The sequence below is a fragment of the Pteropus medius genome, unplaced genomic scaffold (assembly GCF_902729225.1).
Source record: "Pteropus medius unplaced genomic scaffold, Ma_sr-lr_union100, whole genome shotgun sequence".
NCBI classification, from domain to species: domain Eukaryota; kingdom Metazoa; phylum Chordata; class Mammalia; order Chiroptera; family Pteropodidae; genus Pteropus; species Pteropus medius.
Genome location: NW_024355205.1, coordinates 2,760,052 through 2,823,174, shown reverse-complemented (window position 1 = coordinate 2,823,174; position 63,123 = coordinate 2,760,052). Strand labels below are relative to the sequence as shown.

At 38.8% G+C, this 63,123-nt stretch overlaps 1 protein-coding gene and 1 pseudogene across 1 annotated transcript; one reads left to right on the top strand and one right to left on the bottom strand.

Moving 5' to 3' along the window:
• The first annotated feature begins 112 nt into the window (after positions 1-112).
• On the top strand, positions 113-7,215 carry EDN1 (endothelin 1). Its single transcript, XM_039857440.1, has 5 exons — positions 113-685; positions 2,288-2,459; positions 3,889-4,047; positions 4,418-4,531; positions 5,992-7,215. Exons 1-5 carry the CDS (start codon positions 622-624, stop codon positions 6,092-6,094), a joined length of 612 nt encoding a protein of 203 aa, XP_039713374.1. The 5' UTR covers positions 113-621; the 3' UTR covers positions 6,095-7,215.
• Positions 7,216-34,363: 27,148 nt separating this feature from the next.
• LOC120599224 (uncharacterized) lies at positions 34,364-34,482 on the bottom strand (annotated as a pseudogene).
• Positions 34,483-63,123: the final 28,641 nt, after the last annotated feature.

Below are 63,123 nucleotides of genomic sequence, written 5' to 3'. Positions count from 1 at the left end.
TACCAATGGTATGACTTTTCTGGAGTCCTTCTGATTCTTGAACTCTGGGGCTGGCAGCTTGCAAAGGGGAAGCAGACTCCAGCGCTGCACGGGCAGGTTTACGAAAGGTCTCCAATGGGTATTTTCTTTTTCTTAGCCCTGCCCCTGAATTGTCAGACGGCGGGCGTCTGCCTCTGAAGTTAGCAGTGATTTCCTTTAGAGCCTGGCCTTATCTCCGGCTGCACGTTGCCTGTTGGTGACTAATAACACAATAACATTGTCTGGAGCTGGAATAAAGTCGGAGCTGTTTACCCCCACTCTATAGGGGTTCAATATAAAAAGCAGGCGGAGAGCTGTCCAAGTCAGACGCACTTCTGCATCTGCGCTGGGGCGACTGCCGCGAGGGTCCTCCGGGTCTCTGCTGCTGTCCCCCGCACGCCACCGCCTCGTGCGTCTTCAGACCGCTCCCACCGCTGTCTCTCCTGGCAGAAACTTCTTTTTCTCCCCATTAAAGAACATTTAGACTGAAAGATCACTTTGAGATCAGCATAACCAGAAGCGCTTTGAGGGAACTGAAGCTGCCTTTCTTCTTCTTCCTTCGGGTTTAGTTTGCAGGGGAGGAATTTTGATCCCTTTTTCAGAATGGATTATTTCCCCATGATTTTCTCTCTGCTGTTTGTGGCTTTCCAAGGAGCTCCAGAAACAGGTAGGCACGTTGATTTATAAATATATGAATGTTAATGTCTTCTTAGCCACCTTAATGCTTTTCTTGCTTCTGTTTTTCTCCTGCTTTTTACTGCTGCAGCTCAGATATCTAGTGTCTGCGAATTATTGCTCAAAGCTACTTAAGTTTTATAGTGGGGAAAAAAAAATTCCTCTATGGAAAACAATTACTCCTATAGCATTAAAATAACACTATTGTTATTGTATAGTGTATTTCCTTGGCTTTTAACAATATAACTTAAGAAACATAAAGCCAAAATGAATTGAGCCAAATGTATATCTGCAATGTAAGTTTTCATACAGGTAATAGGATGTATAGGGACGTATATCTTATTCAAATACTATTTTAATAGTGCGTTAATGTGTAAAATATTTAAACATTTCAGCTTGAAGACAAGGAATTTTATTCAAGTCATTCAAGCAATATTCAAGCAGTAAAATCACCTGCAGAACAGTCTGTTGAATAACCCCCGCAGGCGGTTTCAGGGTGAAGCAGATGTTTTCTTTAAAATTTGTCATTATTGACTTTAGGTTTCTTTTGGCAGATTTTTGGCATCCAAAACAATATGAGCTCTATTTTCAGTTTTATTCACCTGTCTTGGGAGGGGAGCTGGGATAAATCTTGGCTGCTTAAGGATTTAGATAGGACATGTGCATCTGCCTGGTTCTCCCTTCTAGGGTCAACGCACTTTTTTGTCTTTTCATGACCCTGACTAAAGAGAAAGGATGTCAAGGGAATGAAAATCCTGGAATGTGTCTGATCATTTGAAATGTACAAAATTGGGCAGATGAGCTGCATGGCTAACTTGTCAGGAAGAAGAGCCGGTGCAGCAGCACGGAGGGGGGAGGAGGCGACCCCACACGTGCCAGGCTGTGCGGGGGATTCTGAATTCCACATCCACAGAACGTTGACTAGGTCCCCTGAGCTTCTGCTCAGCTTCACCTTAGGTCAGTGGTTTCTGTGGAGCTGATGGCCTGGAATGAATATTGGAAAGCTGATTTCTCTTCTTTCCTTCCAGTCATCTTCCCAAAGCTCTTGACCTCTACCTAATTCTAAGGGGGTATATATCATCTGGGCTACTCCCTGCCCTACACAAAGTGTGAAGTGGTGGATACTCTCCTAAATGGAAAGACATCTTACGTGGGGAAGTGGCTCCGAATCTAGGAAGAGGCGATGTGATTAACTTAATTTTAGATTTTTGGTCCTCAGTCAATTTTTAGCCACTAAAAGTTGTGCTGCCCTACTGAGTTCCATGCAGAAGGTGACCTAGATTCTAACAGGCAACACTTCCAAGCATTTTCTTGAGGGCTGCCTCAAGGAGGCTGGTAAGTCCCTCTCCAGGTGGTTGTTTCCTCTGCTCTTGTGTAATCTCTCTGAAGCTGATAAGGCAGTGGGGGTAAAGGTGAAGTCATGTTAAGGAGAGACAAAGTAAAGAGCCCTTTTCCTCCGTGTTTCTTGCTGAAGGCAGGCTGTATGCTTCCTCTGCTTTTATTTGGTCTGCTACATCCAATGTCAATCCTGTGATCCAATGTACCTCTGGCTTCTGAGGAGACATCCCCACTGACCTGCTCTTTCTCTCCCCAGCTGTTTTGGGTGCCGAGCTCAGCACCGGGGCCAATGACGGAGGAGAGAAGCCCTTCCCCAGTGCCCCCTGGCGGCCCCGCCGCCGCTCCAAGCGCTGCTCTTGCTCTTCCTTGATGGATAAAGAGTGTGTCTACTTTTGCCACCTGGACATCATCTGGGTCAACACTCCCGAGTGAGTCTCTAGAGGGCATTGTAACTCTAGTCATTCCTTAGCTCTGGCTTCACCAGAGACCGGACCCCAGTAACTCTGGTTACTTTTCAGGGAAGCCCCTCATTTGGATTCTGGAAGTAGCATTTCTGCCAACAGGGTAGTGCCTCATTGGGTGGGGGCAGTGTCCTTCCATTCCTGAAAAGAACAAGACAGCTTGGCTCTTAGCAACAGAAGGAAGGGTCTTCTGAGACACTGTGGGTCAGACTATTCATGCCAAGGTAGATGGAAAGAGCTGATGGCAAGTGGCTGCCACACATTCTGAGGATAAAATTTAAGTGTGAGGCCTTGGGGGAATGTTTTCTCAGTGGGATCTGTCCCCGTTTAGGGAATAAGTTGCCGAGATCATTTGGCTTCTGATGGGAGGGTAGAGACTGAAGAGGCAGAAGGGATTATAAATTTATAATCCAATCCCTTCATTTTACTTATAGAAAAACTAAGACCCAAAAGGTTGAAGTCACTTGTGCGGGTATGGGCTGTGGCAATGCTAAACCTCGAACCTGGATGTGCTGAGTCTTCTGTACTTTTCCTTTAGAAAAGCCCATCTCAAGACAGCAATAGAAACACAGTCCGTAGACTTCCCTTCTGCCTCCAAAGTGAAGAAAGCACTTTCTCCCTCTCTGCCCTGAAAACTAGTTCACCCATCAGCAGTCATAAACAAAAACTTGTTTATTGTGCTTGCAGTTTCCCAGTATGGTGAGGGATGACCAAAATCCAAACAAAATAAAATCAAACCAAACAAAAGCCACCACGAGCCTAATACTTAGTAAGGTGACTCTTCCAAGGGGAGAACTTTGTTTCTTAGGTGGGAATCAAAACAGACACATTGGAAGTTCCTGGAGAGCATTCTGGCAACAAGTCCTTCTGTAGTCATATTACCAAACTGCAGGAGACACGCAAGCATGGGCATAGTAGGTCTTCTTCCGCCCCCTCAGAGGGCACTTCTAGTATTATCGTATGACTCGAATTGAGAATAGGTGTTCCATATCTTGTGGGTTATGATTTTGCATGGTTTCGAAGTCCCTCTTTTCCCTTTCCCCATAGCTGTTAACTAAATAGAATGTTAGAAAAGGAAAAAATATGAAACAGTCACCAAAACAGAGATGTCATGATTTGGTATAAAAAACAATGCTGCTAGTGTCAAGAGAAGAAATTGAACTTAGTTAAGAGTGGAAATGGAATTTCATTGAATTGGAGAAACTGGTTTCTCCTGGTCGGGTACTCAGGGCCATTGACAGGCATGTGATCCTGACTCTACTCTCCTAAGTTTCTCTACCAGACACCCTGTGGTGAGCTCCTGGAGTCCAAATGGAATAAGTGTGCCCCATAGAATGTATCATTTTGATGACTGTTGATTATGCTAATATATTTTATTCCTTTCTTTTGATAATAGGCACATTGTTCCGTATGGACTTGGAAGCCCTTCTAGGTCCAAGCGATCCTTAAAGGATTTATTTCCTACAAAAACAACAGACCACAGGAATAGATGCCAATGTGCTAGCCAAAAAGACAAGAAGTGCTGGAAGTTTTGCCAAGCAGGAAAAGAACTCAGGTGAGTAGAAACACCATTGCTTTCGAAAAGTTTTGTGGCCTCCTGATCTTCTTCCTATTATAATGCTGCTAATAAGAGGCACAAACTTCCACTTATAAGATAAATAAGCCATAGGGATGTATTGTATAGCACAGGGAATATGTCAATAATGTCATAATAACTCTGCATATTGACAGACGAATACCAGACTTATCGTGGTGATTACATCATAAGATATATAAATATTGACTTACTATGTCGTACATCCGAAACTAATATGATATTGTATGCCAACTACACTTTAATATTTTTTTAAAGAGATTAACAGAGATATTGAGAGCAACTGAAGATACCATTTCTGAAATGTTTTTTCCCATGCATATTTTAACAGGGACCAAGACACTGTGGAGAAAGGCTGGAATGACCATAAAAAAGGAAAAGACTGTTCTAAGTTTGGAAGGAAGTGTATTCAGCAGCAGCTGGTAGAAGGAAGAAAAATAAGAAGGTAAGAGGCCCACAAGAACATCGAGCCCCCATCACCGACGCTAATAGTTTGCTCTCCCCAGTCATTCTCGAGATCTTCATATTCTATAGATTAAAAAGAGCAAAGGAATCCCCGCCAAATACTTTTTTGAAGACCTTAAATGCAGAGTGCTGCCCACTTTGGTGATCTTTAGCACATATTCTCAGTACGAAGGGAGATTTTTCACAAACAATATATATTTAGAGACACCGTTGTCATTTGCTCATATCCAGTCTTTGCCCCTCTGAGTTAACATATTTACCACTTTCCCTGAGAAATTAAAAATCATTTCAGGGAGAAGTCTTTTTTTTTTTTTTTTTGAATCAAAGTGTCATGTTTGATCAAGTTCTTCAAAATGTAGTAGTTATTCAAATGGCCAAAGGGAAAATAAAGTCATTAGGTAGGGTTGGTGAGAGTTAGAACATGCTGTTTTTTGGGTTTATTTATTTATTTCAAATAGAGAAGTGCATTTGGTGGAGAGCCAATGCCATTCCCAAAAGCTCTATTGTTATCTAGTTAGTCATGAGCTGGGGCAGAGAAAGGGTCTGGATTAGGCAATACCACAGGGTTGCTTTGAGCAGCTCCACAGTGATGACCCTTCCCAGTCCTAAGCATTTTGGAATTCACGACCTAGAGGGAGGAAGCCTGCTGTCAGCTTTGTTATATGTTCTACTTTTCCCTATCTTGGTCTGTGGAAACTTTTCCTAGAAATTCAGTGGCAAGAAGTTTTATAATCTAAATATTCTGTGTACAGGCCTGGCCTTCACGAACAACTTCTGAGTTGTTTACCACTAAAGTGTGGGACATCCTCAGCTGGCTGTGGCATCATACCTGCCATTGCAATTTCCATATTTATGATCTCAGGCCACTGATGCTCCCCCAGATTTCAAGATTACATAAATCACAGGTTTTGAACTGACTTGGAATATTTTTTCCCTACTAGTTTCTGTTATAGCAACTATTAAATCAGTTACAGTTCTTCCCTCTTTCTCCTGCAAAAAGAAAACATTAAACCTGCAAAAAAAAAAAAATTTTTTTTTTTTTCAATTGCCATACAACATTTGCTTTGGGCCAGTGCATACACCTCCTCTCTTTTTATTTCTTTCCTAGTAAGGTTGTGGGGGTGGGATGGGGCTACAGAAGAAAAGAAAATATATCTAGTTTGCATTAAAATTGTACTTTAAAATTGTATTTAATGACCAATTCCCTTTAAATATTACCATATCACCCTTCTTCTCAGCCCTCCCCATTCTAGGTATAAAAAACAGGCTTCATTTCCACTTGAGGTTAGCAAAGGGTAGCACACTATTGCTGTTGGCGGTGAAAGTTTAGGAACCAGACTTAGATTTGTTTGTGCCAGACTCTAATTTTAGATGTTTCTTTTGCCCAGGAGTGATATTTAAAAAAAATAACATTTGTTTTCTCTTGTCTCGTTTTAATAGGTTGGAGGCCATCGGCAACAGCATCAAAACATCTTTTCGTATTGCAAAGCTGAAAACTGAACTCTACAGAGAGAAGAAAGTGAACCACAACCGAACACACTGATTACAGACCGTCCCGTCTGAAGCCATCTCCTCCGCAGAGAGAGTTGTGCTGTGCGGCTGACTGCACTCTCTCCACACTGGCTGGGATCAGAGCAAAAGCATCCTTCTTGCTTAGACTATTTCTTGTTCCAGACTGGCAAAGGACCAGCATCCTCCTCCTAAATATTCCAAGAACGATTAAGGAGTCCCCCAACCCTTTTTCATTTGCTTTCATCAGTGGTAACTGCTTTCCTCTCTCCTCCTTTGGGGTGACAATGGACCACTCAGAGAAAGCAGAGAGACACAATGACTTGCAAATTATGGTGGCATCCTTCACAGGGAGGAGAGGAGACTCCACGTGCTGCAGGTGGGGTTCCTGAAGAGGGTATGAAGGGAGTCTTTGTGTCTCACTCAGGCGCCTGGCACATTTCAGGGAGAAATTGTAAAGTCCATGCAAAGGTTTGCTAAGGAATGCACAAATTGAAAACATACTCTAGTAAAAGAAAAAAAGACTTTTTAAAAAAAATTCATAAATGCAAAACCGAAACTGTTACTACTGTAAATCGGGATATGTTTCATAAATATGAGTCTACCTCACCTGTATTGCACTCTGACAGAAGTATTTCCCCACCTTTAATTATTTGCCTCCCAAACTCTTCTCCTTCCTATTATCCCCTCCCCTGAAACCTCCATACTAAATCCTAGCCTCATTGAAATCTGGTCTAAAATGTCAGTAGTAGATATAACATTTTCATGGTAATCTACTAGCTCTGATCCATAAGAAAAGAAGATAATTGAATCAAGAGATTCCCTTACCTTGATTTTTTGGAAACACAATGGTATGGGGTTGTTTATGAAAGACATTGAAGAGTAAATGTTGGTTATGCTTTAAAGCAGTAAAATTACTGTTCTTTATATAACTGGCGAATGGAAGAGGTTGGATTAAATTTTGATGTACTTATTTTTTTATAGATATTTATATTCAATTTATTCCTTATATTTACCATGTTGAATATATGTCTGGGCAGGCCATATTGGTCTATGTATTTTTTAAAATGTATTTCTGAATGAAATTGAGAAAATGCTTTGTTTTGCCTGTCAAGGTAATAACTTTAGAAAATAAATATTTTGTTCCCTACTATACTGATTTTGAATCATTTCTGAAATTCTTAAGAAGTGGGCCAATGGTAAGAATTATGAAGGGGAAAGATGATTAAAGATGGTTTCTTAGAAAGGTGACAATCAGAAGGAAACTAGTTTTTGCTAATTACAAATAGACTTTGATCTATACCTTAAAATTTGCCTTTAGATTTCATTAAGGTAAAAACAAAATCAAAACCAGCTTTAACCCCTCTTTCTTTCCTTGCATAGCAGCCTTCTGTTTCCTCTTTGCCTAAAAACTCTCCAGGGACTTCATCCATTAGCTTTGCTTAGACTATTATACAATCTCCAACAGTTTAAGTGGATGGTGTGGTGAGAGGTGCTTTCTCCATATTAATTGACTGAAGGAAGCAATGGCAAAGCAGCCTTCCAAAATATGCCCAGTTGTACACAGTTCCATACCAGAGTAGCTTTGAGAAAATGGCCTGCTCAGAGCAAGTTAAAGACCTCTAATGGCTTTTCATTTGCTCTGATTAAGAATTTTGTTTATTCAGGGGCACCGAATACCTTCAGTCCTTCATGGTAGCCCAGGACTGGACTCATGCCCGTAAAGGTAGAGGTACTAAATGCTGATTCTGAGTGTCCTGCGTCACAGCACTGCCCTCCTCTCTGCTTTGCTTTGCTGGCCTTGCCGAACCATTGGGGAGAGCAGAATTATAAATGGTTGTTACCAACAGAAGACCATAAGAGCTTGATCAGCTTCTGAGAATCTTCACTACTCTTCTTTAATGGTGTTTGAAAGAATGTCTGGCATTCAACAAATATTAGCTCACAGTGATCACTGCTGTCCAAACAGTGACACGTCTGAAAGATGTTAAATAACAGCTTTCAGGTGTGCTTCGTCAGTGTCCTGGGCAGAGTTTCTATCTTTACTGGCATTGTTTTTCATCTTTCACTTTTTTTTTTCTTTTAAAGGACAGTCCAGCATCTTTGGGTAATTACTTATAAAGCTCACTTTATCTAGCAAACTGTTTCTCAGTGTGCAGCTCTCAAGGGGACTGTGAAGTTTTGCCCACATTGACAAGGGACTTGGCTTACATTTAGCCACTTTTCAATCTTTAGCGACCATTCAATCCCCCTGCATTGTGAGTTTCCTCATCTGTTAAGGGGCTGCATGGGAGGGGGAGGAGGGAGGAGGCATTTCTCTATATTCATTAAGAAAGACCCTGAGATCGCATGAAGAAGTTGCCGTGGCTTGGAAGAGTGAAGGGCTAAGCTTGGAGGATGTGGGTATAGTACATTTAAGAGGGAGTTGGGATGGGAAGAAGTCTCTGAGTAAAAAGAATAACAAAGCAAGCAAGGATAAAATTGTCTTCCTCGTCTCCTTTTTTTTTTTTTTTTGGATAATTTGCACCTTTAAATCCTCTTTCCCCATGCTTCCTGCTTCATGCTTGAATAACTGGAAAGAAAGTAAAGCCCACTCTCCTGGAGCAAGAGAGTCAGTAGTAAAATAAGCTGGAAGATTCATAGGAAATGAATATTTTTCAAGTGTGTACAGGTAAGATTCAATAGTATTCAAAGCCCAAGCCAGCTTGAGGGGTGGAAAGATGGGATGGTCTGCCACACTTCCCATAATCTTTTTTCTAGAAAAAGCATTGTTTTGGCAATCTCATTTACGACAGATTTTTCTCTTCACACTAATGGCCTGGCAAAGCTTTGATCTCAGGACTCCAAGGACCAGAGGATCCTGGATAGGGAGTGGTGACTTTTGGTGGAAGGAAAGGAGTCCACACTTGGATACATCATTTTTTCCCCCTCCAGGGAATGGCTTCTTTTGTGATGGAAACCACTGGCTTTAATTCAGCCTGTGCTTCCTGAAATCCTCAGATTTTATGTACTAAGTAGAGTTCTCAGTACTCAAGGAATTACACTAAGCCAGAGCTCCCTTAGGAAGGTCCTTGGTAACCTTAAGAAAGAGCAATCTTTTGTCTTTCCAGGTGAGAAAGCCAAAGCCCAGAGAGGGAAGTGACCTACCTAAGGTAACACAGCAGGCATCTCTGAGCCTGAACCCTTGAAGACAGATGTTTCACCCAGAGGCACCTGGAGGTCAGTGGAGACAGACATCCTTAATAGAGGATTCAGGGTGGTAAAGACAAAATCATTCTTTCTGAAAACTTTGCCTTCCAGCTTCACAGATCATAGTTGCCAGATCCAGCCTCATAGGATGAAAGGGAAGAAAGGCAGGGGAAGAAAAAAAGGGATATAAAGAGGCATACAAATCTCATGGCATCATGCAGTAAATTTTTATAGGATGAAATGGAAAATAGCCAGGAACTTTTAATTATTAAGCTATTTTAGAGTTTAATTACCAAATAATCTTTAGACTATATGACTGAAGAGAAATTCTCTTGGTTCGTTCATTTACTCTATAGTGCAAAGCAGTGTTTTTTAATTCTGCGTCTAAAGTCTTAAAAAATGCTTATTTTTAAGCCCAAGTTCGCAACATGTAAAACATTGTTTTCAGGCCCATGTTCTCAATGGAGTTCTTTCTACCTTGGCTTCCTCTCACCTTTGCACTCATAGTTCTGGGGTCCTAGGTCTGGAATTTAGGATATATCTACTGTAAATAAATGCTGTTGTCCTCATAATCTTATGATTTAACAGCAGCCCTTCACCTTTGTAGATAACTACATTTCCCATAGCCTTTTCACATGCCTTCTCTCATTTGACCCTTTCTCCCAATAATCTTTTTGGGATGTTGGGGCCATAATTTTATACCCATTGGACAGCTGAGGAAAACAAATGTACTGAATGAGTAAGTGACTTGTCCAGACTCCTCCATCAAGCAAATAGCATTACTGGAACTCAGGACTCCTGATCTTTTCCCTTAAACTGCCCCAGAACAGAGAGGACAGCACTTGGATAAATGTAGATTATTTCCATTTTCCAGTGAGCTACGAGTGGAATTAACTTTTTATTACTCTCTCAGGATTATCAATGATCCATATGTGCTTTAAGCCTTAGACACGAATATTTCTTCCAGTTGTACAGTATGTGTTTTCTCCAACATCTTTACTATGCCAACATGTGGTTGGCAGAAAAGTCACTATTTACAAGGCCTGCCTCCAAATCTGGCACCATGGAGTGCTTCATTGACAACTACCAGCAATAGATCCAACACAGGGGAGGAAACTGTAGTGACAAATGTGATGGCCGAGGCCCTCTGGAGAATAATCAGAGAAAGATCTAGGGCTGGGGCCATTGGGTAATCAAGAGAGAAGGGCCCAGGCCTTGGGGACACTGAAAGATGGAAATACTGGGTTCCAAGCATGACAGACTGCTCGTAGTTCTGAGAGCAGCAGCACATCAGGGATCTGACATGCAATTTTGCTGGTTTGGAGTCTTTTTGTGTTTCCGTATTTTTTTTTTTTCTTTCTGTATCTTTTTTTCGTATTCTGAGTCATTCCAGGCCTCCACTCTAAACTGCTATGGAAGTATCCAGGGATGAAATTTGTAATATTAAGCTACTGCTGGCATGGCATGGACACAAACCAGTTGGAATAGACAGGAACAGAGACATGGGACAAGTTCCTGGTGGCCCCCGGCTGGGCCAGATGTTAAACCTCCAGGCACAACGTTAGATTAGGGAAGGTCCAGTAGTCTGGGAAAGGGGTTGGCAGCCACTGTAGAATTTCTAGTCTTCTTGTCGCTATGGCTATTTACTAAAGAGGACAAAAGTATTTTGATATTTTTAAAACTGAAATAGTCTCACTGATATATGCCCCTGTGTATGTCAGACTTGGAATCATCAAAACTCTTTTTCACTTAGTAAATTATTATCCTCTTTACATTTTCACTGAGTGGGATCACATTGTCTCCATGCCTGAGGAAGTTTAACACCAAATCATTATGTTCATGTACCTTTGTCATCCTGCTATATTGTCATCCCTCCACATTGTTCTTCTCACTCTCCATGTTCCCCTCGCTCATGCTTGATTTCCTTTGGTAGAAGTGGAAATATCCGAAGGTATTCTTTGTCTTCTTGGAAGCAATTTTGTGGTCGCCAAATCTGATGTTTGCCTTAGACCAGGACTTGCTAGTGTCCCAGATCTGTTCCCGGATTGTCATAAAAAATAAATTGCTTGTAAGGTTGGGTCTTATCCTCTTAGGTCAACTCTGGATGGTGAAAAGGTGGCCAGATTATTTATTATTAAAACTGGGACACCTTTGATAGTGCTTGGTGAGTACCTTACAATTAGCATAGGGCCATGGTCTGTCATGGGCAAACTGGGACATATTATCACCCTTGAACAGTATAAGCCTTGAAGCAGGTTAGAATTTCAGAACCACCTTGGTATCTTAGAGATAACCTGAACATGGGCCCATTGAGTTTAAGCAGACTCAATGTTTATATCTCTTTGTCTGCAGACCAGGCTAAGGCAGAAGATGTTCGCCTTCTTGAGTGCCTCTGGCATTGAGGAGAAATGTAAAACTTGGCATGTCCAAGTTTTGAACACAGAGCTTTAGATATAATAGGTCAATGAGTTAATAAATATGCAGATGAGTTTCAGAGTTCTGTAAGTCAGAGGTGAGGGTGATAATTCCCGGGCCAGAATGAGACTAGACCACAGAAGGTTTATAAGATTCACTTAAAGGGGTCTCTTTGGAGAGTTTGTGTAGCTGAACTATTTCTTCAGACTCCACCCTGGTGGTAATTATTTGTCACAATGAGGTGGTTCTCTTTATTTCTCTTTACTCCAATCCATCCTGCATATCACCACATAATAATAATCTTCCCCAAATGCTTCAATCATAATTTCAATGAATGCAGAGGTAGAAAGAACTTAAAAACAATTCATTATCTCCCCATCTCAAAAATATCTTTCATTGACATTCTTTGCTTATAAAAGAAAAATATTGTCTACTGAGACAAGGCATATTAGAGAAGGACTAGATTGAAAAGAAAGGCTGGAAAGTATTATAATTTTACTGTTGGACATGCTGAGTTTTACATTTTTAATATGAATATCTTCAAACATATCCAACATTTGAGAGACTAGTATAATAAACCCAATATACCTATAATACAGTTTTGACAGTTGTCAAGACATGATTGATATTGTTTCACTTTTACCCGCACTCTGCTCACCCCCACTGGATTACTTTGAAGCTAATCTCAGGTATCACTGTCATGTCATCTGTAAATATTTCAGTAGGGATATAATGAATTCGATATGCTTGTTCAACCAAGTCCCCACAGAGGCCCCGATAGTCAGGTTTAGTTATCAGGGACACTGAGTCAGGAAGCAGGGAGAAAAACTGGAAACGTTAGTTTGAAGGATTATAGTCAGATATTGAAGGAAGCTGGAAAGATTGAAAATCTGATAAGGATTGACAATTTGGGAAAGTAACAGGAGCCTGTCTAATTTACAGATAGGTACCCAAACTGATTTTTCCATAGTTGGAGAGTAAGTCAATAAAATAGCCACCAGAAAAGATAAAGTTTGCATATGTATCAGTTCTCCACAATTTAAAAAGATACCTAAGATAGCTCAAAGACAATGAACTGGGCTAGAATCTGAACCTGGAAGAGTGTGCTATATGACATATAGTTTTCCATTAAAACACAAAATTTCTCTCTACACTTACCCCACTATTGATCAAAGATAACCTCAAAAAAAAGATTATTCTTGATCCCGAAATAAGGCTAGTTTAATTAAATTTTGCATAGTTATTTAGATAGGTATAACAACAGTGGTAATTTACTACACAGACCATTTTAAGTTTACTTTTTGGAAATATTCATAGGGAATTTAATATTGGACTTTTAAAGAAGTCTCTTGAGGCTATGGAGTCAAGCTGAGAACTCACTACCTGATTTCACCTGTAATAGCTATAAATTTGAGGAGATTCCTCTTGAGATTTCCCAAATATCCTGATCCATGTGCCTGCTGAGAAGTCACCTTACTTACTCACCTGTAAGGCTGGTAAACTGGAGATCAGGCCTGTTTGCCCACGAGAGCCTTGTAAGCTTTGGCTCTATAAAGCCAATCTTAATTCCTTAAAAGAGCTAATCACATTTGATTAAATGAGCATCATTCTCAAATATGACATTCCAGGCAAAGCTTGGTTGCATAACCCATATTTTCAATTATGTCATGGTAATGAAAAGGACAGATTCTTATTGAACCTATGCAGCAATATTGCTATGAAAATAAAAATACTCAGCAAGAACTTATGAATTCTGGAGGACTCAGACAGATGAATAAGGTATCACTTACAAATGTTTCATTTCAGTTTACAAAAGCAGAGTCTGCTTAATCACCAGTTATAGATACCTCAAGAGGAAAAAGAAAGGACTTTCTTATATATCCCAAAAATAGAATATTAGAACAACCATATTCCCAACAAAAACCATCATCGTTGCTCATCTGCTTATTCAGTCTTATGTAATTTAATCTTGTTCTGCTCAATCTGGAGTTAGTAGTATCATGTACCCATCTGTTTCTCAACTAGAGTTCTAGAAATCCCAACACAGTCTACTGTATGATCTCCAAGTCATTTAAGTGATGCCACCAGAACTCTGTACCTAAAAGTACTTGGCATAGTCTTTTTTTACAAGGCTCTGAGTCAGAACTTCTATGTTGAAAGTGAACTCTTTATTTCAGCTACAAGATTCAGCTACAAGCCAGAGTGTAGCTGATTGCAAGAGCCTCCAGGGAAGCATTAGACTAAAATAAAAATCCACCTGTAGATGACTATCTGTGATTAACTTGTTACTGATAATTTTCAACAGTGAAAAATCTGATGATAGTTCATTATAAGAATAATGCAACTGACAAGGAAATTTGGTTGTTTATGTGGCATGCAAACGAAGATACTACAGTGAGCCTCAAAGTTTTAAAAAAAATAATCATAAACATAATGACTACACTTATTTTCAAAGAGTGGATGTTACATTTAATTTATAAAAATAGATGAATATTATCTTCACAGAAAAGAATAACTTCAAATATAACTGTACTAATCTTGACACAATATAGTATACCAAGCATACAGTTTGAATATACAAGAATAAATCAAGAATATCAAATAAAGAGATTCTGTCAATCTAGAGTACATCCGAAACATCTATATGTTAATAAATCTATAGGGAAGTGATGTGAATCCCAAAGTCACTGGCCCAGAAGATGCCAGATTCACATCAAAGAAGTAAAATTGTGACCAGGTTAATATTTTTAAAAAGTAACTGAAATTATGACCTATATAGCACTATACTATTGTTGTCCAGTATTAGGCAAAGCAGCACTAAGACTCTGATAAGTAGCAACATGCCGTGGACGGTGATGGCACTGATAATTCTCTAGGAATTCTGAACATCAGAATCAAATCTTTATTGTGCTACCAATAGACAAGGGTCTGTAGCACGTGACCCGGTATAGGATTCACCAATGGGTCTCCATATCGCCAGTCAGGAGCAAAAAGGGCTCTGCTAGCCTTGTTCCATAGTGAGAATGGATTTCTGAAGGTGAGGTCTAATTCTATCCAAGTCATTGCATCCAACTGAGAGAATCCTTGTTTACAAGGAGAACGTGGGAGGAAAGGGGAGCCAAGTCAACACAAATGTATGAAGGAAAGTGGCCCAAATGCAGTTAAGTGGCTAAGAGCATGGTCACAGGGTTCGGCATACTTAGATTTAAATCATGGGTCCACTACTTATGTGACCTTTGGAAAGGTATCTTACCTTCCTGAGTCTCCATCTATTCATATAGAACATGAAGATAATAATACCTACCATATAGTGTGATTATAAAGATCAACATTCCACAGAAAAGAGAACTCCAGAGTCCAGTCCACAATATATCACATAAACCCTTTGCTGTGTGCCTCCAACTTACTTTTCCTGTTTTATCTTCCTCTCTCTTTCTACCTTCTATTCTGAGTACATTTTATGGCAAAACTTATCAACTTTGGTGTGCAACAGAAATACCTGTAAAGTTTGCCCAAAATGAAGATTCCCAGGCCACAAACCCCAGAAATTATGATCTAGTATGTGGTGAGATGCAGAAAACTCTGTTTTAGCAAGTATCTAGGTGGTTCCGGTGTAGGTGTTCTTTAGTTTATAATTGAAACAAATAATACATTAGCTGTTCCTCATCCTGGCTGTAAAGTTTCTCTGAAGCCTGGGTTTTCACATGCTGCTTCCTCAGAGCAGAATGCTGGTGAGATTTTATTTATTCTTCAAGGTTCCTTTCAAATGTTTTCTCTTGCATGAGGTCTTCCTGGACTTCTTCAGGCAAAGGGACTTTGTCATATTATCTCTGGTATTTGTTTACACGTTGAATTCTCCACTTGACAGTGAGCTCTTGCAGTGGAGAAACTGGGTCTTATTTATCTCCATATCCTCAGCATCTAGAGAAGGAACGCTTTGAATGTCTGGTAATCAAAATGACAACCTGAATTTTATATTTTGAGGAGAATGATTGGAATCTCTTCCATCCTTGGCTTTATATGCACGCACAAGCCTGAACTGAGAGTCTTACAAAGTTTCAGGCTAGAAGACAGTAAGGTCTGTCAAGCCACAAGACTGAAAAAAATATTTGTAATACATATGTCTGATAAAAGACTGGGCATCTCTCTGCAATACCGGTCTCTAAGAAGTGGTATTAACACATCACTGTAATAAATCAGAAAACGGTGCCTGTTAACACAGGTTTTCACATGCAACTCCTTTTATTCCTGGCAAAATAGAAATCTGATCTGCTTTTGCCAAGTAGATGGTTCCCTTGAGTAGAAATAAAAACCTTCCTAGCATTAACCTATCTCTGCTATTTTTGTGCATGGTTTTGTTACTAGAGCAAGGACAGGCTGCTACCATTCAAGTCCAGCCATCTGACAATCACCCAAAGTCAGCACTAACAGACAGCTGACATTCTGAAATCAAATAAAGCATGATGAGGCGCTCCTTCTAGAACCAATGCTTTGTAATTATATGTGTGTGACTGATATCCATTTAAAGTGTGAGTAAAAATTGCTCTCTGATATGGGCAACAAAAGAAGCCATGCAATAAAAGATAATTCCAAATAAGTTTACATGACAAATTTAGTAATATGTAAACATAAAGAGCTTTATAACTTTGTGAATAAAAAAGCAGTTCCAATGTTAGGAATGAAGAGAGTCACTCACTCCCTTTGGGAGGTGGTCGTGACTGGCAGAGAGCCCAAAGGACTTCTGACGTTCTATTTATTTCTTGGTCTGGGTGCTGAAAACATGAGTGTATTTAGCTTGTGGGAATTCTTCCAGCTCTACATTATGATATATGCTCTTTCAGTATGTGTGCTATGTTTCAAGAAAGTTTACCTCCCTCTCAAAAAGCAGTTCTCCCCGCTCCACCTTCCTTCATTAAGTAAATTCTGAACAAATATGTGCAGACTAATAGTTTGAAGGGGTGCCATAACTGTAGCATGCCTCAGAGAGCATAGATATCTTGGTCTGGCCTGGGCATCAGATGTGCATTTTTCACTCCATGCAGTTTATTTTACAGTTGTTCACGACTTAATTTTCCTTTTGGGAGTAAAGGGCCCCATAGCATTTTTCTTGAATAACATCCTCGTCTTCACTGCATGTTGCCCAGAAGCCATTGCCCTGCCTCAGATTAGTTTACTTGTACGTGTTGCCTGGCTTTGTCAAGTCTTGACGCCATCCTGAAGATGGTAAAATGAGCCAAGTGACTTCATCTCTCATGGCACACCTTGAAGACATGACTTGGGCATGAGCCAATTTACTGCTCACAGCCTGAGAGACATTTTTTCCCACGAGCTAGCTTACCACCCCCTCTCTCACAAAGAACTTCCTCCATGGGAAAAGGACACATCAGGGACTACGGAACATTGTAACTAGTGGGAAATATGTTTGACGGCGGAGATGCTGTCCCCACTCCCTTCTTCCCCACCCACACCACACTGACGTGTCAACCCTAATTTCTTACTAATGCTTGGGTTTCACTCTAAGCTCTCTCTCTCTGCTTGCTCATGCCCATCAACAAATATATCTAGGAAAAGAAAGAGCATCAGAAAAGACTGGCCTATGTGTAAGCAGTTCTTTGTTGTGGCTTACTGCCTTGAGCAGCCTGGAGAATGTGACTCCTGGAACTCTCTGACAGAAGTAGGTTCCCTATGAGCATGCTTCTCTCCACCTGTGGCCTGAAACTAAAGGTGATGATGAGCACTGATTGGCAGTATGTGTTTGCTGGTTGACACTTGACTGCAAGACCAAACTGAGCATTTGCTTCCTTTCGGTCAATCGCACTAGTCCTTCCACTCTGTCAATTCCATGACTCCCTGACCCAAGGCCAGAAGAACTTTGCATCTCTGCTAAGCTGGACACAATTGCAACACCAAAAAGTTTGTGCGGAAGTACACAAGAAGTTAAATGCAGAGTCAGCATTTTGTCAGATTGCAATAGTGTTGCACCCAATTGGTTTCAGGATGTTTTTGTTTGGCTTTCCTCCAATAAATACTATCAGAAATTTTGCCTTTGGTTTCTATAAATTATGAATCTTTCTTATTTAAAAAAATTATGAGGTATAATTCATATACAATAAAATGCCTGGATCTTAATTATTCAGTTTGGTGAGATTCGATAATTATGTACACCCATCTAAATGAAGATGTAGAACATTTCCATTACAGAGAAAAATCAATTGTATCCTTTTTTAGACAGTTCTCTCGCACAAACACTTTCTTACTCCACCCTACTTCCAATGAAACTTAAAGAAAACCATTGTTCTGATTTCTCACACCATAAATTAGCCTATATAAAATGGAGTCATACAATATGTATTCCTTTGGGTCTGGCTAATTTTTCTCAGCATAATTTTTTTGATATTTGTTCATGTTATTGTCTACATTAGCAGTTTGTTCCACATTATTCCTTAGTATTCCATTGTGTAAATATATCATAAATGTTTACTAATTCTCCCATACGGGTACAATTGGATTACTTCCAGTTTGGAGCTATTATTAAGACTGCTATGAACATTCTTGTAAAAATCTCTATGTGTTCACTTTTTTTTCATTTTTCTTGTGTAAATAGACTTGCAGGGTCATAAGTAGGTACATGCTTACCTTTAAAAGGAAGTTTCAATTTTTTTCCAAAGTGGTTAATACGTGGGAGTTTCAACTGTTTCGTATATGATATTCTCAATATTTTAATTTTACTTATGCCAATATTTGATATTTGCACTTTTTATTTATTTCATCTATCGTGGCTTGTGTGAAATAACATTATGGCATGAGTTGGCACTCCTTGATGATCTGTGATGATCTTTTCATGAGCTTATTGGCCATCTGTTCTTCCTTTCTGGCTTGTCTGTTCAAATCTTTTGCCTATTTTCACTTGGGTTGTTTGTCTTTTTATTGTTTGCTTTTAAGAGTTTTCTATATGTTCTGGATATGAGTCCTTTATCAAATATATGTATTACGTGCATATTTTCCAAACTGTGGTTTGACAATTCATTTTTAATGGTGATTTTTGATGAACAGAAATTATAAATTTGCATGAAGATTGACTTAGCAAATTTTTTTTATGATTGCTTTTTAGCTCCTCTTTAAGAAACGATTGCCTTTCGAAAGGTTGTGATATTCTCATGTTTTCTCCTAAAAGTTTTATATTTTTTGTCTTTATGTTTAGGTCTATGATTCATATAAAATTAATTTTGTGAATGGTATGAAGTAGGGGGATTGAGATTCATTTCTTCCCCCAAATATCCAGGTGTTCAAGCAGTATTTCTTCAAAGACTTTCATTTTCCCATTAGAATGACATGGTGCTTTTGAAAATCAGGTGGTGTATATGTGTGTGCTTGCCTGTTTTTTGGTGCTGTATTCTGTTCCATTGATCTGTTTCTAGACTCTTTTCAATTCTGTAGATTATGATCTCAATTTCTATAGCTTTAGAGTAAATCTTAAAATTGGTTAGCCTGAGTCCTCCAACTTTTTTCTTTTTTATTAAGATTGTTAGGTTATTCTAAATCTTCAGGGTTTCCATGTTTATTTTAGCTTCTTTCTTTTAAATAGTCAACTGGATTTTTTTTTTATTGAAATTGAGTTGAATTTATTATCAATTTAGGGAGCTTAGACATCTCAAGATATTGAGTCTTCCAATTTATAAAAATGGTATTTCTTTCCATTGACATAAGTTTAGTTTCTCTTAATGTCTGCAGATTTCAATATAGAAATCTTACACACATTTCATTATATTAATGCCTAGTTATTTAATTTTGGGACAATGCTACTATAAGCGATGTTTTAAAATTTTATTTGCTAATTTTTTATTGCCAAAGTATAATGTATACTGAATTTGTATCCTGAAGCTTTAAATTCACTTTTTAGTTCTAATCAAATTATTGCAGATTCCATAGCATTTTCTATGTATAAAATTGTTTTCTTTGAATAACACGTTTGATTTCTTTCTTTAGAATCTTCATGCTTTTTATTACATTTATTTGTCTTATAGAATTGTTAAATATTGCTGAATAGAAGTATTAAGAGTGCATAGTCTTGCCTTACTCCTTAGAGGAAATTCATTCAGTGTCATTAGTTTGAGGAATAGCTTGTAATTAGATTGAGAAAGTTTTATTATATTCTAGTTTGCTGATAGTTTCTATTATGAATTGGTGTTGAATTTCATCAAGTGCATTTTCTATAGCTATCGAGATGATTTTATTTCTTTATTTTTCTAATATGGCAAGTTACATTAATTTACTTTAATGTGTTAAATCAATCTTGCTTTTCCAAATAAACCTTATTTGGTCATAACTTATTATTGTTATAGTACCTTTCTGAAAATACTAATATTTAGGCTACCTAGAAGTCTGGTTATAATGACTATTTTTTCTTTTGACAACTTTTGTTTTGTTTTGCTTGTTATTTTTCTGTGTGTGTGTGTGTGTGTGTGTGTTTATTTCTTAATTTTAGATTCAATGTCAGACAGTATGTATTAAAAAGAATGGTAGAGACTGATACAATTCTTATTTATACTCAGAAAAGGGCAGGTCTCATCTTCTGTCAAACTCTTAGTATGAAAGTGTGATCAATAATTTTGTATTTTAAACTGGCTGAGCGCTGATGTTGCTTTAGTTATATCAGCACACCACAAGTTTCAAATTCACCCAGCAACACACTTTGCAGCCTCCTATTTAGTATAGGTACTGAGGTGCCAGAAGGTATCTCTCAGGTCTCTTGTTCTGCCAGGAGACGTCTGCAGGCCCTGTGCCCCTGCTCACAGGAGTGGGTCTCTCAGTATTTCTGGCCCCCACCCCTACCCCAATGGAAGACTGCCACTTCCTGACACTTGGTGTAAAGCCAGGAGAGTAGGATTTCTCTGAGTTCTGACCCACCTTTTAGACTTATGTAGGTATTATGCAGCTGTGGCTTTCTCAGCTGTCTCTCCCCAGAAGTAGACAATGCCTCAAACTTAGCATATGGTCCAGAGTCAAGGGTGAGTTCTCTTGGTTTTCCTGCTCTGCCCTCAGCCTTAGGCAGACCCCACGTACCTATGCTTCAGAAAGGTGTCTCTCAGTGCTCTGATGCTCCCCTTGCGGTAGACTGCTACTGCCTAATATTGAGTAAGTTCTGGAGCATGGAAAGTTTTCAGTTCTCCTGTTTTGCCTTCACACTTAGGCACATTGCATATTCCTGCATTGTTCACAATCCTTGACTCTTTCCCAGTTGCAGACTGTCACTCCCTGCTGTTTGGTATAAGGCCTGAAGGGTAGGGCAGTTTTCTCCATTCTTCTGCTTTCCTTCCAGGTTTAGGTAGCTGGCATATTGTGTTAGATTCAATCTGTCATTGGCCTAGATCTTTTAAGACAGGGTCAAGACTTTTCATTCATCTGGGCTTGGGATTTGAATGTCAATGAGACTTCAGATATCTCTTTATGCTTCAAAAATAACAAGCAAAACAAAACAAAATTCAGCTTTCTGAATTTTGGGATAGCTCTTTCTGCTTTATAGTCTGATTGCTAGATTTTTATGTTAAGTTTTTCTCTCTGGCCACTCATCTAGTTTTTGTACTTTGTGTGGTCTTTCTTTTCCCTTTTGTCCCTAGACAGCTTATTCTTGGTGAAAGACTGCTGTACCTCGAAAGGATTTATCTCAGTTCTTTTGCCCTGATCCCAGCCTTCAGCAGGCCACTGTGCCACCCTTAGTGAAATCCTGCAGTATCTCAGAGACACATCTTGTAGTTCTCTTCCCGCTTCCCGTGAAGGCCCAAAGTGCCTTGACAGGATCCTGTCTCCAGCCATTGACAGACTCTGCCTTGCACTAATCAAAGGTCCCATGTATCTCATGAATGATATTTCTCAAGACTTCTGCCCTGCCCCCAGCATTCTGTGTATTATCTCTATGTTTTTGGTGAAAGCCCACTGGAAAAAATTAGAAAATGGTTGCACACTCAATTTATAACTGGGGCTTTTTGAGACTCCAATCCGCCATCCTACCAACCAGTAGGCATCAAAGTCCACCAAAAGTTCAGCCGACTTCTCATCCCATCCACAGTGGACTCATCCTTTCCCCACCCTTGGCCAGGCCTTGAAGCAGTCATAAGCTTCTCTCTCATGAAATTCATCTCATTTAAGTTTTTTTTTTTTTTGCTCCACAGTTTCTGATGAGTTTCTTCAAACTATAATTATGTAGCTTGTCTGGATTTGTTTCGGTATATAGGTGAAAGCAATGATCACTTGCTACTTTTTATATCCTAACAGGAAGCAAATGTCTAAAGATTGTGTAAAAAGTCATTAGGCAACTAATTCAACACTATCTATTAGAAAAAAACACTATTTTCCAAATTTCTCTTAATTCTTCCCCTACTCAGCCATCCATATCATGTCCTGTTGGTCACCTTTTCTAAGTCAGTGGTTCTCAATTAGGGATGTTCTTGCTCCCCAGGGGACATTTTTGATTGTCATGGCGGGGGGAAACAGTGTTATTGGCATCTGGTGGGTAGAAACCAGGGATCTTGTTAAATGTCCTACATTGAGCAGAATAGCCCTCAAGAACTAAGAATTATCCAGGCCAAAAGGTTAATGGTGATGAAGTTGAGAAATTTTGTTCTAAGGGAATATGAACAAATTCCCGTAGCAGATTCAGTATTGTTTTTTTTTTAGCAAATTCTGGTGGTTATCAAGCAAATCAAAATGGAATGGAAGAGAAAGGAAGAATATACGTATTATCTCAATAATCCTGGGAAGACAGCAAGTGAATCTTACACATTGCCACATCTCCTGTCACAATGACTTGCCATAGTCAAGTCAATAATAGATCTTTGCTGAATGAATATGTAAATGAATGTGTGAGTGAATGGTTCAGTAAATGATGTTAAGATGTCACCTGCTATGTGATAGGCCTTGTCAAAGGACTAGAGTATTTAAAATATGTGTCCCAAGAGTTAGTACAGCTATGTCCTTCTTTTAAAAGTTATCTAGCTCAAGTATCTCCTCACTTAGTTTATATGCTCTTTCAAAACCATCCTTTTATTTCTATATTTGTTACTGGCAACTACTATGAGGCACTGTGTTGGGCTTTGCCTTTGAAGGATCCTTTCAAGGATACTTTCTAGTACATGTTTGACAGAAAAGTGTGTATCCTGAAGTCACTAAAGTCATGGTTATTCTGAAAGTACAGCCTCAAATACTGTTGAAAATTCTGAAAAGATAAAGAGAGACAACTAAGTTTGCTGTATTGTTGATTAATAAATTTAACTCACTTGCTGAAACTAGCATTTTTATTTTACCAGTTATCAGTAGAAATTTATATTTTCCAATATTATTTTGGAATAAGATGCAAATCTTACAACCAATTTACCTAAACAGAGAAGTACTTTGAATTACACTGATGCGGTTGTTGACTTTTATTTTATTTTATTTTATTTTTTGCTTTAGTTATCTGATGCAAATATTTGAATGGATGGTTTATTATTATTTTGAGTCTTGAGGTTTTTTCACTGGGGCCTAAACAGTTAGTGAGGAAATATTTTTCAAATATATTCCAATTCAAATGATTTAAATAAATTATGTATGTGTAGGCATGAATATCTATGCTTTGCATTGTTTGAGAAAGTTCCAGTGGTTTTCTTTTCCTTTGACAAACTTTTTCAGACTGATTAATAATATAAATTTTCTTCATCTTTTTGATAACCCTTTTAACTCCTCCCACCTTATTTATCCATTTTATTTTTCTATAGATATCCTGGGTTCATGAGATTTAGACTCTTCCTTAAAATCACTGCAGTTTTAAGAGTTCTGGTTGAGGGGTAAGGACATGGTATTGCCAGTTCTCAGGCACAGGCATTTAGAGCACATGTCTGTTCCAATCAAACCTATCCGGAACTAGGACCTCAGCCAGCTCCATCTACTCATGATCACACTCTATGTATTTGCCTCCTAGTTAGGTCATCGTGAATGAGGTCCCCTCAGTGACCATGTAAGTTAAAAGGGGAAAACCCCATCTGAAATGAAGAATCCAGTCTGTGGTTAGAAGAACAAAGGAGTGAAAGGCATACAGTGACTAGTGACTTGTTTCTATGGGGCTCAGGGACTAGGCATGTCTCAGGTGTGATTCATGACCATGGAATGTGTTCAGTTAGCTTAGGGAGGCCATGGACTGTATTTGCTATCCTTGTAGAAAGTGCCCTTTATTCAGCTGAGAGCCCAGCCTACGAAATAGGACTGCATATGATTCTAAATTTGAAAGAGACAGTCTCTAAAGCAAAGGCTGGAATCTTTGTTCATATTGGTGTATTTACTCTCTAGTAGATCACGGAAAAATAATATTTTTTTTAATTTCTCATAAAATCTGGACTTAGGAATGCTGAACTCATCAATGAAAAATGATGCCCACATCAGTATGTCTTCTATTACAAATTATGTTTCCTCCATACCGGTCTCTTTTCTCCTTTACTCTGGTAAAAGAGACAGGGGTATTTGCCCTTCAAGCCATTACTGTATAATTATCATGGAGATAAGGTCAGCAGATACATGGTGAGTGCTTGAAGTGACAAATTGAAACCTCATCTCTCTCCTCTGCTCCTCCAACAAGGATGCGATGAGGAAATACAGGGACAGGGAGGCACCCCACCCACCCACCTACCTACCCACCACCAGCCTAGCAGTTTATCTCACTGCTCTAGAGGTGGCCCTGCCTTTGTCTTCTCAGTGTGTAGTACCCCCAGGGGCAAGTCATCTAAAGTAGGTTTGTCTATCACTTCTGGGTGGTAGGAACCCTGCCAGCTCATGGTGGGAGATTCATAGCTGAGGAGGGACCTTGTCAACATCCTGGGGGTGGTAGCAAGATCTCACTTATCAAGTGTTTGTTTCAGGAACCAACTGTCTAATTAGGACTTCTTTTCCTGATAGAATTAGAAGTAAACCTTTTTTTAAAAAATGGCTTAAGAAAAAGAAATGGGATTAAGGTGACCATATGAGAATCTTTTAACATATGATAGCTGCTGAGACCTAGACAAGAGTAATATAGACTTCCAGCAGAACGAATTACTTGGCACTTGATATCAAGACTAAATAATATTGTGAAATTTTATGCCCTGGTTATTTTAAAGAACACGATGAAGCATAATTTCTCTACAATTAGCAAAATAAAGCCACCTGGAGGAAGCACACAAGGGATAATTTATTCATTTACTCAGAAAAGTTAATTCAGCACCTGCCAAGAGACAGGAAGTGTGCAAGATTGTTCTGGAGAATACTGTTAATTGGACCCAGCCTTTAACCCTCATGTAGTTTATAATCTACCTACCATAGAATTTGATGACTTATTGAAGTTCCTTGTTTTTAATTTAATATTAAAAAAAACCATACTCAGTAATATTAACAAACTAGATTTTAATGGTTGGCATTATATATAAATCAGGCTAGATGGTAGAGATCTGCTATGCTTTGCAGTTTGTTTTTTAAAGATCCATTGTCTCACAGATGAGCTCAGTGTGTCGGTTTGGCTCTTTGGCTTTTTATGCTGCTGCTTTATTGCTGCCCTCCATTCTTAATTCTACATCCAAAAAGCTGTTGACAAGGAGGTGGGGAAAGTAGAACACATGACGGACAATCGGCAGTAGCTATTGGTCAGTAGTTACTGGGTACAAATCTCTTTAGCCAGTTGCTGTAGGTCTGAGGGACTGACTGAATTAGGTAATTCATCCATATTCTGCTCAGTGTGATTAGATAAATTGCTAGGGCAAGTGTATATCCTGGAGTGATACCAAGAGCAACAAGTGCCAAGTACTAAATAGAACATGGAGAGACTAGATTCCCATCCCTGAGAAGTTTCCATTCTCCATGGAACACTAATATTCCTCCTCTTCCCTGAGAATGCCTCAAGCAATTTAATTGTCAAAGCAAGAGGAAGGCTCAGAAACCTGTACAAACTATCCAAGAGTGAAGGGAAGAAGGAAGAGAAGAAGAAAGGTGAGGATTTTTATTATTGTCTCTTGCAAGAACTACTGATACTTAAACTTCTGTATTCCACTTTCAAATTTTGGGTTCTTAGTTTGCACGCAGTTTATAAAACTCAGAGAAAGCATCAATTTATCAGCCCGAAATCTACACAGTGTGGTTCATCAAGAGCGTAAGGTAAAGATTTCAGTTCTTTCAGTTCTAATCTAGCGATATTTGCTAAGTGACAGACATGTGCTAATGCTAAAGATGCGGGGATAAGCAAGACGGCATGTTAGGAAGTTTACAGTTGCTGGTGGGCGTCATCATGAACAAACAGAATTATATGAGACTAAAAGAAATATATGCTAAATATAGGGGTGATAAGATGTAGACAATTTTGATCAGCAGAATTCTTTATCGAGAAAATACTTTGTTTGGATGAATTGTTTGTGGAGTAAGACTCCAAACACACTCTAGTAATAATGGATGGTTTCTACATTACTTTAAGGGGAGAGTGAATCTTGTTAACCAAAGAGCGTTTTATATCTGAACACTATGACGGATTTGATTATGTGCTTTTTAGGAATAGTCTCTGGAATAGAGATGAATACCTTTGATAGTATGGAGGGAATAATATTAAGTCAGCATGGAGAAGAGATCTGGACAGAAGAGAGCTGTCTACTAGACAGCATAATGGTCAAATGCTGCTTTCAACATGGCTGGCTGTGGTGCTGTAATATACAGTCATGTGCTGTATAACAACATTTAGGTCAACCACAGACCTCATATAGGACCGTGGTCTCAAAATAAGATAATGGAGAAAATGAAGAAAATTCCTATCACCCAGTGATGTGGTAGCTGCTGTTAAATTGTAGTTCAAAAGCATTACACACATGTCTGGGTTAATGCTGGTGTAAACACACCTACTTGTTGCCAGTTGTAAAAAAGTATAGCACATATAATTATGTACAGTACATAATACCTTATAATGATAATAAATGATTATGCTACTGGTTGTATTTACTATTCTGTACTTTTTATCATATTTTAGAGAGTCCTCTTTCTACTTACTAAAAAAAGTTTGCTGTAAAAGAGTATGCTGGCAGAAACCTAATACATCCCATATTTACTGCGTCTCTTGATTGCATTATTTTTCTCTTGCGCTTGATTTGATCTCATGTTGTTTTGTACAGTAACATGCTGTTTAGGCTTATAGCCTGGGGGCAATATGCTATACCATACAGTGTAAGTGTGTGGTAGGCTGTACCATCCAGATTTGTGTAAGTGCATGCTATAATGTTCATAGAACGAGGGAGTTGTGTAACGACACGTTTCTCAGAAGGTATCCTTGTTGTTAAGTGGTGCATGGCTCTAAATAGTCCCCTTCTTTAGGACTGTCAAAGGAATCTTTGGTAAAGTAGACAATGGTTAATATGGCTTTTGTGTGTCTTTTTGAAGAATTTGAAACCTCATTAGAAGTTCTGTCTGGGTTGGTGGTAAGAGGGTGAAAAAATCGCCCTGTGCAGATTCCATTACCAGTAATAACTACCAACAGCATCAAGTGTCTGGCTTGTGGAAATCGGCTCCTAATTGATCTCCCATCTTTCACCCTTGCTCTCCAGTGGTGTTTTTTACACCAAGTAGTCCAAATGATCCTTTAATAACAGGAATCTGATGGCAGCAGACCTCTTTTCAAAATTCTCCAATAGCATGCATTTCATTTAAAACAAAATCCACTTTTGTAACCATAGCTAACAAGTTCCTACTTGTTGGGTCCCTGGTTGCTTCTCTGAGCTCATTTCCTGCCGCTCCCTTAATTCTTACTCTGCTGCAATCTCATTTTCTTCTCCTCATTGCTCAAACACTTGAAGCACTTTCTCATGTCAGACATTTGCATTTATTGTTTGCTCTGCTAGGACATCATCTTTCAATCAGCCACCTAATTCATTTTTTCTTTCTTTCATGTCTTTTTTCAATGCCATCTTCTTGTTAACGTCTTACTAAGGATTCTTAGTAAGTATTCTTAGCAAGTATTCCTCTACTCTCTCTCCCCACACCTGACTTGGCTCTATTTAATTTACAGAGTTTATATGTTTGTTTATTATCTCTCTCTCCATAGGAGCGTGAGCTTTGTCAGTATTTTGGTGCTATATTTCAAAAGCCTAGAATTTTCCCTGTACAATTGTCCCTGTACAAATGTAGGCAAATAATAAATAGATGTTGAATGAGTGGGTGAATGAATGAGGTTGTACAGGTAGAGACCACAGAGTAAAAGAGAAACTTGAAATAGATTAGAAACCTAGCCAGCAACTAAGGTTTATAAGAATAGTGGTAGAGAATTGTTTCCAAATAATCCTATTCATTCTTTAAAATTTTTGACTTGGAACAAGGCACATAAATGATGTGCTTTGTTTTGTCAAAGGGATAAAACAAAGGGATAAAACCTCTGAGGGAGGCAGAGATGAGAGTGTAGGTCTGACCCTTTCCCTGAAGATGCACAAGTGGCCTCTGGGCAATAAAATTCCAAGGCAGGAAGCCCTGGAAAGGCAACTTAGGCAAGTATACATCATCGTCCATGCACCAGGCCTTCCTGTCTTTCCATGCCATGGGTCTCAGGTCACTTTCTGCTCAGGTAGCTGACTACGGTCTCTTTAGGTTGGAAGCATAGAGAATAAGTTGTAGTTGTGATTACTTAGGGAGCAGAACAGAGAATGAAGAAGAGTAGAGAAGAAAGAGGAAAAGAAAATAGTGAAGCTGTGATAGGGTTTTGGAATAAATATGATATAAAAAAACCCAGCCAGGTGAAATATGAAGGCGATGTAGAATTTCCTCACTTTTTTCTCCACTAGGGCATTGCTTTTGCCCCCTCTATCTTCTCCATCCTACTTTGTATCACCAACTAGAAGAAACATAGCAGTTACTTGGGTCTTTGTATTACTGAATCAAAGATACTTGGGCTACAACTTAAATTTTAGATAATAAGACACTGCAAATGATATATATGACAATAACAGTGATAAAAATGGCTCATGATCATTGAGTGCCTCCACTGACCAAGCTCAACAAAGCCCCTTTCCATATATTACCCCCAATCTTTACATCAGCCTTATAAGATAGGGATTGTCCTCATTTTAGATATGAAGAAACTAAGGCTTGGGACACATTAAATGAATCTAGAACTTTTGCATCTTGGAAATACTCCTTTTTGATATATCTCTCTCACAGAAGCTGACGTGCAGCCTTAAGTAGAGTTGAGAGTTACTCTAAGCAGTAATGAATTGAAGGAAAGTAGAAAAGCTACAAGAACTAAATTCTCATTATCTTTGACATAATAATAGTGCGTGACACTGTACTTTAATAAACTTCTGGCAACTGGAATTAAGGGAATAAATAAAAATGTCAAAAATTAATGATTGCAGACAGGGCAGCAAGAAGAGGGACTCATGTGAATTCATCATTCCCCTACCCTACCTTACTTAAATCCTATGTTAGAATGATAATATTGTGTATTTAAAAAGTATGAATTATTAGACACAAGGGGACTTATTTCTTTGGAGAGGGCGGTTCAACTATTAGAACTGCAGAGGAGAATCTTCAGCAAGCTCTGTAGTTGCTGGGTAAAAAAAAAATGATGATAGAAGAGAAAATCTCAGGGAGTAAAAGGAAGTAAAGATTTGTTCTGAAATCAGCTCTTGATTACTTATCATCAAGGGGCCCAGAGTAAAGAAAGGGACACAGATATGCAACAAACAAACAAACAAACAAAAACAACAATCTCAGAACCTCATTTTCATTTCCTCCAGCAAATCTGCTTGGAAGACTATTAAAAAGTCACTAAATTTATAGATGATATTTTAGTTTCCTTCTGTGTCTTTCCTCTCCCTTTCCTAACACAAAAATAGACAGATAGAAAGAACTCAAGACTTTATCATAGAATGATAGAGATTTGGTGGCTTGCAGTTTTAAAGGGAAAAAAAGCTTATTCTCTAATTTCTTTGTGTGTGGCTGAAAGCTGTCTGGTCTCTCAGGTGACCACATTAAAAGCTTGCTAATTCGTCCATTAAAAGATTTGTCAACTAAACAGCCCACCACACAAGAGCTGCCTTAGGCTTCAGAGGAAAAAAGCCAAAACAAACATTACCGGGGCCCTTGGATTTGGGTCAATGGAAGAAAAGGAAAAAAAATGTCTACGGCGCCCGGCTCCAGTTATCTCTTCCCAGCCTGCTGCTGCTCTTGGCGTTGACTGCCGTGCGGCCAAGCAGCCGGATGAAGTTCCTTGCCGAGAGGACTCAACCATTCACTCACCCCTTACTTTTAATTCTTTCAACCATTTATTCATCCATACATTCAACCTCAGCTGACTTCTGTAACTCTACAAGCTGAGTCTGAAGGGAATTTAGAACACCTGTGAAGAGTCTCAGATGAACTAGATTATAATTAATGTTGCTACACTTTGAATATAAAAGAAATGCTTCTGTTAACATAACAGAGAAGTCCTTGCCAGGAGAGGACGAATAACCCAGAAATCCATAACATTTGAGGCCTAAGCTTTCACCTATTTAGCTCTTATCACAGTGTAGTGTAACCGCCTACTTATCCGTGTTCCACTCAACAGTTAGCTCCTTGAGGTCTTGTATCCCAGCACCCAACACAGTTCTTGGCAAACAGTAGGAGCTTAACAAATATTTGTTGAGTAAATTGAATGAGATTGGGCAGATTCCCATGATGTCAGCTCATGAGGTCTTTTTACATGAGGTAGCTCAACTCAGCAGCTCCTCTGGAGGATTCTAGGATAAGTGAATACCTTGGGGGCAGGGACCACCTCTCTTTTATCCTTGTATCTGGAGCACACTGTTTGCTTAAGAAATGAGTGAAGGTCTGTGTTAACTCCAATGTGTGTGTGTGTGTGTGTGTGTGTGTGTGTGTGTGTGAGATAACCTTTTCGGATAGCCTCATCCCATCTTTAGCTTGGAAGGTCTTCAGGAGATCAGCACAGATGCCTGGACTTTCCTGAAAACCTCCAGAGAGAATCAAATCGGGGGCACTTTCTACAGGCCATGCTAAGCTGCTAGCGAACAGTTCAGTGATGCAAGGAGTTGGCCAGTGGGGCAAAAAGGCCAAGCCCTGTTAGCCAGTTTGGGGATAGAAATAATAAGAGTGGAAGAAATGGCTTTAGCAATAGTATTTCATTATGACTTCAAGAAAACCACGCAGGAAACACACAGCTCACTGCTGATAACTATGAAAACAGGAAATGGACAAAATTAAATATAAGATGAAGAAATAAATGAGTAGTTTAATGGGAAAAAGGAGGCCTAGGGCTCTTAAATTTACCATGACTCTACCTTACTCAAGACTATTCATAAAAATAAATTCAATATGAACTTGAATTAAATATAAGCACTAAAACATAAGAATTATAAGAAAATATAAGAGGATCACTTTTATCTGACCTTTTGAAAGGGAAACTATTTTTAAGCACAAAAGCAAAAGCGAAAAGCCAATTACAAAACAGCACCTTTATGTATTATATTAGAATGCATAGAGAAAGCTTTATTTTCTTCATTAAGACTTCATTTTCATGCTTTAAATAAAATATATGACTGTTGAAATCAAAACAAATAAAAACATGCAATTAATAATTAAACCAAATGAAAAAAGGTATGCATTTGTTCCCAATGTGGCACACCAAAGCACCATCCCATTTCTTCCCTCAGGTTGTTTTTTTTGTGTGTGTTTGCTATTAAATTTCCAACCTACCTTCAAAAAATTGCATAAACACATATGCGGAGGACTAAGGAAGGCTCAGAAAGTAGATAGCACAACTCATCTCTGGTCCTGGAGCTTATCGAGAAATGATCTATATTCTTAGATGCCCCTTTCCTAATTATCCTAATGTCCAAGTATTTTCATCTTGAGAGAAATTCCTTCTTTCATTGGCCCTAACTCCTCTCTCACATTTTACACTTGTTCCTTCCTATTTCTTAGCATGGCATTCTAAATTTCTCACAGTGGGTTCCAATAACCTGTATTCCTAGCCCCCTGCCCCCTTTGGCACAAACACATATAATACACTTCATCTACCATTGCTATACCTGGAACATCTATTACACTTTAAACCTTCATATTGTTCTCTCTGCCTGAATTTTCATTTTTTCTCTTTTCCATCTAATAAATTTTACTTATTCTTAAAGAACCAATTCAAAAGGGATCTCATGCATTATCAAGTCTTTCCTAATGCTCTCTGTTGGAGGGCACCCCCTTCTCGATTTCTGCAACAGTGTCCCCACATGTCCATTTTTCTACTTTATCACATTACACCTATTAGCTGCATGTGGGTTTATACCCCTGACCTAACACGCTCCTTGAGTGTACAAACTATGTCTAATTCAGCTTTGTGTCCCCAACGTCTTACACAGTGCCTGAAATAGAGTAGACACATCTTTGTTTTATAAATGAATGAATAACATTGTGAGTGACAAAATAAAAACTGGTTGTTACATTCCTCTATGAAATAGTTTTTAATTCTTTAAGGTGGAGTATCAAACCATTCTTTAGCAATTTTCACTTTGCTAAAGGGGCCTGAGAGAATTTTCACTTTAAGTCACATTTGTTTTATGTCTCATTTTTCAACCTTTTGCATATTGGAATCTGATACCTCTAGAATTTGAAGCACAGGATTTACTATAAAGTATCCATAAAGAAGGTCAAGGAACACTCCAGCCTTTGGGTTCTATTTCTTGTTATTGTGTATTTAAAGGTTCAGGTATTTCCAGTTACTTAGAAGTAAATAATAAATTCCTAGAGGTTTCCCTTATTTGTCTGGATTAGTATATTTATTCCCATGACAATTATTATATTACTTCTGAAATTCCAAAGTGCAGCTAGAAAGCTCCCAGAATAGGTGTCATGTTTTTTAGTGAGTAACTTATTTACTTAACCACAAAATTGCCCTACTATATGCTAATAGGCTACTATGTTTGCTGTCTTTCTTTCCTTTTTTTTTAAATTTTATTTTTTTATTAATTACTTTTTTATGGTGACATTGGTTAATGAAATCCAGTAAGTTACAGCTGTACATTTTAACAGTGAGGCATATATATATATATATATATATTTACATTGTGCGTTCACCTCCCATAGTTAGATTTCTTTCCGTCACCACATATTTGACTCCTTTTACCCCATCTATCTCCTCTTCTTGAAGGCCGACCAAAAGTCTAGAGGCATCAAAGGTGAAGGGCCAGCCTGAAAGGACCGGTTTATTAACTGGTGATCAATAGGTAACTTTTATTGAGGGTTACCCTGTGCCAAGTACCTGTCATCTATTATCTCATATACAATATTCACAATAGCCCTGTTTTATTATTATTAATTTATCATTATTCACAGGTAATAAAAGAGAGCCTTAGGTTAAATCATTTTCTATAGCTCACAAAAGCTCTGCGATTCCAAAGCCCTTGTTCTCTTCACTATACCTTGTTATCTCATAATAGTGGAAATTCGATAAGTCAACAGGGGATGATAGTGGATTTTTATCAGAGTCTGTCAAGGCTCTTGAAAACACTGCACTCGCCATGAAAAAGCAAATCATCTGGATGTCCAGGGTTTCCCTTAGGCAGACTGATTAACTGAGCTTCTCAATGGTTATTCCGTCAGGAGAATCAGATGTGAGCTGGTGCCAACCTTGCCCAATGTGGTTACCTGCACCAGAAGGCGATGGGAATCTGTCCTGTTCTGCAATTAACTCCAGCCTTTTATTTTTTTCTCAGAGGCCCAGATTTTCCAATTGTCCCATTTGCACAGACCAAAATTTCAGTCTTTGCTGCTTTCAGAAGTTCCTTATTTGTGTATTTCCGCCCTCCCCCCTCCCCACTTTTTTTTTGCTTATTTGGGAAAGAATGAGGAAAGGCCACATCCAGACTTTCCATGTGGGTCAGAACTGGTAAAGTGACCCCTTTCCCTGCAGAGTCCTGAAGGGCAGAGCTTGGCTGAGAGTTGACATGATCTCACGTACCTGCTGACAAATAAACAAAGGAGTTTTTACTCAGAGCCCTAACAACAACAACAAAAATCTTCTGTAGTCACATAGCCCTGCTGGCCTTAAACATGGAAGAATCTAGAAATAATCCTCGAAGCTCCTGCAGGCAACCAAATTTCACCTGCTCAGCACAGGGCCATGCAGGAAGGAATGTAGGGTTTATCTCCAGACCTTCACCCCACACTTCTCACCTAAGCAGTGGTTTGCCAGTGGCCAGCTGATAAGGGATTTCCCTTATCACTTTCCTACAAGGAAAATTTGCCATTTGACGGATGAAGTGGGGAATCCACAAGTCTAATTTAGTGTTGAACGTTTATTTCTTCTGTGTAGTTCTATTTCACATATTTTTCTCTTCCCGGTTAGAATCGATGAATTACTTAAACAAGCACTTAATGAGACCTCTTTTATTCCAGACACCAACAAATGTAAACTCTGGCTGCCCACACACGTTTTACTTACCTTCTTCACCCAGGTGCTCCTTGTTTGAATCAGACAATACCGAGATTCATAGGCTGTTCAATCTCAAATAAATATTAGAGAGGCACATTAACAGCAATTATAGTACTAATAACAAGATTTACTGGGCCAAGACTTTTGTTAATTTTTTTTTTTTTTTTTTTTTTTTTTTTGGCGAGGCAACCCGTGGTTGACCTCACAGATTGCAAGGACCTTGTCAGTTTACAATCTCTTATTTTTTATTTTTTACGACTACAGCACCTGATCTTCCTAGGTGGTCTCCCATCTAAGTACTAACCAGGCCCGATCCTGCTTAGCTTCCAAGATCAGACAGGATTGGGCTTGTTCAGGGTGGTATGGCTGTAGACCTTTCACTAAATTTTTATGTTTTATTGTTTCATTGAAACCTCAGAACAGCCTAATTACCTCCATTGAATGGAGGAGTGAGCTGAAACTAAGGGCATTAAAAACTTCCCCAAGCCCATTCTCCAGTCCATTCTGGCAGAAACATGGTGCCACCCTTCCTTATCCAGTCCTACTCTCTCAACGCAACAAAAGCATGAAGACATTAGTGACAGCCTTGAGTCACACAGAAGGTTACTGGCTACATTGCTTCTGCTGTTAACAGACTGATAAAACACACAATTCTCTAAGATTTAAAGAAATGAAGGTGTGTATTTAGAATGATGATTCTTACAGTTATTTAAAAGCAGGGAAAACTGGCTCTTTCAGAAATCAGAACACCTAGGAAGCTCCTTTAAATCTGTTGGTGTGTGGTGAAGAGATTCGCAAAGCTGATGATGCGGATAAAGCCCAATTTTTGTTCTTTTATACCGACATTCATGATAGAGAAAAAAGTTAACAAATAGGGCTTCCCAATCTTTCCTTTTATAGTTCTTCCCTTCAGTCCTGTCCTTAGCCCTGGTCTGCTAGAAACACTTTGCTATCTCAGTTCTTACTCCTCCAAGATTATGAAGGAAATTCCGAGTTGGTCTGCTTGCACTTGGCTTTTGTGATGTAAAATAGGGAAAGTGGAAAGAGAGGAGATGGAAGAATTGAGACAGAAATTTAGAGAGCCAAGGGAGAAAAGGAAGAAATGAGAAGGAATCCAAAAAGCTGGGGCCAGAGGAGACTGTGTCTTTGCAGAGAGCAGGAATACTGAGTTGAGAATGAGGGTTGAAAGTTGAAAGTATGAAGTTTGCGAGCAGCAGCAGGTGTGTAAAGGATCTAGAGAGAAGAAGACAGGACTTTTAAGAGGGATTTCTGAAGATTGTGAATTAGACCTTCCTCCTGAAAAATTTCTCAAGAGACACAGTAATGATTGCAATTACTTTTTAATTTATGTTGGTGCAGGAACAGGACACATGGAGCCCTTAATTTTAGATGAGTTGCACAATCTTTTCCAAGCATTTATCAAACATCTATTTTGTCCTAAGATGCAAAGATAAACAAGGTAAGAGCTTTACCATTATGATTTTACTTATATGTGGAATCTAAAGAACAAAATAAATGAACAAACAAAACAGAGACAAATGCAGATACAGAGAACAAACTGATGGTTGCCAGATGGGAGGGGGTTTGGGGGACTGAGTGAAAAAGGCGAAGGGATGAAGAAGTGCAAATTGGTAATTACAAAATAGTATAGGGATGTGAAGTACAGAACTGGGACTATAGTCAATAATATTGTAATAATTGTGTGTAGTATCAGGTGGGTACTAGACTAATTGGGGAGATCAATTCATAAATGATATAAACATTTAATCACCATACTGTACACCTAAAACTTGTAAAATATTGAATGGCAAATCTAATTGGAAAAAAAAAAAAGAATGTTACAAACAGATGTCGCCCTTCCTACCGAAATATAGCTAGAACTTTGCCCTTTTTGGCTGCGTGCCTGATGGATAGATCTGCACCCAATAGGAAACAAAACAAAACAAAAAAAAAACAATTTCAAGGTTCTTCGCCTGGGAGGGGTGGACTGTAACCCACAGTGTCGGAATTGAGCTGAAAGGCAAATTGATTCTACCCCTTCATTTTACAAATAATGAAACTGATGCACAGAGATGAAGTGGCTCACTCTCCCAGGGTTATGGTGCAGCAGGACCCCAACAGGGACTGAGACACCTCACCATCGGTGTCCTCTCACAGTGAGGCTCTAAATCTTTACTAGATGAATCTGAGACCCCTGAATGGAATCCTGTCTCACTGATCCATAGTGGAAGTGAAAGGAGTTGTCAGGGACTGTGAGAGGGCCTGGATACACACTAGATTCTGGAAGGTCCTTGCACATTGCCACGGTAAACGTCTGTGATGTAAGTCACACCCTCACCTGGAAGCAGGGTAAAGGCCTTCTGGGCTGTTCTCAAGTCCTGTACCCTCTTGAATTTGGGTGTTGGCACCCCCTCCATGTGGACAGGAGGACTCTGGTCATTCGGTATTGCCTTTTGTGGAGGGGAAAGGGACAGAAGGCAAAAGTGGCTCTGCTCTTTTCTGAGGAGTGTGGACTTTCTGCCTCTCCCCACAGCCTCATCAAGGGGAGGCCCACTCATGGGTGATAAATTGACGCTTGGGGAGATCAAAGGTTCACCAGGACAGTAATTCATTGTGGTGATTTATCAGCTGTTTGGGTTTGTCCTTGTGGGGAAAGAAAAGACAGTTCTGCTTGAGGTGCCATCAAAATGCTGCCTTCGTGGTGGTGGAGCCAAGGAGGCTGGGCATCTGGACGTGCCCCCATCTGGGCTATTTGTCAATGGTGTCAGTCATTCTGACACCTGACTTACTTGTTCATTCAGCACGTGGGAAGGAAGTATTCCACTGGGTGATAATGTTGTGTGAACCGACCTTTCTCTGTCAGCCCAGAAGTGAGCCTGCTACCCTCCTGCAGAGCAGCTCAATCTCTGGAATGCACTGTCAGGACAGAAGAATTGGGGTGGGGGCAGATTTTGTTGTCACCAATGATTCTTCAGGGCTGTGGGTCTGCCAAAGTCCCAGCAGCTGGAGAGGGTAAGCAAGTGCTTTCCCTTTCTTGCTTTCTCTCAGATGTGCGGGCCTCATCCTGGTGTCCTCTCCAGAACAATTAAGCAGGGTATTCTTCCGGAGGCACTGCGACCCGGGTCAGCCCTGGGCTCTGGACACCCCACCAGGGGCCAGAGTAGATGACTGTCATCCTAGCCTTTCCTACTCCTCTCCCAGAAATGCAGGCCACACCATGAATTTACCGTGTGATCTTGAACAAGCCACTAAACTTCTCTGGCACTCGGTTTTCCCAACCATCAATAACTTACCTCTGTCCAGTCTTAATAAACTATTGTGTTTTCCAATGTGTAGTTTGTGTCACCCTCTGCCACCACTCCATGTCAGAATTCTTGGGGATATTTCCTTAAAATATGGATTCTAAGATCCCATGTCAAGGAATTTTAATTTAATGGTACTGGGTGGACCCAGGTATCTGACTTGTTAACAAACTCCCAAGATGACATTTTAATGCATTTTGCTTCCCTAAATCCATGTTGTGGTGCTAAACTGAAACATTTCATTTAGTGCTAGATTACGTAATGTATTGTCTTGATTTCTAGCTACTTCACTCATGTAATGCCAGTCTGCTTTGACAAGCGTGCAAACTCCATGAGAGCCAGCATTCTCCTTCTATTTTTTTTCTTTTTCCGAATTACCCTACAGGAGATATTGATTAGAAAAGGCCATAGGGGAACTTTCTAGGGTGACAGAAATATTAGCGGTTTAGGTTAAACTGATGCAGCCATTTGTCAAAAGTCATTGAACTGTAACATGAAGACATTTGAGATTGTATTTCACAGTATCTAGGTTATACTTCAATTAAATAAATTAAATCAATTAATATTAAAAAGAACAATAACACGGACTCAAAATTCACCTACAGATAACACAACGGCAGCCAGTATGAATCAGAAATGCTTCCTTTAAGGTACTCTGTCAGCAGCATTAGAAAAGTCTCTGTCATTAACAATTTATTTCTAAACTTAACCATTTCCCACCTTCCCCACCAACGAGAAGGCAAGCCAAACATAGCTTCAGCAAGTGGAGTGGGGACTGGCAGAGACTCTAGAATGACTCAAGGAAGCTGAATGGAAAAAGAGGAGTGTCTACCTGTTTATCCCGTCCTAGGCTTCCGTCTGGCCCACAACCATCATCGGTCCTAGCAGCTAGCTCCCCTCCCTGCGTCTTCCGCTGCTCTCCCCCAAGTAAAGCTGTGAAGACTGCCCATTTCATTCTAGACATTTCTCTTGGGCTGCTTTCACAAATAAAAATTTCGTTCATTCATTCATTCATTCATTCATTCCTTCCACATTAATTAAACCTCTCTGTATCAGGTACTGGACTGGCCCTATAGTTGCAGAAATGAATGAAAAACAGTTTCTGCCCTCAAACCTTCTCAGTCAAGCGGGCCTGGTAAATAAATATGCAATTTTAGGACAGGATATAAACCATCTGTCACAGGTCCAGTGGGCCTGTGACCCCAGAGGAGGACACTTGTGAGATGGGGAGAAATGGCTCCTGAGGCACCAAGGAAAGGCCTATGAGTAGAGGAGGAGGGGCTCTGGGAAGATGGGATGACATCATTTTAGCTGGGGGAAGTGATGGAAAAAGACCACGAATTATCTAAGGAGTTTGGACTTTATCCTGAAGCTGCAAATCCTGTTTTTAAAGTTTTATTCTTAAGTAAAGGAGTGACAAGCTTTGTATTTTATTTCCCTCTCCTTTTAACCTAAAGAAATGTACAGTAATTTCTACTATCCTGGTCTCCACCCTACACTGCAGAAAGGCCCAGGGTTTAGGGTTGTACGCCCTTGGGTGTCACCTTCACCACTCCCCTTTCAGTAATGAGGAAATCCAGAGGCTCAACATGTGAACCTCAGGTTCTTCAAACACCATCTTAATATCTGAATCCTTATCTTCCATAATGATACCTGGGCTCTTGAACTTACTGCTTTTAGTGACTTCCAAACTATCTTGTTAAATAAAGGGTTCTAGTTAAAATGCAAAGTAACTTCTCACCCACCCCAAGATGATTTGTCTGGTAACCTCAACCACACCAAAGAGAGCTGGGAGTACGAAAGTTCAAATGTGTAACTTCAGTGTCACTAAATCCATGCTTTAAACATTGTTGGGACATATTCAGTTATTCAGTTCTTAGAGGCTGATCCACTCATGTCAAACACAACTGAGAAAAGCCTGGCATTTTCCATTTTCAGCCCAGGGCAGTTTAGAGGCAACAGCTGAGAGTGAGGGAAAGAACAACTCCACAGCAAGCAGGCAGGAAGGAGAATTCAAAAGACACAGCCACCTGTGGTCACAAAGAAGAGAGACAAAAAGGTCTCATACCTTCCCTTGGCCATATGGGCATTTCTGTCCAGTGAAGCAAAAATTTTCATTGTTTCAATATAACAACCATTTTAATAGTCATGTAAAGGCTACTCATGTTTGTTGTATTCTGTTTAATAAGATGGAAACAGGTATGATATACTTTTAAAAAATCCATCAAAATGATGATAATATCATAATGTTGGTGATTCAGGGAAAATATTTCAGTTGTTTGGAAATTTCATTTACAAGGACTATGTCACTCTCCCATGGAACAAATGAATGAAACATTTCTGTGTTCATAAGTTACACTGAGTTCTATCAGTAAGATGATGTAGCTGAAATGGCCTTTATAGCTAATCTTACAAATGGAATTTGAAACCTTTCCATTCTCAGTTTCAACTTTCCTCCATGGATAACAAAGTGCTTAGAAAGGGATCCTTTAACCCCTTTGTACACTAAGGACCGGTGATACTTACTGAGGCTGACATAAGGGTCTTTCCCAACACCTGTGAGAAGACACCTTTTCCTTCTAGCCCCTCAGGACTGCATTGAGAATGGTTGCTTCTCTGCGTTAGCTTTCCAATAGCATCTATTCTTAAATCAAGGGACTATTATGAATGAATCTCATGTACATTAGCATCTGGTGAGAGTCTGCTGTGCCCATGATCAACACAGCTTTATGCAGGTGATATATTGGTGGAGTGTTTGGTGGAGATGAAATTCTGACACTTGAGGCTGGGTGAGGCTGCGGTGGAATGTGGATTAAAAAAATCTCTATAGGAGCTATCATTTAGTTCTTTGAAAACACTATGCTGGTAAAAGCTCTCAACTTCTATTCTCTTTCTAATCAATTATTCTCTACAATTTATAGAATACTTTCAAATATACTACCTTTTCCCCTACTTACTTCCCCGTGCTTCTAAAACCTTCCATTTTTGTCTTACTCTGACTTCATATGAAAAAGCACATTCAGAAGAATGGCAAGTCTCTCTTTCTGTTAATTGAGATAACAAAATGGAAGTTTCTTCATTGCCTAACTTGTGGATTTTCTGAAATCTCCTTCTGCTAAAAAATTAGCATAATCAAAGGGGAAAATAAAAGTGCTGTTTTCCTTCTCCATGTTTACTAGCATCATTCAAATTCTTTAGTGTCGTTTCTAACAAATGGTTTATTTAGTGAGGTTCAAACCCTTGTGCTGGCTCAAGTCAGGGTTTTGGGTTATTTTTGTTCAGTGACACTCCTCATTTTCCTAGCCTTGCTTTGAGTTGAATCCTAGCATCCCATACAGGAGAGAGCACAAGAGATATACTCTCAGGCCACTTAGCATCTTCATGTTTGTCTTCCTCAGCTACCACATGAGGCTAACATTCCTCCATTCATTGTTGCCTCTCTCACAAGGTGGTATGTGGCCAGTGGGAGACCAGCCACCTGTGAAAGCACTCTTTAAAGTATGAACCCTTTACATAACACCAAGACAAGGTTTATTATCTGGTACAGTAATCAATTGCAACTCATGGGGCTAGAATGTGCCCTCCCTTCTCCTTGAGGAATTGTTAGAATTAACCTCCAAACAAATAAACTTGCAGAAGTTATTTATACATATTTTGGATATAATGTCGAGTTCCATGCTTCTTCTTATCACCTCATACAAAGCTGCTCCCTTGAGAAATTAGCGACATGGTTAAGGCTATCTGATGTATTGCTTTAAATATTTGCCCTGGGTATTGTTTCAAGCAAGAGAAAGAAGAGTATCAAGAAAGTCCATTTATATCTGCTCTTCACTTGAAATGTTTTCTATGTGCCCATATTCTGATTTCAGTGTGTTTGCAGAAGGATAGTGAGTCAGCCAACTCCTGCTGGTGGGGATTCCTGAGGGTATTGTTGCAGTGGATTCCATTGTGTGTAAAGATATGGTCAGTCACACTTCTTGTTGCACTGCGAATTTTTAGCTTCTCACACACTTCCAGTGGGAGAGAGTGAGACTGCACAAGTGTCTGTGGTATGAGTGCAACCTTCCTGGCATTTACAGCCTCAAGAGTCTGTGGATTTGGGTGGATGCTTTATTTGCCTTTCACCTGCTTTGCCAAGCTCCCAGCCAGCTGGTATTTCCATTACTTCCCTGTTGTCTGCTGCAGCTGGGGATGTTTTGGCTTTTCACTGATTGGAACTAATTATTAACTCTGTGGGGTAGGTTATCATCTTATGTTAATAGCATTACAAGGGGCTTTGAGATGCTGCTGCTTGATAAGACCTTCTGAGGCTGTTCTCCCGGGGGCTCCCAGAAACCCGAGAATGGCACCCTTACCCCACATGGGACCAACCTGATTTCCTGAGGAGGAAATGCTTTGCAGTGAAGGCACCCTGTCCTCAGTCTGTCTTCCTGATCTAACACCAGGAACCTCAAGCGGCCAAACTCCTTTAGGCAATGAGGTTCAAGTTTCACATAGAGCTGTCCTATTTGGCAAAAATAAGCAGCCTGTTCACGTATATTTTAAACTACTCTTCTGAGCTTCCTAAGGACGCCCTGCAACCTGTTGTGCAACCTGCTTGTTGTGAAGTTAGGGGAAGAACAATTCTAGAAAGGTGTCCAAAGTCAGTCAGCTGAGACTGTGTATAGAGAGTTCCTTCGGGGCGGACACCACATGGACTCTGGGAGACATGGGGAGGAGTTAGAGGATCAAAGGGAGAGAGAGATGTGGTCAAGGAGAAGGACTAAAGTGGAGGAGACACTTGCCCCCACTTTTGCCCTTGAATAGTGAGTACTCTAGCACAGGGACAGTACCCTGGCTATGGAACACTGCTAGGGGTTTAAGGAACATGCTTTCACCCTGACATGCTATCACAAACAGTCTGAGAGAGGCAAACATGACTGAACTCTTTCCTAGAGGCTCAATGCCCAGAGTGTACTTGCCACTTTTGATATGCAGCAAAAATCTTTGGTTAACTTCAATTTGTTCAACATTTTCAAGCACTCAATACTTATTGATATGAAAGCCATCAGAATGGTGATAAGACTAGTGTGAAATGGGCCCTCCCTTTCCATGACCTAGACCCCACATTTTTGTCCATCTGTCTATCCTCCTGGCCAGCTCTCCATCCCTTCTCTCTAGTCGCTCAGCGTCTGTCTTTTCACCTCTTCTGCCAATCCTGACCCCCGAGCAAAGCCTGCTCATTGGGAAAGAGTCTAAACCAATTTCGTTCACACTAAAAAAAATTCAATCTGTTACCTCTTCCAATAATATTGTCATGATTATTATCTTTACTAGGGAAAAAAAGCTCTAAGTCAAAGAAAAACATATCTAATGGTAAATTTCTGAGAGAAGGGAAACAAGCATTTATTGAGTATCTACTATGTCCCAGGGATCATGCTATGCATGTGATCCAATTTAATCTACAAAACAATCTTCTGAGGAGGTAGTTTTATATTTATTTCCCCAAGAATAAAAATGAGAGTAACTTCTCTAAAGCTACACGGTGTTTTTGGCCTAAAACAGCTTCTGGACTAATTGTTCATCAGAATTCTGGAATGCATGGAGGTATCTTAGAGCTCCTCCCAGGAAACAGAGGAAGCTGAGCAATTGAGAAGAGAGAATCTGGGCCTTTCTCCTTGGCTTCTTCCAGAGCAATGCCACTTGCATACATTTTAATATTGGATTTCAGGAAATCTTCTGTATTAAGAGCTTAACTAAAAAGTAAAAATTTAAAATAACTTGTTTGGAAAAGGGAATTTTTTTGAGGAGATTTAAGCAGTAATATAACGTGGTCATATTCAATTTTTAAGATATCAGCCTGAGGCTGTGTGGAGAATGGATGGAGCCCCGAAACAATTTTCCAAGGAAGAGACATAGAGAATCTGAACTAAGGCAGTAACAGAGGGTGTGGAGACAAGAGAGCAGAGGTGAGAGATGCCAAGAAGGTCATCTTCTTAAACCCTAGTGACTACAAGCATAGTCTTGGGAACAGAAGCCTCAGCATCATTTGGAAGATTATGAGAAATACAAATTCTCAGGCTCCACAGTAGACTTACTTGATCTGCATTTGACAAGATCCCCAGGTGATCCATATGCTCTTTTGAAATTTCAGAAGCTCTACTTAAGCCTGCTAGCCTGGCAGAGTGGGATGAAGAAAGACTATTAAGGACTTTGACCCACTTCAGACATTACGAATAGGTGATACCTTCCAGAAGAAATGCTTCCCCCTCAATAGCTTAGTGGCTATGGAAAGGGCTTTCTGATGCCATGACTTCTACCTAAATGAGCTGGCAATAATGATGTTGATGTCCTACTGCAGGCGCATCATGAGAAAGCAAAGTTCTTTGGAAAAGACAGTAATTCTGGAAAAGTAGAAGGCAGCAGGAAGAGAGGAAGAACATATAGGAGGTGGATTGACTCCATAAAAGAGCCACAGGCATAAGTCTACAGGAGCCAAAATGATCTATTGAGGATAGGATGTTGTTGACAACACTTCACGGGGTTACCGGGAGTCAGAACTGACTCAACAGTAAGTAATATACATTTGCTTTGCTATGATATTTTTCTTTGCTCTGTTGCTACAGATTTTTTCAGGCGTCCAGGTCCATTTTCTCTGACTTTGGGTGTCTTCCTGAATTGGTTCATTGTAAACCATTTACACCTAGACTAACCTTGACTTTCTTTTTTTCTCCCCCCAACACATTCTTGTCTAATGTTTTATTCTCTCAGGGCTTGCTAATTTAAGCTAAATAATACTCAGATATTTTACTTCTTCAAAGAAACATTTCAGTATTAACAGAATCTTAATTCAAAGCCATTAGAGATTATTTTAAGCATCGAGTTAATGAGGAAACACTTGAAGGTATGGGGGCCTTTGAGATCCCCTAAACTAGACAGCATCACCTCCTATTGCTCTTCCACACATGCTTGTGCTCCTGAAATTCTTGATCTCAAAGTGTGTTCATTCATACACAGAATGCTATGCCCCAGCTCCCCTGCCGCCTCCAGACTGAGCTAGGTGCCCCTTGTGTGGTCTTGGGCATATCCCCATCACAGTGTGCTATCACATTATACTCTAATTATTGATTTACATGTTCCACCCACATTGATTCTGTGTTTTTTCATCTTTACACCCTCAAAGCATAACAGACTCCCTAGCTCATACCGGAGGCATAATAAATATTTGTTAAATGAGTCAATGAAAGAATGTATGACTGTGGACAAGGCTAATTTTTGGGAGTTAGCACAGTACATTGAGCAGTAGGAGTGCATTTAGCAGTTGGAGATTAGAACTTATGAACTTCTAGCTTTATGCTGAGATCAAGGAGTTACTCTATTCTGATGTGGGTGGGTTTTAAGTATCTCTGAATTACTCTTAATACTCTAATGGGCCCTTCTGACAAAGTGTAAGCTAGAACCTGCCTCCCCACCTGAACTTTATGGGTGAGCATTAAAACCTGTTGCTCAGTATTATTTCCCTGAAGAAATTTACATACTGCTGACTGTAAAGTGGGTTTGGTCACTTATTTTCACGTTTATGGGTGTTTTAGTTTTAGTTGCAGAGGTATTTTTAGCTTGCCTTTACTTTTCGAACACTTAGAGCTCAAGGAACAATAGGCTTGCCCTTAGTACAAGTCTACTTTACCTCTGTTTGCAGAGAGATTTCCGGGCTTAAGAAATGATGCACTTTCACACAGTCTAGCTACTCCAAACAAATTCTATGGCAGTAAAAGGGATGTCAAGAATACTAAAGTGAGGAAATACTTTTGTTGTAGCTTTAAGCTTGGAGAACACATTCCTCTCCACCTTTACTTAAATAATCTTTGTACAGAAAGAGGAAACAAAGACAGATCCCTGGGAACGCAGAATGATAGAGTGTGTGTGTACATGAATGTACACATGCATTTTCATTGTTGATGTTCTCCTCAGTGATCCTTTGTTGTTACAAACAAAGACTATAATTTATCCTGATTGGCAAGTGAGCCTTATGCTTGATCTTTTAATTCTCTTCTACTAATAATCCTCAGAACAGCCTACTGCTCACCCTTTCCTTGCCCCTTACCCATTATGAAACACCTGTGAAATGTCGTTCTCACTGTTCATACTCTCGATCCACACAGTGGCCATCTTTTCTTTTTTTATTTCAATTCTCCATTTTCCCACAGCTCTACTTAATGTATATAACCTTATTAATGTATTAATGTGTAATCCACAGTTATACGAGGTTACACATTGGTCTTTTCTGGTCATTACCACTTAATACATTATATAAGAACATTGAAAGTATTAACTTTGAAAACAAACTCGAGATTTATTTCCAGCCCTTTCCCATAGCAATGAAACTGCTTGGCTTACTAGAAATTATAAGTGAACTACTCATATGGATCAAGATTGTTTCTGGCTCCCCAGCAGAAGGACTGTAGCCTGCCTCTCTTGCAACATTGAAGAGAAATGCCCCAATTTCATGTTCTGATTATTGGAATTTGATAGCATACACATGGTGAAGACTGAGACAATCTGAAGATGAATGGAGGTCCCGGAAATAATGTTCATTGAAAAAAGCATGGCACCAAAGACTCACTTTTTGGCTCTTTCATGATGTTTCTCAGCACCAATACCAACTTTAGTTATATTATTTTAGTTTTGCCAATTCTCACAACAATATTGTTTCAATTGTAACAGAATTTTTGACCGAGTGGAATCTAAGATTGACTTACACAAGCCAAGTATGCCTGAAAGATTAATATTTTTCCAAGTTTCTTTGTTGCATGTCTTGAGTTAAATTCATGTTTAGGTTAAGATTCATCAACCATTGTGAACTTGAGTTATTGCTGCTATTTAATTAATGCAGTTGATCAAAGTAGCTTTCAACACAACAGTGGGTGCCTGGCTATGGTATAATCATAGAAAAGCAACAGGTCTTAAATTTATTACATCAACTACTAGTCAAAAAAATAAAATGTCATGTAGAAATTAAAAATGCACTAATCATATCTTAGTGACAGTAGAAGATTTTTTTAACATCTGCGGAATGGGCACAAATATATTGGGAATCCTTCATTCCTTCATTTCATTAAAAAAAAATCATAAGAATAAGACTTTGCATTTAAAGTCTCATTGCAAAATACATTATCACTCGTTCCATTTTGATTCTTTTGTTTTCTTTTTCTTTCTTTCTTTCTCTTTCTCTTTCTCTCTCTCTTTCTTTCTTTCTCTTTCTTTCTTTCTTTCTTTCTCTCTCTCTCTCTCTTCCTCCCTCCTCCCTCCCTCCCTCCCTTTCTTTTTCCTCTCTCTCTTCCTTCCTTCCTTTCCTTCCTTCCTTCCTTCCTTCCTTCCTTCCTTCCTTCCTTCCTTCCTTCCTTATTTCCTTCCTTTCTTCCTTTCTTTTTTAGTATATGTGTATTTGGCTATTTTGCTGTCTGGAAGATGACAAATTATATAGTTCAATGACATAAATTACCTGAACAACTTACTGAAAAGTTACTGGCAGAAAAGGCCACCTAACTCCTGTGTTCCCTTCTTTGCTGCTATGAGAACTGGATGTTCCCTCCAGAGCCTGGTGAAGTCTGGTTGGGCTGTATTATTTTCATATCCACAGTTAGCTGTTTCCTCCAAAGGTAGTAAGTACTCTCCCACTCACTCTGTCTAAGAACGGTCATGCCAGACCTTGTTATTGCTCCCTCAGTTCTGCTATTCTGCCTCCAGCAATGTTCAGTGTTTGATAATTTAAGCAAAAGAAACCACCAGTTATATACCTAGACAATGATGAAATAAATGCTGTTCATAGCATGTGAGGATTTTATAAATTCCAGCCTGTGATCAGTTTCTACTCTAAAGAATGTGTTCTGATTGTGTCTATCTTTTCTGGCATATCTACAAATAAGATATAAACAGTTATTAATCATCTGGCACCTTTTAAAGAGACACAATCATCCTGCTGTCTAGCTTTTGGTACTATTAAGGTCTGATGTGCAGTTGTGGGAGGTTCTAGTGTTTCCTTTACTGGCTCCAAGTCAGGGATGTTCAAATGTTTGCAGACAAAGTCTCAGCCAAACCTTTAAGCTGCTGAGGTTCCTTTTACCTGAACAGAAAGCGGTGGCCCCATCATTTTCTCCAGGCTTATCTCTTATTGTCTCTTTCATACTTCTCCTGGAGGGCATGTGTATAAAAGACTTTAACTGTGCCTAGAAGATAACAAGTGTGGGTAACATAATCTAAACTTTAGGCGGTAGTGAGCTTACTGATTCTAAGTATTCCAGGCAGGGAATGGAATGGAATGGGAATACTTGCCTTCTTCCTCCTCCGTGGTCCAGTCATTCCAAATATGAGTTTGGTGTTGCCCAAATATCAGACATAAAACATGCTCGACACCAAATAGAACAGTGAGTTATAACGATCAGTTTCTCTTCCAGGAGGTCATCTGATCCCCAATTTCCCATTTCTGGGACTAGCACCAGTATTCCTAGGTATGAACACCTGACCCCCTTTACCTTCTAAAGCTTCAGTAAAGTTCTTAGATGCATCTCTTGCTCATGATTGCTACTACTAACTACTCCAAGTGAGGTTCGTATCTGCATTGTGAAGCAGCTCCTAATCAGTTTATTTGCATTTAGCTTTTCCTCTGCCCTCTACATAACTGTCAGAACAAGCTTCTGTGAATGCTATGTGTGGTACATTCAGTGGTACAATAAAAATTCAGCTTATTACTTTAGCCCTCTATCAACTGGCTTTATTTTTACTTTACTCCTACCTCTGTTATTTCTACTCGACATACATTTTCTATTTTCAATTCAGATAATGTACTTATATTTCACTTCACAAAACTGGCTAGATGTTTTCCCTTTAGACTTTGCTCAAATCTTTCTTCTAATCTGGCATAGTTTCTTCATAGTTTATTCTCTCTGCATCTCTCAAGACCTGAACTCCTCATCCAGGAAACAACTCTCTTTAATTAGGCTCCTACTCTGATGATCTCTTTTCTCTGCTTCCTCTGTTTCCTGTAAGTTTTTAGTCTATTGAAGTTTGAGTCAGTATAAATAATTTTGCGCTGATGATATTTTGTTGTATAATTACTCACAAAATATTTCTAGTTCATTTGGAATGAATTTTAACCAAACTCCTCTTAACCTGTCTACATGATAGAAAACTTTTTGAAGTTGGAACATGTCTCCTATTGTTTTCCAATGTCATGCGTCTATTCAGCATTCGTTCAACAAATGTCCATAAACACATAAGGACTGCGGTTACAGGAGTGAAGAAGACAGGCCTGGTTCTTAATCTCAAGAGCCAGTGTGGAGTAGGCTAATAGAGTTAATATCTCTGGGACATAAAGGGAAAATTAGGCACATACTTTCCAAAGGAATAAGAAAACATGTGTAGTAGCTTCACAAATAGTGGCAAGAGAAATGGGAAAACTACATCCAATTTTTTATTTTATGCTACAATTAGAAAATGCTATGGCAGTTATTGGAGACAGGCCATCTACCAGATTCTATAGACTGACTGTGTCCTCTCAAAATAGTAGAATTAATCTTCTGAGGGGCTGAAAATGTTCTATATTTTGATCTGGGTAAGGGCTACACAGGTGCATATATATATATATATATAAATATATATATTATATATATAAATATATATATAATTTATCAAGCTGTAAACATGTTATAGCTCAATAAAAAAGTTATTTTTTATCGAACATGAAAAATAGTAAGAAGAAAAGCAAAGTAAAAGTTTGGCCTTGGGCATGTCCTCTTATGCTTAGAAATCCCAAGAATCAAAACTGCACACATCTCTAGGACCCAGGCCGGACACATTTTTTTGTGGGCAAAGAGTGAGCATAATGCCATCTGAATGGATTCTTGTCTTCTAGGCATATGTGCCTTGTAGTAAGTGATTCTTAGAATGCTGAAGAATCAATAAAAAGCCTGAAGATCAGGGCAGTGATTCTGAACTCTGGCTGCATGTTAGAAACACCTGGAGGGGAAAACTAAGTAATTATTTAAAAAAAAAAAAAAGAAACACCTGGGGCATTCTTAAAGAAACACCAGTGCATAGACTCCACCCTTAGAGATTCTGATTCAGTTGGTCAGGGATGGGGCCCTGTACTGCTATTTTTAAAAAAGTGCCCCAAATGTTTTTAATGTGCAGTGATAATTTGGAATCCCTAGGAGTCCCATGCCCTTTTTATCGATTTAAAGAAATACAAAGTCACAAAGTTTAAGTGACTGGCCTAAGGCATTTCTTCTGGGTGCCCTTCTCAATTATGGGAAGCATGTGGAGTATATCCATGCCTGGGAAGAACCACTGGCTTGAGGTTACAAAGGAGTAAATGGTCAGAGCCAGGAATCAAATCCAAATATTTTGATTTTTAATCTCTAGTTTGTTCCACTTCATCTCCCCTAAAATGGAGACTTTACTATTGGCAAGAGCTTTTGAAGTCAAAATTGCAGCTATTGCTTTAATCTAAATTTGAACTCATTAGAGCAAGCCCACTGACTGGAAACAGAAAGAATCTAGGAGGGTGAAATTTACTCTTCCAAATTCTTCTTGATATGACTAAACAATGCCAAGGGTCCATTTAGGTCTTTTTCTTCATTTCCTTCCTCAAGACTCTGTCACTAATACTCCATTGACAAAATCTGTCAGTTGGGTTAATACTTTTGATTTAACAGATTTCGTGGCATCACTCTGGCACACTCCCCAATAATTCAAGAAGCCAGAAAAATGAGGAAAAAATTAGTCAGCAAAAGACTAATAAAGAAACTAATGTATATTGAAATATTTATTTAAGGAAGCAGTCAGTGAGATCTTTGCAATACTTTGCTAGACTTTGCAAGTCTAGCTTAAGACTTCCAGCAATATATAACCTGCCCAACTAAAATGACTTCAAGACTCTCTATAATGGTAACTTGAAATCTATAAGAAGCTATTGTAGACATCAATATGGCCCACTGGAATTTCACTAGTGAGATCACCATTTAGAAGTAAATATGAAGGACTTTTTCAGAAATTCATCCAGAAAGACTGAATGTAGTTCATTTTCCTACTGCTTTCTACCATATCTTCCCTTTGAGGTAATTCACATGTGATAGCTGCTTTTTTCTTTTATCATTTTCCTCTGGATAGTCATGTAAGTTTTGCCTAGATGGTCATTATGTTTTGAACAAGTGTACATATTTTATTCAAATACAAAGGAAAAATAAATCCGTTAGGCTCTGTTTAAATATGGTTGAATAAGTTGAGACATTGGTTTAGATCATATCTAATCTTCTTTCAAAGTTGGCAAATATGAGAATTAAATTACAGAGGAGCACTGATGCCAAATAACACTCTGAATATAACTCTGGACTGACTTGGAAAAGGATGGCATAGGGAATTTACCTTTAGATGCTTTCATCCTTTCTTTCTGACCTGAAGAAAGAGTTAAGTCACTTCATCTTTCTTTTCAACACTAGACTCCTCATTTTATATTCTCTGTTCCTCCCATCCTACCTCCTCCAGGAACTTGCTGTATCAGCCATCCCTTTTTTTCTATTCTCTTTAATTTCTAACCTCCATAGAGGCTTCTCTCTCTGCTAAAAACACAAATAGTCTACTTTCCTTTAAAGAAAAAGAAAAACACAAATACAGACAAAACCAAACCTATAAGCTGATGATTGATCCTACTGACCCTTCAAGCTCTCCTTTATTTAATCTCTTTCATTTGCTCCCAAATCTCTAAACCACAATGTCCAAACTCCTGGAGTTCTCTGCATCATTTGCTATCAATGACCACTCTTTTGGAAATTCTCTTTTTTCTTGGTCTTTGGATGATCTAATTATTCTAATTCTTAACCTTTCTTTGTCTACTTTTTTTTACATTTTCTTTATCTGTGTTTCTTTTACCTCTCACCTCTTAAATGCAGGGATCATACTTGATTTTACTTTTATCTTCTTCATACTCTTTCTTCATCCTAGAACTCACCCGCTCTCATAATCTCAGGTATCCTCTGAATGGAATGTCTTTTAAGATTGTCTCTGACCCTGACAATTCTTCCTAAGGGCTAATCTTACTTCTTTAATATCTTTTAAATGATCTCTTTTGAATGATCCTCTACTCCTTAACAGTATTCACAAACCCCTGCTTAATGAACTAGCTCTTTTTCTTGAGAGCCTTATTTTGGCACAGTCTTCCTTACAAGTACCCAGGCTCAAAACATTTGAGTCATCTTGCTCCTTACTCTTGTTTAACTTCTGTGACCAATTAATGGCCTCTTGATTTTTCATTTCTAAAAATCTCACTCTCATTTTTCTTTTATTTCATTTCTTTTATTTGCATTGTGTGGCCAAGTTCAGCCCCTTTTTACATCATGTCAGTACTATTGTAGTAATCTCCTTGCTGATCTCATTATCTCCACACTCTTAACTGTTAATACTTTTTAGGCAACATGACTGAGTTGCTCTTTTTACATTGTCATTTGTATAACACTTCTTTAATTAGATTGTAAACACAGCAAAGTCTTTAACCAAATGCACATATTTTAGATATTTAATAAATGTTTGTTCATCTATTTATTCATTCACCTAATGAATATTATAAAGTTGCCAACTATTTGACAAGCTCTGCTAAGTATTAGAGTATAAATATAAATAAAATACAACCATGATCAGAAAGGTTCTGTGGGTTCCTTATTGAATGAATGAATATAAGGAGGGATGCAATACAAGTGTCTAGAGGAATTGTAATAGTAGAGCAGTGTTAAAAAAAACATGAACTTTCAAGTCAGGTTTAGATTTAAACCAATGTTGGTTTAAATCTAAAAATTACTTCTAATCTGTTCTGTGACTGCAGTCAAAAATTCAGACTACCATAAGCATTCAGTTATGCTTATCTTACTTGAGGTCCTCAGAGAAGCAGAAAGCAAAACAAGATATGACAGATTTATTGTAGAAAACACCTGTGAAGGGTAAAGAAGGAGAATGAAGGTATATGTAAGGAGAGAACTCAGGCTACGACGTGGGTCTGATCCCTGGAAAGAAGAGAAGGAAGGAAGGAGAGTTGGATAGAGAGAGAGTCTTAGATTCCAACTCAGCTGTAAGAAAGTTTTGGCCAAGCTGATGGGAGTCCTTGAGCCAAAGTCACCTGTTGGAGGAACTCTGCATCTCACAGGAATGACATCTGTGGTTAGCCATTAGGTAAGAGCTGTTTGCTTAAAGGGTGACTTCCCAAAATGTGATTGTGGATCCAGAGGGTAGCAGCTGGCATTGTCATTTATTATGCTCCCTTCAGCAGGACATCTGACCAGCACATGGCAACCACAATGCTTTGGACTGAAAATGAAAGAAAACTCAATATTTGTTTAAGTCAAGAGTTAAAAAAATTTTCCTGTAAAAGGGGAGATAGAAAATCTTTTAGCCTTTGTGGGCCATACAACTCTGTTATAGGATAAGAGCTGCCGTAGACATTATGTAAATATGTAGGTATGACTCTATTCCAATAAAAATTTCTTTACAAAAACCGGCAGGATGCCAAAGTTGGCCTGTGGGGCAGTTTGCTGACACCTGGATTATGTGAATAGGTGATATTTTCCTCACACTATGAGATGTCTAGAGATAAAAGATTGTAGGAGGTAAAAGATTGATTCTTCAGTGGCTCAACATAACATAAGATGATCATCTTTTTGCTCATTTATTCTCAGCATTTTTATAGATAGCAATGACTTATTTGATACCTGTCCCTTATATAAAGGAGCAAATTATTTTTCCCAAATCCCCTACCATTAATAAACTAATTAATTAATCATATATTAAGTAGCTATTTCAGGTCAATATTGATCTAGATGTCCCTGCAATTAGCAAAACAGAACAAATCTTTGTCCAAATAAAGGTGATATTTTAGTGAGACAGACAGTAAACAAGATAAATAAGTAAAATATGTAGCACTAGATGATGATAGATGTTATAGAGAAAATAAAGCCAGAAAGAGGGTAGGCTGTTTCAGCTGGTGGTAGTGGGGAGAGGTTGCATTTTAAATAAACTGGGTCAGAAAAAGGTGTCACTGAGTAATTGACATTTGATTGAAGACAAGAAGGTGTTAAGAGAGTAAAACATGCAAATAAATTGTGGGAAAATTTTCTAGAAAGGGAGTCTATCAAGTGCAAACATCTGATACAGATCAGTGTGACTAGAGCAGAGTGAGCTTGGGGAGAGGTGAGATAAGAGATCAAAGAGGTAAGGAGGTCAGGTCATATAGAGACTTGTGGGATTCTGTGATGACTTTGGCTTCTACTTTTTTAATAATACAAGAGCTATGGAACTCTTGTGAGCAGAGGAAGGGCATAGTCTCATTTATATTGTAACGGACCCACTCTGGGTGTGTTGAGACTACACTGAAGGAGGTGGCAGGATGAAATCATGGAGACCCATGAAGAAGCTTCTAAGCAAGAGATGCTGCTGATTTGGAGCAGGTTAGCGTACTGGGAGTACGGAGAAGCAAGAGAGCTGCGGAATCTGAGGATTGATTGGATTATGGCAAAGTGTGAGAAAAAGAGGCAAAGATGACTAAATTTGTGGGCCTGTGTACCTGGGGCATTAGAGTTGGCATTACATAGATGGCAAAGACTGACAGAAGGCAGGGATAGCTAGAAAGGTCAGGAGGACAGATTGGACATGTTAGGCTGAGATTCTTCTCAGCTACCCAATCAAAACCGTGGAGTAGGCATTTGGATATATAAATCTGGATTTAGACTAGAGGTCTAGACTGAGATGTAAATTTGGGAATCTTCTACATATGTTTACATATCATTAACTAGAACTTTGTCATATAGTAAGATTAACCCTAGCTACGAAGAAGCCTGAGAAAGCAGATGTTTACCTTTTCTATCTTCCATAGAGAAAGACATCAAGAGAGAAATAGCTTGGTAAAGTCTGTTAAGTCATTCAGCTAACAATGTCTGGACTTACTTTATCCCTAGCTCTTCACATACAAAATAAAGATAATGAAATCTACTTTGCATTGTTGGCAAAATTTACCTGAGGTAAGCTATAGAAAGCTTCTGACATGTATAACATTTTTAAATATATGAGTTCCCCTTCCTTTCCCTTCAGTGATCTGAGATGTTATGGTAAGTTGTTAACTCAGTTGAGAATATTTATTTTTGCGTTTTCTCATTTAAAAAAAAAAAACAGTGACACTGCTATTTTTACAATTACTACTTTTACAATTACTACTGTGGCAGAAGACAGGAGCTTTTTTTCTCCTCCTAAAACTACTCATTTTCCGAAGTTGAACTGACAAAGTTGAGTTCTTTTCCTTTTAGTCATTTTCTTCTTCTCATTTCTGAGATTTTGTTTTCATTCTTATGTGTCAGTTTCTGTGCATAATGGTGGTCAAAGTATTTTCAAATTCTTGGTAATGATTAACCATCCCAAGGCATATGTAACTCTCCCCCATTCTGAAACTTTTCTGGGGAGTGTCTGGGAAGGACATTCACAAAGTACAAAAAGTCCAAGGCAAAACAGCAGGTGTCTGGTTAAAGGCCAAGTGGAGGCATGCATTTGGGCCACTTTAAGGAACAAAGCCAAAAGGAACCCAATGACCATCATTGGAAAAATAACTCTAAAGAAGTTATTCTCCTGGAAAGAGAACCCTCCATTCCCAAACCTGGCAGAAAGCTATGTGCTGTCATTAAGTCTTTTCCCAGTCCTATCAGTTTACTTTATATTTACTTTACACTCCTTTCTCCCAGTGCATGGATAAAGCAAGTTTTTTCTGTATGTTTATACCTGTAGAGGGTGGCCATAAAATCTTGATTCTGAGATAATAGTATTTTATTAATTAATGTAATGTGATAACAATAAATCTTTTAAAATGTGTTTGTTTTTCCACACTTGTGGCCACCCTGTGTGTGTGTGTGTGTGCTTGTGTGTATGTGTGTGCATGTGTGTGTGTGTGCGTGTGTGTGTGTATTCATTTGCTAGTACTTTGTATGTATAACAAAGTACTACAGACGGGGTGGCTTACACAAAAGAAATTTAATTTTGCACAGTTCTGGAGGCTGGAAGTCCAAGATCAAAGTATCATTTTTTGGCTTGCAAATGCCTGTCTTCTCCCTGTGTTCTCATGGTCGGTCTTCTGTGAATTGTCTATATCCTAGTCTCTTCTTCTTATAAGGACTCCAGTCATATTGGATTAGGGCCCATCCAGATGACCTGATTTGAACTTAATTACTCTTCAAAGACCTTGTCTCCAAACACAGTCACATACTAAAGTATCAAGGGTTAGAACCAACATATGAATCTTGGAGTGACACAACTCAACCCATACCCTGTGTGTGTGTGTGTGTGTGTGTGTGTGTGTGTGTGTGTGTGTGTGTGTGTGAGAGATCATATGTGCATTTATATGATTATATTATATATAAAAATAAATATATAAAATATATATAATATGCTTCTTTTACATATACATATATACACACACATTCACTACACATACACAATTCTGAGATGCTATCCAATTTGTACTTGAAACTTCCTCCTGTCTGTAGAAATACCAGTCTCTTTACTGCCTGGGGCATCTTTCTCCATAACTGTAGATCTCATGTTCCCCTGCTCTGCCAGAGGCTGGTTGTCAGGATTAGTTAATCTTTGCAAAATGCTTTGAAGGGCAGGCTACTTTAAACTTCTAACCTCACCATGCCTGTTAAGTAGGTAGGGAGGCTCTGTGCTCCTGGGGCAACTTCACCTGTGGAGTCTATCAGTGGATCTCAAAGAAAAAAGGCCTCCTGGTTGGAGAGTGGAGGTGGGTGGAGGGGGTAGGGGACTCTGTACTTTTGTTTCCCTAAAATTCTTTAAGCAGCAAGCAGGAAAAGAGACCAAGACAGGGTAGACTTCTGTTTAGGCTATAGTAGCAAGGAATCAGCCAAAGACCAGGAAAAGACCCATGCTTCTGGGTTAAGATAAATCGAAAAGATATTTTAAGAGCTAGCTGTTGGTCCAGTGGGAACAACAGATAAGTTAAAGGCCCGGGGATTAAGCCAATTTCATCTCAGAGGTTTTGTTTTTACTTTTTTTTTGGGGGGGGGGGGTTGGAACTAAAAATGACATAAAAATTGGCAATAATTGTTCACTTGAAGAGAGATTTTGCAAGAATTCTTGACTTTTCCCTTGACAGATGCTCAAAAGGGGCAGAAAGAGCTTATCTTTCACTGTAGCCCAAACTTCACTCATTTGAGGTGACTTCTCTGTTTGTTAATTACAGACCAGTCAATTTTATTTTATATCACATGGAGGTACTAATTTGTCTAAGTTCTCACTACTCAAAGTAGCAAGCCTGAACCAGCAGAGTACATATCTCTTTGGAGTTTGTAAGAAATGCAGAATCTCAGGCCCCACCCAGACCTACTGAATCAGAACCTGAATTTTATAACAAGACCCTCAATTGATCTATATTCATATTAAAGTTTGCAAAGCAGTGGTCTGAAGCCCTCCCATCCCATTAGTGACTCTTCTGAAAAGTAAGGGCCACATATTCTTTTAGGAGTTGGTTTCATATCGTACCTGATAATGAGGACATAATAAACAAACGTGTGTTTTGATGATTGGTAGGTTCAACTTCTTCTTGCTTTTTAGTCTATGCATTTGCAGCTTTATCATTTATCTAATTACATGATTTTATGCTATGCTATCTTGGGTCAGTTACTTGACTTTCTATGACTCAGTTTTGCCTTCTGTAAAATGGAATTTAAAATAGTATTTATTTCATAATATTCTTATAAACTTTAAATGAGTTGATATCTCTGAAATAAAAGCCCAATAACTGTTAGCTAAAGACACAACACAGCAGGACCTTCATAAGTGCTTATGCTATTAAACTGTTTCTAGGTGAGAATTGCTATGATATTTCCTTGAATGTGTTATCCGGTTTGTATTTGCATACTACTTTCCTTTTTGCTCTTTACATTTCTTGAAGTAAGAGTAAAAGACAATTACCATCTTTCTATAATACTATATAACACAATGCTCAGCACACAATAGATTCTTAGTATTATAGAATTATCTATGCTCATGTGCACAAGTTTGGTAGTTAAAAGTGATCTGACTTGTTTGATATTTTACCACTGCTGTAATGACTCAATTGGCTTTAGTTACTCACTCACTAATTGACTCATTCATTTGACAAATTTTTGAGCACTTACTATGTTCCAGATTTTGTCTTGGATGTTAGAGATACAGAAGGAACAAATCTTTTGAAAATCTTTTGAGAAGTTTTACTCTAAAGAGAAGCAGAAAAATTAGATGTTTGGAGAGGGAGATGAGGAAGATGAGTGTCAAGAAAAAGTTAAAAAGATGGAGAAAGTTACAGCATGTATGCATGTTCATGGAATCAAGACAAGATGAGGATGACGATGACGACGACGAGGATGACAACAGAGGTGGGGAAACTCACTTCTTGAGATAATTAGAGTAGGATCTAATGCATAAGTGTTAAGATTGGCCTTAGTTGGCAGCAGTGCCAGCTTATCCTTAGAGGAATGGGCACAGATAGCAATTGGGTAGATATGGTGGTGGGAGAATGGGGATTTCTTTTCTATTTGCTATTTTAAAAAAAATGAAGTAGGAAGCAAGGTATGTAAAAGCTTAGGGAGATGAATAAAGGACAGAGGTTGAAAGTTTCAGAAGAGAGAACATGGGAAATAGTCAGCAAGGAGACTGAATGGGCTCTTGCACATAATGCCTGCCTGGAAGTAGTAAGGTCAATTTGAGGTTTGTGGTCATGAGTTTAATGTGGGACAAGGCAGCATATTAGTGTGTTTTTCTTTGGTCTTTTTCAGTTATCCAAGTTCTGGAATGGAGTGGACAAAGAATTGTACTTCATCAGGTTGTGCTTATGGTTTGGTACCATGTACATATAACCCATGGAAAGACTAGATGTGCCAATTCCTTAGGAAACTTACAGAAAAAAATACACTGGACATAAATTATTCACATTAAGAAAAATAATTTACTACCAAAGAATATGCCATTTTCTTGGTATTATTCTGTTCATTAGATTTCTAATTCCCATTTTCAAAGACATTTATCCCTGGGGAGGCGACGTATTCACATATTTATTCGTCCATGTAATTTTTCAACTCTGCTTAGAATCAGAGTTTATTTATACCTTTACATGTTCCTTTACATAAGGCAATATTATTTGCTGCCTATGCTCTGGAATGCGCAGCCCGCGAAAGGAAATCTGTTTATTCTGCTGACTTAGTAGTTTGTTGAAAAACCCAAAAGGTTTAATGCAGCAATTTCTGAGACTTTCGTATCTCTTCTGTCAGGATATTGCTTATTTTATGTTTAAAATCAAAACCTTTTGTTTCTCCCACAATGTTGAGGAAATCCTTAAAGACAGATTGGTGTCACCCAAATTTCCTTTGTTGTCCCTTCCTCCGCAGCGACTGTCCTTTACCTGGAACAGCATATTTGAATGAGTTCTTAAAAGCTTAGGGCCCCAACGAGGAGGAAATGAATGAGTTTTATTGTCTTGAAAATCTTTTGCAACCTCCTGTGGTGAGTACAGGGGATGCTCTGTGCATTCTTAGTTCTCCCTAGCTGCTGGGCCACTCTTGGGCAATAGGAAGCTGACTATGTTCCTGGTCACTAAATTGTCCTTGACATGGAGGTTGCGTTGTGCTCTCCAATGTACGCATTGTTGGCTACATATTTCTTACCATGCACAGGTACAGGAAGTACCTAGGAGGCTTCCCCACAGCTCTGTATTATGCATATGTTTGTCTTGATCACATCCTGTACCCTCTTCACACCTCCCTTCCCTCAATTCTTCCCTGATAATGCTAGGATAGGAACATTCTGTTCCAAGCTCATTAGTCAAAAATGTTACCAGACCGCCCCGAAGAGGGTTTTCTCTGGTGTGGGCTCTCCCCAGTTGTGCAGGGAATCTGAAAATCATACTGTCTTTATACTGAATTCAACTCAGGATTGCATTTTCTCTCCTGTGTCTAGCCACTAGTTAGATGATCTCTCACAATTCTGGCAAATTCACAAAAATGCCCAAATTAATAGATATCCAATATATGAAAGAACTTGATGTCTTTCTGGGATAGTCATTCATGTACTCATTTTCCCAAATGGCTCAGGGTTTGGCTTTGTCTTGCTGGGGAGAGTAGCCCTTCTAATGCTCTAAGTCAGAGGAGGGTAACATTTGTGCCTGCCTGCGGGCCCTTTGTGGAAATCTCTGAGAAAGCTAAAGGGTCAAGCATTTGATTCATCATTATTTATCAACTGTGTATCAGGTGCTGTACTTCAGACAAGTGATTCTCCAATTTTGCTGCATTTTGAAATCCCCTGGGGAGCTTACGCATAATTCTGATGCCCATTTTATAGTCCATGACAAATAAATCTTTGTGGAAAAGACTCAGGCATCAGAATTTTTTAAAGTTCTCAGCAGATTCCAATGTCCAGTCAGAGTTGGAATCAGTATTTTTGACAGTGCTCCTCAATTTTAATGTGCAACCAAGTTTCCTGGACATCTTGTTAAAATGCAAATTTTGATTCAGTAGGCATAGGGTGAAGCCTGGATTCTAGATTTTCCTAAGGTTCATCATCAATGGTGATGCTGCTGGTCGCTGGTCTGCAGACCACATTTCTAATGGCGAGCAAAAAATTTCTTTCATTCCTTGATGTCTCAAACATTCCTACTCCTTAGCCTTTATACAGGTTTTTCCTTTTTCACTGGAACCACCTCCCTGGAAATCCCCAGCAAAGATTCCTTTTCATCCTTCGGTCTTTCAACTTTCCCCTGATCACTCAATATAGAATAATCTCTAACCTCTTTCTCTATAATCTCTACCACTATATTCTGTTTACTTACTGCTTAGACTTACACAATTAATAATTATTTATTTTTTTCCTTGTTTCCTTATTTTCTCAATGGTCCCTCCCAGTAGTATAAGTGCCAAGAAGCCAGAAACCACATCTATCTTCTATGTGAAATATACTCAGCACTTAGCACAGCATCTAACACAGAGAAATGGGTTGATAGATATTTGTTGAATGAATAGAGGAGCCTGGCCAGGTTCATCAACTTTTTTAGAATTATTTTTTATTTCAGGTGAGACAAGAAGCAAAAGTGAGAATAATACAAAGTTTTTCATGAGATAGAAGAGAGTATCTTTGAGCATGTCTTATCTACCTCTTTTTCTAAGATGAACTTTGACTGAAGAAGTATGGTCTAGCTCAAGAGACTCAGACCCTTTCCTAAAAACTAGCTAGAGGGAAAACATTAGAAAAATCTATTGCCTTGCCCAGGGAAGTCACCCAATTTCTGTAAAAGGTTGAATCATCAGTTTGCCAGTATTATCTTTTCAACTCGCTGCAGCTCACTAAGATAACATTAAGGTAAATAATCAACAGAGAGATGCCATAAACATCTCAGATATTGAGGTGACCTTGGAGCTGATTCCTTACAGAGGAATCTGATACCATATCAGAGGCCTTAACTTGCTAAGAGCAGAATCTTATCCTTGGCCAAATCTGGGACTGAGATGACAAGCACATCAAAGATCTTGTTTAACCCTTCATTTTAAGTTTAATTCATGAGAACACAGAAAATCCTATTGATTTTTCATGGGTGGTGTAGAGGTCATGTGTGGTCTTGGTAACCAGCCATGGAAAGCCTAAGAAGTAATCTGGTGGGATTAAGAGAAGAGAGACAAAATTTGTCCAGTCTCACAAAAGCCCAGGATGGGAGGAGAGAGATATTATTGCCTCCGTTTACTCTTGAGAAAACTAAAGTAGAGAAGGACTAATTGATCACCTAAAGTCACTAAGTTTGGAAATGTGGGGTAGAAGATTAAGACCAGAGCATCTCTGTTCCCAATTGAGGCCTCGATATACACAGTGATACAGTTTCTTTCTTCCGAAATTTACTACAAGTGATTTATGCATTATGTTTTCTTTAATTTTTCTGAATTGGGTATGATAAAATCTCAAGCCTGTTTCAAGCATATACATACTAAGAATAATTAATTTTTGTGTTTGTCTTAAGTGTTTGTTTAGTTTTCATTTTGAAAAATCAGCTGTTATCATTGACCTTCTCCTTGGTGCTGAGAATGCCCATGGGGTGTGTATGCTGCTCTTAGTGACACCACCTTTTCCACATTGTAGAATAATAAACCAGGAAAGGACACATATCATCTATGAATTTGATGACACAGCTTGAATAAGAGCCATGGTATTACTTAATTTGATCCACATGTGGAAAAGGAAGCTTTTGATAAAATTGTCCATCTCTTGCTCTCATTTCCAAGATCTGGAAGTCTCTATAGGGCCTAGAGTTGTGATAGTCTGGGCGATTAAATTTTTTGGAAGCCTCTACAAAAAAATTAAGAATAGATGTGTGCCACAGGAAGTCTCTCTATCTTTCCTTCAGCCATTCCATTCTAAATCCTGGGAAAAGGGATTGAAATTCATTTTGTTGTGGGCTCTAGGATAATCTTTGAAGAACAGGAGTTTGATCAGGGTACATCTTATGTTGCCAGTAAAGCTGAAGAATAAACCGCCTTGAGAGATTATAGAAGTCATAGGATCTCATCAATGAATACCACTTACTAACAGGCAGGATTCTTTAGAGGGCATCCCTATAGTCCTGTTGAGGAATGGAGAGCTCAGCTCTTTGGGAAAAGTCATTCTTTGTTGGTTCTAATTTAAAATTAGGTCTTCCTTAATTTGACCCTATGTCTGTATCACTCTAACTTTACACATGTATCTTAGTTTTACCTCTAAATCCTTCTTCTGAGTTTATAAACTTAATTTTTAAGTTTATAAATGAAAGAAAGACTTCTTCCCAACAACAATCCAGCAATCATTTGGAAACTTAAACATAGGTATTAAGACCTGTCTTACTTGTGTTATTTTCTACACTTGGAATGTACATGATTTTTTTTTTTTTTGTATATGGTTCTAGACCCCTCATGCTAGATGCCCTTCATACATTTATTTATTCATCATGAAATCACTTATTTAAACAATGCTCTATGTATTTTCTGAAATATACAGAATGCAGAAGTACTGTTATTTTCCTTGCACCTTCAGTAAAGTAGGCTCTCTGTCTATTAGCTTCTTTATTACCAACTTTATTACATAGTCCTGATATGCTTTTAGCTGAGTCCACCTCTTTCTGGCTGTGACTGCAGAGATGTCTGTCAAAAAATTCATGATAGTTATCTTCAAATACATGTTAAAACTATCTTGAGAGAGGGTGAAACTATAACAAATAGTTGATGCTATAAAGAGGCAGATAACCATAAAAAAGATGGACAAAAAATTAGAGTTTAAAAGAGATAGTAGGTTGTCTTATGGGGTAGCAACTTTCTCTTCACTGGAATTTTATTAGATGCTGTTGAAGGGCTTCCCACCATTAGCAGTAGAAACTATAAGATTTGATTCAATTATTTGTCTGTGATTTTAGTTGTTGTTGTATCTTAAGATTTCTCCACTTTCTTTTTCAGTTATTTGGTGTCATTTTCAATAAGTGTAGGGAATAAGCCCTTCTCTGCTGCACTGCTAAATAAAGTAACCAGCCCACTTTTTGCTGCAGGGAGCCATCCACAGATGGCCTAAGTAAAGACTGTACCATTTACTCAGCTCTAGGCATGGCTCTAAGAGCTTTATATACATTTAATCTTGCTACTCTTCTAACTGTCTTAT

What these genes read in the sequence shown, in the direction of transcription:
- EDN1 (XM_039857440.1), top strand. Translation starts at nt 622, where the DNA reads ATGGATTATTTCCCCATGATTTTCTCTCTGCTGTTTGTGGCTTTCCAA. An exon ending in CAAGCAGGAAAAGAACTCAG is followed by an intron (nt 4,048 to 4,417) that starts GTGAGTAGAAAC and finishes ATATTTTAACAG; the next exon opens with GGACCAAGACACTGTGGAGA. An exon ending in GAAGGAAGAAAAATAAGAAG is followed by an intron (nt 4,532 to 5,991) that starts GTAAGAGGCCCA and finishes TCGTTTTAATAG; the next exon opens with GTTGGAGGCCATCGGCAACA.